General features: G+C 35.5%; 4 protein-coding genes and 1 pseudogene across 5 annotated transcripts in view; 1 reads left to right on the plus strand and 4 right to left on the minus strand.

The window, feature by feature from the left end:
* Positions 1-2,045: 2,045 nt before the first annotated feature.
* Positions 2,046-15,180, plus strand: CBL (cystathionine beta-lyase). 2 transcript variants are annotated; one of them, XM_089137879.1, is made up of 14 exons: positions 2,046-2,206; positions 3,149-3,239; positions 3,330-3,501; positions 3,582-3,694; positions 7,029-7,099; positions 7,218-7,309; positions 7,414-7,501; positions 7,598-7,709; positions 12,818-12,914; positions 13,022-13,103; positions 13,571-13,688; positions 14,230-14,337; positions 14,459-14,561; positions 14,663-15,180. In XM_089137879.1, the coding sequence occupies exons 2-14, from the start codon at positions 3,180-3,182 to the stop codon at positions 14,836-14,838; spliced, it is 1,392 nt and encodes a 463-aa protein (XP_088994005.1). In that variant the 5' UTR covers positions 2,046-2,206; positions 3,149-3,179; the 3' UTR covers positions 14,839-15,180. The 2 variants fall into 2 exon arrangements, with proteins under 2 accessions (XP_088994005.1, XP_088994006.1); XM_089137880.1 differs by lacking the exon at positions 3,149-3,239.
* A 1,033-nt stretch (positions 15,181-16,213) lies between these two features.
* LOC149002122 (PH, RCC1 and FYVE domains-containing protein 1-like) lies at positions 16,214-35,591 on the minus strand. The gene is made up of 9 exons (XM_089137882.1): positions 34,837-35,591; positions 29,948-30,034; positions 28,918-29,007; positions 26,174-26,254; positions 25,804-25,998; positions 23,583-25,718; positions 18,703-18,849; positions 17,202-17,563; positions 16,214-17,005 (listed from the first exon to the last, which is right to left on the minus strand). Exons 1-9 carry the CDS (start codon positions 34,903-34,905, stop codon positions 16,873-16,875), a joined length of 3,300 nt encoding a protein of 1,099 aa, XP_088994008.1. The 5' UTR covers positions 34,906-35,591; the 3' UTR covers positions 16,214-16,872.
* Positions 35,592-47,554: 11,963 nt separating this feature from the next.
* LOC149002123 (cytochrome P450 714A1-like) lies at positions 47,555-50,396 on the minus strand (annotated as a pseudogene).
* A 17,570-nt stretch (positions 50,397-67,966) lies between these two features.
* LOC149002124 (uncharacterized) lies at positions 67,967-68,809 on the minus strand. The gene has a single exon (XM_089138641.1). The coding sequence runs from the start codon at positions 68,807-68,809 to the stop codon at positions 67,967-67,969; it is 843 nt and encodes a 280-aa protein (XP_088994767.1).
* A 993-nt stretch (positions 68,810-69,802) lies between these two features.
* LOC149002125 (cytochrome P450 714A1-like) overlaps positions 69,803-72,089 on the minus strand; it is a 5,138-nt gene continuing 2,851 nt past the window's right edge. The window contains exons 4-5 of the mRNA XM_089138089.1: positions 71,454-71,820; positions 69,803-70,356 (exon numbers count right to left, since the gene is read on the minus strand). Of these exons, the coding sequence (XP_088994215.1) occupies positions 69,931-70,356; positions 71,454-71,820 (793 nt within the window). The 3' untranslated portion in view covers positions 69,803-69,930. The remainder of the gene's footprint in view (positions 70,357-71,453; positions 71,821-72,089) is intronic.

Consider the following 72,089-nt stretch of genomic DNA (forward strand, 5'->3'; position numbering starts at 1 on the left):
TGGGATCTTCCTTGTCAAGGGCGGACCTACTAAGGGGGGGGCCATGCCCCCCCCCCCCCCCGATTTTTAGAAATTTTTCATAATTGCCTGTATTTTCTCATTTTTTTTATGTTAATTTCCTTTATTTTTCCTGTTTTTTCTCTTCTTACATGTGAAATTTCACTATTTGGCCCCCTAATATTGAGAATAAATTTTAAAGGTAAAATAATGGGTATAAATGTCATCTCTATCTAAAAACTAATTCCTCAATCCCTATTTATTCTCCTCTCTTATCTCTCTCACATTTTTTCTTCCTATTTGTTCTCCCCTCTTATCTTTCTCACATTTTTTCTTCCTATTTATTCTCTCATATTTCTATAAACGTGGGTTAAAGGAAATTTTTGAAAAAAAACCTTATTAGATATTTAAAATGTCATTTTTAATTAGAAACTCCTCAATCTCTATTTATTCTCTCATATCTCATCTCTCTTCTCTCCAGTCTTTTTTTCCTATTTGTTATCTTTAGTTTATTTTTGCATATTTATTCTTCTCTTTCTATAAGTGTGTTAAGGAAATTTTGGAAAAAAATCTTCTCCACAATTGGGTACTCTTTCTCTTTTTCAATTTATTTATTGTTTATATTTTTCTCATTTTTCAAATAGTTTTTGATTTTATATTCTCTATTTCTTTATTTTTTTTGCAATTTTGTTATTTGATTTTATATTGTGAATAAAATGTCTATAATTAGTAAATTAACTAACTACCATTGGTTTGCATCACTTTTTAGGGTTGAAATCATGTGTAATTTTTTGTGTGCTGATGCTTTAATTTACCTATTTTTGTCAAATATGTGTGGGCCCCACAAAATATATGTGGACATATTCCTTAATATAGTAATATAATTCATAGGTGATACCCCCAATGGGTCTTATAAGGGCCCACACAACATGTGTGGCGAAAAAACATTGGTGCTTCCCTAATCCGAACTTCTGCTTCGCCGCCCCCCCCATATTGAATCCTGGTTCCGCCATTGTTCCTTGTCATCTTCTGTTATGGGTTTAACAGCGGTGAGTCACTACATGAGATGCTTGAGGGTCAATGGCAGTCCGTCGTCAATGGATTTGAACAACCGAAGTTGCAGTTTCATGTTTCCTTGATTTTCACTTTATTTCATGAATCCATGATTCCTTTTTAACCTTCTTCCCTTTTGTCTGTCCTTTTATTATTATCTCATAGAGATAAATTGAAAAAAATGAACAGTTACATTGGTGAGACAATCTCCACTTATTCCTTATTGAGGTGTCATGGTTAATGTTTCCTAGTTTTTAGGAGAAACTCTTTCTATTCCCTATTCCTTAGGCTAGTTGTTGTTAATTTTTTTTTTTTTTAAAATGAGCGGGTATTCTAACGTTTAGATGCTTGATTGATTATGATTAGTTTTTTCTTCATTCAATTAATATTTCCTAGTTTTTAGGAGAAACTCTTTCTATTCCTTAGGCTTGTTGTTGTTAATGAATTATGTAAAACTGTAATTAATATAATATTATTAGAAGTACAAAATATGAATTTATAATTTTAGACGTAATTAATTATATCAATGTAGTTAGGGAAGGAGGCTATTTTTGGAAGTAAAAATGTAGCTATTATGTTTTTATAATAGTAGTATGATATGCTATGATATGATAGTATGATAGTACGATATGATATGATAGTATGATAGTATGATATGATATGATATGATATGGATTACCAAAAAAAAAAAAATATGATATGATATGATATGATAAGATATGATATGATAGTATGATATGATATGGTAGTATGATTGTAAAATTAAGTGAAAATCTTATTTTTTTAATAAAAATCTAAGTGGGGAATTCCGGGAAATCACAAAAGGTTCGTGAAGGTTGTGAACTTGTGATAGATAAAAGTTAAAAAATACGCTTATATACACGCTCTTATTAAATTCGAACTAAATTAACAAGGGAGATTTTATAAAAATTGAAAGAGAAAAAATAAAAAATAAAAAATAAAAACCGAAATGGAAAAACGTAATAACAGCCCAAGCTGCCAAACACAGGTGATTCTTCTTCGGCTGTTATTGCCAAGGCGATTCCTGTTCTTCATCTTCTCCGTCTCGATTGGGACGGTTCGTTTTTTCTCTTGTTTCTCCGTCTTGGCGTCTCTTGATTCGTGGGATCGCCAGGAGCTGAGCAGTTAACTGAAGGTCAGTAAAATAAATCTCAGGATTAATGGAATACTTGAGGTTTTCATTGTTCATGGTTTCATAGTTAAGAAAATGTTAAAGTCAAGGCCTTTAAATTATAGAGTTACTTTTTGTTCTTCTCAGCCTACTATTTGATATGATCCTTGAGTGTCTACTCTGTCAGAGTTTGTATTCTTGCTGATTGATGAACGTTTTCAATGGGTCAAAATCCATTGGTTCAGGGTATCTGGTTTAAAAAATTTGAATTTTCTTTCGTTTTTGAGTATAATTTCATTAGTTGTGGTACCCACTACTAATATGTTTCTAACAATGGCAAATGGAAGAAAGATGAGATTTTTCTTGGAATTATCTATGTCCTCTTTGCAGCCAATGCTTCCTTTGTTCTAAGGGTTGCCACAAGAATAATAATAACCATTCATCTAAAGCAGATTACATTAGAAAACACCGAAATGTTCCTAATATTAAACTTTTATTCCTACACAATGGAACTGTAGTTTGTGCTACTCTTATAGTTCTGCATTTCATTTATTACAGGATTTGTAGAGAGAAAGTGTGCATGATTTTAGATGTTAAGACATGAACTTTATGTTATGGATTTTAAGGTTTATATAATAGATGTTGTGCAGGTTCTTTTTTATATAAATAATTGTTTATATGCTATTATCTTGTGTATTAAGTCATTAATGTCTGGTATTTGCATATAGAGCAGCTGTGTAAGCATGTAATGAACACATACTTATCGTTGCCGCTTACATTTTAGAGTTAGTGACTCTTCAGTAGTGGCAGTTCCTTTTAGTGGAGACGAATAAGGTCCGTGTTTGCTCTAAACTCTTCCCAAATTGAAGCAGCCGAATGAATAACAACACATATTCGAAGATATTTGTCTCCTTGCAACTCTATTATGCTTTATTTCTCATCTCTCCCCTTTTTTCTTAACACCAGAGTACAGATCTTTTAGTCTTCAATTTTCAAAATGGCTTCTTCATCCTTTAACCCTTCCTTCTGCACCTCCCGAATTGATCTTAATGACAGCGTAAGAGCACCACATCTCTCTTTGGATCTCAATTTTAGCCTTCAAATCTAGTTATATGTATGGTTTTTTAATGTTTCTGGCATTTTCCAGGGTTTGAGGCGTGGATTGTTGCCTCGACTGAGCTTTGGGTTTGGCAGAGTGTTGTATGAGGACAGAAAAGGATCATTGGATGCTAAACGATTTGAATTGAGCTGTTCTAAAGAGAAAGGAATGGATGTTAGTACAGCTGCTTTGGTCGAAGGTGTCGCTGAGTGTTTTGATGGTTTGTGTTTTACCGGTTGCGCTTGGTGTGGCTTTCTTTTCTTGTTTTATTTGTTGGTAAGAGTTTCATGTTGTGTGTAGATGTGGAAGTGAAGGAACCCAGCATTTCGACTTTGTTGATGAATGTTCAGAATGAGTTTGATCCTTATGCTGCAGTCAGTACTCCTCTTTATCAGACAGCTACATTTAAGCAGGTAAAACAGAGTAATGTATGCATATAATGTTGTGGACTGAAGCTTTTGATCATATTGTTTGTTGAATGCTTGTAAAATAATCTACCTACAGCCACCAAGAAAACTTTTTGGAGGACAATAACGATTGATTTTGATCCATTCTCTGATAATTAAGCTCAAACTTGTCCTTAGGTCTTGTTTTTATAGGAATTACAATTCCTGTAGATCAGCTTATACATTTTTGCTACTCCTTTTGGATGTCTGAACTAGGATGGTTGGAACTGTACACAGACGAAAGAAACTTGACCAGCTCCCTAGCCCCTCATTTACTAATTGCTATTGAACTGGTTGCAGACTTTCATGTGAGGAAGACAGGGACCATTTATGTGTCCCATTTCTGCAAAATTTTTTACTGATCCTATATTGGCAGTATGAAAAGTACTTGAAGTGTGATGTGCACCTTGAGCAACATAGAACCCATTACATAGCTAATGCTTATTTATGTGCACTTGCAATTTTTATTCGTAAAGCACCTTGATTAGGTGTATAGATTGGACTGGTACAGAATTGTGAGTGGATAATTCAAACTTCATTCATCCAACAGTAATCTCAATCCAGTATTGCAGAGGAGCAGAAAGCACCCATGTTATCACTATTCAACTCAAGTTTTCATTCACTCAAACCTAGCACCATCATGGGTTGCATTTTCCTTTATAAAAGCAATAGAAAAAAAAAAAAAAAATCCTATTCCTATTTGTAACTGAAATAGTGATCAACTCTATAATGGACTAAACTGGAAGTCTGAAATGAATTTTGACTCAAACTCTGCAGCTAACAACTCTTCAATGAGATGAAGGTTAGAAAAGAAGTACCAACTGTTCAAAAAAAATCAAACTATTATCTCTAATTAACTCTTTGGCTAACTGCATCACACTTTTTTTCTTGTTTGCAACATTGAAAAAGAATCTGGGCTAGCAGTAGCAGATCCCTTTGACATTTGCTCCACAGAACTGCTGGTTCGGCCTCCTTTTTGTTTTGGAAGAGTAGCATGTGATGGATTTTCTAAGAAAAGTGGTGACAGGTGTCTAGTTTATTCTATTTTTAGCTTTACTTCATCATTTCATATGTAGTGCATATTGGGAGCCATGAACAGTGTGGAACTGTAAAAGGAACCACCTCCTACAATTATCCAGCCCAATAACCCTCCAATCAGAGAGTAAATATCTAAGCAGCTATGGAAGACTAAAATAAGCTCTAAAACAAATCTTGATTCATAGCGCATCTTACTATATTTGCTGTCCTCACCAATTCTGGGGCTCTTAATTGATTCGAAATCTGGGGAAGAAGGTCAATTTGTAAATGTTCATTTTTAGTAAAATTTTTCTCTACTAGGAGTTGCATCCAAGACTAAGTTGTTCAATTATTGTAAAAGTTTGAGATATTAAAGCTGCTTATATGGTGTGTTTGACAAATCCATAGCAGAAGTCCAGTTTCTTGGACTATCATGATTTCTGGGTTTGTTCAAGCTGGGTTTCCAAAGGAAGCTCTAGAGGTTTTTCAAGAAATGCTTTTTTTTTTTTTTTTGGGGGGGGGGGGGTCGGTCAAGATTATCAGTTCACTATGAGAATCTTTTGAATTGAAAGCATTTGTAAGTACATTGTGATTAGAAGTAGGGAAGCAGACGCAAGGATGTATTATAAAGACTACATTTCTTGATGATTCTGTCATTCTGTGTGCCTGATGCACTTGTTTGTTTGCATTCAAAGTGGTGAAGGTTGAAGAACTCTTAGTGTGTGTAATTTGAGAGGATGTTGGGCAGGGGAACAGTTTGTTGGAATGCATCAACTGGTGGCTTCCAGGGGAACAAAAGTTGCTTTCTGTTAAACTGCCTCCCAGACACATGTCTCAATTAAAAACACTTCTTACTCCTGGTTACCAAACTTGTTCCTGTTATGCTCATCTAGAATAGGAAAAACTAAGAACATCCAGCTCAGAAATGCTGTTACATAACCTTAATGACTCACAGACAAAGCAAGAGTTTTTATCCTCAAGTCACCTAAAGCTTTAAGAAATAGATGTATTTGCAAGAGCTTTTATCCTCAAGTCACCCAAATCTTTAAGAAAGAAGCATGTTTCCCCACAAACTAAATTAAAATGGTGTGGAGACAAATTCTTGCTTAGTTGGTTGGTGTTTCCAGTAGAATGCAGGTTCCCAGGAGGTCACAGGTTGGAATTTGCTGTTTTACTTTATGCCATAATGCGCTCCTCTTTTCCCTCACCTCACCTCCTCCTCTCTTGTGGATGTAGTTAAGAGTTCCATGGACAGTTGGATAGGGTACACTTTAAAAAGTGATGTTAAAGCTTTTAAAAGATTACAAGTTGAAGCTAGTTTAACAAAGAAATCTTCAACTCACAAAGAAGTTTCATAAGGACTCCTATGGTTTTTATTAGAAAGTCCCTCTCATTTGCAAAAAAATATCTACATGGTATTACAGGAAATTGTGTTTTTTCCCTTTCTCATGACTACTTCAGGACATCTTAATGTTGTTGTTTTTTATTCAATTGGTAATATATAGAGTTCTATTAACTGTAGATGACGTGAGACATGCATAGGATTTAGAGAGTCTATTCTTGGCAATAGCTTAGGCAATTGAAGAATCTACCTTTCTTTTTTTTAATTTATGTGCCTTGCGCCTATCTCACTTTTTATTGTATCCAAATTTATTCTTTGATAGGCCACAAGTAATACCCAATCAGTAGATTCTTTTTAGATATGTATCAGCAATAACAACAACAACAACAAGCCTTTTCCCAACTAAATGGGGTTGGTTACATGGATCTTTGCCTTCCAATCAGCTCTATTTGAGGTTATATTATATACTAGGACTAAGATATGCATATCCTTTCTCGCCACTTCTCTTAAGTCTATCTTAGGTCTATCCTAGTTCTTTTTTTAATCCCTTCGATCTATATTAGATTGCTTCTCCACACAAGTCAAGTTGCTTCTCCATGCAAGGGCATTTAAAGGCCTTTGTTGAACTTGACTGTGCCACCTCACTCAACTTTTTTGTAGCTTATCATAAATCAGAGCTACTCCAAGTCCAGCTCTAATATGATCATTCTTTACATTATTCTTCCTATTTTTCACCTCATCCATCTTAGCATCCTCATTTCTACTACGCTAGTTTATCCATATGATGCTTCTTAACAACGCAACACTCTGCACCATACATCATAACTGGTCGTATGACAGTCATATTTAAGAGTTTTCCTATATACATGGATGTATATGTATACTATTAGAATGTTGCAATTTAATTTCTTTTTTGTCTTTTTATTTTTCATTCTGTTCCAGCCTTCAGCGACAGAATTCGGTCCTTATGATTATACTAGAAGTGGGAATCCTACTCGTGATGAATTAGAAAAGTGAGTAGCTGAATCTCTTTAATGTGTTTTGTTATGTTAGGTAACCTATCAGTAGATAGCTAGATTCTTTTGTTAGCGGTGAAGTTATTCTTATTTTTCTTTTGTCTTAACTTATTAGGTTATTAGCCAAGCTTGATAAGGCAGACCGAGCCTTTTGCTTTACTAGTGGGATGGCTGCTTTGTCTGCTGTTACCCATCTTGTTGGAACCGGTGCTTATCTGCTAATTTTGAACTTATTATTTTATAGTTTGGCATCTTAAATTAACTGCTTTTGCAATTATCTAATCAATTAATACAAAGTTTCCTTTTCGTAGGTGAGGAAATTGTTGCTGGAGAGGACATATATGGTGGTTCTGATCGATTGTTGTCGCATGTAGTTCCAAAGCAGGGGGTGGTTGTGAAGTGAGTGTTATTGTTTGTAATATTTTTTTCTTTTCCTTCTTAACATGTTTTTCTTAAGAGGTCTAAGAAAATGTATTATGTGCTAATAATGTACAGGCGAGTGGATACAACTGATCTAAATGCAGTTGAATCTGCAATTGGTCCATGGACAAAGCTTGTCTGGCTGGAGAGTCCAACAAACCCTCGCTTACAGATATCTGATATTCGTGTAGGTATTCACATGCTTGATGATGTTGATGTTATGGTTTTCTCCATTTAGAGGTTGTTTGTCAATGAATGGATGAAGATGAAAGGCCTTAGTTATGCTTGGTAATTTAGTGAACTTGCAAATAATTGATTTTGGTTGAGTATTGTTTGAAACAATTTTTACAGAATGTGGCTAATCATTAATATTTGTTCATAGTGGTGGTATTAATGGTAGAAAATTAACACAAACTATTATTCCTACATTGAAACTTAGAGAAGGTTTTTTTTTTTTTTTTTTGGGGGGGGGGTTGTGAGGGGTTGGCCTTGATCAGGCCTATAAAATTTCTCTTAACTTTCCCCACACGCCCACTTGGTGTCACTTCTCTGACGGCACATGCATTTGCAACACTACTTTGTTGACCACTGCATTGTAGTAAGTTTTGTCCCCGAAGAAGGATGTAACTATAAAGTTGATGAGCAGTTTATTGCTGATAATTACATTGCATGTGCATAACTAGTTTGTTCACTTGAATGCTCTCTGTTTTTTAATTAGTTCTGTTTGTTGCTTCTCGCTTCTTGTATGAATGCATTTCTTGTGTTTTGTGTTTGATAGACATGCTATTCATCCATATCTATTTTGGCTTATTGGAAGGATCCATTAAGTGCTGAAACAAGTTCACAAACTTACAGTTGAGTAGGGCTCTGTACTGTGTCATTTCGAGTTCATGCTTTACTAAACTATTCCACAAAGTTGGACAACCTGGAGGTCTTTGTAGGATCTGAATCGTGATCAGCTAGAATATAAACTTTACTGTTAATTTTGTTTATTTATTTATTTATCCCTTTTTGGAGAATTTTTTTTTTGGGGGGGGGGGGGGGGTTTGGGGTGCTGCTACTGTATATAGAAGCAAAATCAATTCAAGCCGCTCTGAAGTTATCACAATGATTGATTTACTGGTAAAATCCCAATTCTAGCAATCACGCACAATCATGTGCACGCCCACCTCCCAACCACTATTTGGTTACGCGTACTATGTGGTGCACATGCATGTTGCAAAGCACACAATGCTCCAATATCCACAACAAAATAGCACTAGCAAACAACACAAGATTTGTGGTTCACTAGTGTGCCTACATCAATGTAGTAATACACTTGCTAGTCTTGATGTCTACTCAAACTTTTTAGCTGCTACAAGTGCAGTGCGGTTCATCCCCTGGTTTATGACTGTGAAGATGCTACAACACCCAACTTTAGACTGCTACAACTGTAAGGAGCTAGTACCAATTGGAACACCCTAATATAGATAATGATGGGCTTATATGAATGCTCTATCTAGTATCTACAAGCATAATCAATAAAAGGTGTGAACCCAGTGCCAAAGGCTTCTGACAAGCATAATCAGTATATTTCCAAATAGCCCAATTACAGTATAAGTTTTAACTCATTCATATGCGGAGCACTGGGTAATAGAAACTCAGGTCAAATGCTGTAGTCACATTGAGATAATCGCATCATGTGATGGGCTCACGAGAGCGACCCAAAAGGAAACTTTGCAGGCATACAGATGCATGTGCAGAGCACCGGATAGGATACTCTTGCAAGTTGCACCAAATCTGAATTCACAGTGAAGATAGCCCTCCTCTGAGATGGATCAGAACTGCAACTGATCACCTTGTCTCGGCTTTCCAATTCTACATCTTGAGACTCATAGATGAGTTTAATTCCTGGTGGCAGGGATATGGTGTTTGAAGAAGGGATTGGTTGAACAGGTTGCGGGTTGCTGATGAAGAAAGGGATCCGTTGAACAGATTGCTAGGGTATGGTGGTTTAAGAAGAAGACAAAAACTAAAAGGGATTGGTTGAACATGTTGGAGTTTGTTGATTTCATTTGATGTGGTTGTTTATCAGTGGGTATGGGAATGTAGAAGATGGATGTTAGATCCATTCTTTTCAACCCCTTAGGGTTAGTTTTGTCTTCATAAAAAATATTACTTGCTGACATCACTAGTTAACAGATGACATCACTAGTTAACAGAGGTTCACTAACTCTGGGTTTCTGACCGATACTTTAGTTTGTTTAGGGGTGTCATCAATATTAGGGGGTCACTCAAGAGGGTTGTGCTCTAAGTTTCCCATAATAAAATTACTTGACAATAGAAATCATAATTTGAGTTGCGTGTCTCAAACTATAAGAAATCAAAACAGGTATGATGGGGGAAGAATCCAGTCCCTGAAGATCATTCCTTTTCTTGTCTTTCACGGTTTCACCTCCACTGGGGCTGATTTACTGGCCATAACACAAGAAATCAAAGCAGGTTTGGAGGCAGAAGAACCAAACTAGAAATCCTTCCATTTCTTGTCTCGCCCACATACATATATACTTCCTTCCCCATCACTTCTAAATCCTCTTTCCCTATCCTTCCCATTCCTAGAAGAATAAAGTTCAGCAACAACATTCTGCAGTCACACATCTGTCAGAATGTGGAAATAAGCGGCTGTCTTAGGACGGTAACTTGTTAATTATGTAGTCTCAGTTTGATGAGTTTTTTCCTGTCAACAGCCACAACACAAATAATTCGATGCTCTGGGATGATTGACAGCATCCTTCAAGGATTTTCTTCAGCAGCAACTGCAGTTCTTGGATTCCAGCAGATCAAACAAGAGAAAAATAAAGGATGTAGTTGAGGAAATAGAAGGTTTGGAGATAAAGGTGTTTCAGCCCTCTCAGCAAGGTTCCTGAGCCCTAGTTGTAATAGCTTTCTTAGGAAGGCCCTAGCCCTTCTTATCACTCAACATGGACTAGAGAGTAAGAGACTCCAGCAAAGCTTCCTTAGTCAGTTTACTTAGTTCATAAAATCATGGGAGGCCGAATAACCTATTGCATATTTATATAGTTCTATTGTTTGCTCTCCAAATTACATAATAGAATGAGAACTTAATTAAAAAATTGACCTGTTGTGAGAAAAAGCTGATTCTCTCCAACATTAAAATAGAAGCAATAATCTTGCAACCAGGCTGAAGAAATTAGTATCTTAATAAAATGTTCAGTCCTCAAAGGCTGCAACCTAATTTGTGGGCCCCAACAAGACTTAATTCGGCCAGCTTGTATGAAGCCCCAGTAGTCCAGCTCAACAGCTGAAGTTGAGTAAAGTATTTCCATGATGTGGATTTGAGAGGCCCAGAATATCCCAGCACTATTTGGCTGGTCCAACTAAAGTTGGTTGGCCCTAAGGCCCATGGCATTGGTTCACCAATTGGAGAATTACACCAGCACTGGTTTTATGAGATCCTTTTGAAAATATTTTTTGCCAAACAGCTTGTCATCTATGTCAAGATGGCTTAGATCAGACCCCTTGCCAAATACAGGCTTTCCAAGCTTTACTTGAGTTAATGATTGTACTATGTAAAGGTACGTGACCAAGGTACCATGGGGGTACTTTAGTCCTTCTCTTATTGCTTGGTTGTCAAGCAACTCCATTGCTAGATATACTTTCTAATTTGAATAGTTTTCTTCTTTGGGTTGTAATATTTACTTCCTATTTTGGTGTAACAGTTTAGGAAATCATTCCTAGACTGGGATTTTATCTTTGACCATAGATAATGCTATGCTTTGGGGGAGATGTTCATGTGAAACCTCTCTCCCTTCTCTCATGCTCCTCCTCCTTCATTCTTACCTTCACCCTCTCTGCTGTTCCGACTTTCTAAACTGCAGCCACTGCTACAACTTGTATGGCAGATCCTCTTAGAAGAGTGCCCATAGTCAAAAAATAGGACCTCAAGATCGAGCAGCTTGAGTTGTCAACTCCAAAGCTTACACAGAAAAGATGGCTTAAGAATGAACTCCCTTACCTGGTACAAGCTTCCCAGCTTTGCTTATATGGCAGATCCTTGTAGAAGATTGTCCCAGATTCAAGGTATGGATGTAGTGTTCCACTAGCCATAGAAAAAGGCAGCAGCCAAAGAAAAATGCTAGCAAGCTATTTTGAATTTCACTAATCCGGTCTATATTCGTTTTCTCACAATAAGTTCATTAAGCTCTTTTTGGTATCAATTATCATTGTCAATTATGAGAAATTTTCTTATTTGGAATAGTTTGGCTCTCTGATTTTATTTTTATTAAAAAAAAAAAAAGAGCTAACTAAACTACTCAATTTGTTGTTGGAATGGACCTACTAACTACAAGCTAACCAAGTAGGAGCAAAATGCTAGAACCAAAACAAACTCCTAACTTCTAGGAAGCTCACTAACTAATGCAAAATTTTAACTAGTTAAATTCCCATTTTCACATTCCACACTCATATACCCATGTTCTAGGTCAAATACTGTTTGTTAATTACAACGTAAAACCAAGGGACTAAAGTTCATAACCTACTTAACCCTTCCCTAGGCTATTTCCTTGGAAGAGAAGTCTAATTTGTTGTTGGACTGCATAGGAGGGGCCTGGGGGGAGCAGGGAACCTTATATTTTTCTTGTCTTTTGGATAGTTTTTTCTTTTATTCCGCCGGGGGGGGGGGGGTTACCACGTAAGTCCCCTGAGGTATGGTGTAGTTTCATTTTTCACCTGTTGAACTTTTTAAATTACAACTACCATCCTTTTTGTTGAAATTTTTGGCATTTAAATCAACTTGTTGTGACTTTGTTGATCAAAATGCCCTTAATGCTAATATAAACTTATTTTGTTAATAGTTGTTTTCTTCTTATTAATTTTTAAAAGAAAACTCAGTCCACCATCCTCCCTGTTCTCCAATGTTGGTTTTTATCCTGTGATCCCTCCCTCCACTTGACCTCGCCCTCAATTTATAATCAATGAAAAATAAGTACTTTTACTAAATCTTAGCAGTGAAGGTGTTTTGGTGACTTGATCAACAAAGTTATAATTCCAACAGTTTGGGCTTAAATGCTAATTATTTTGGAAAACAACAGTGGTATGTGTAATTTTAAAAGTTTGATGGTTGGAAATGGATTTACACCATACTTCAAGGGAACATGCAAATTTTCCTTCTCTTTTGGTGTTTGGGGGGGGGGGGGGGGATGACTTATATTAATAAATGTTTTTGAACTAAAAGGATAAGGTCATCATCTTCTGAACTAACACGGGACCTTTCTATGCCTCTTTTTCCTTTTCTAGAAAATTGCTGAGATGGCTCATGGTCATGGTGCTTTCTTGATGGTTGATAACAGTATCATGTCCCCTGTACTTTCACAGCCAGTAGACCTTGGAGCAGGTACCTGCATGTGAATCCTATGTATATTAACATTTCATATTGAACAAATTTTTACTTATACCTGCTTCGTTATATGTATTTAATTCTTACTGTTCATTCACTTGCAGATATTGTGATGCACTCAGCGACTAAATTCATATCTGGACATAGTGATGTCATGGCAGGTGTCCTTGCTGTAAAAGGAGAAAGGTCAGTTAAATTTTTGCAGTTCAAGTTGTTGACAAAATCTCTTTCTTTCTTGATATTGGGAGGAGATCAGCATACTGGAAAGAAATGATTCACATGCTTTGTTAGGGAGCCTATTGGAAGGAATGTCCTTGATCATAAGTGAAACTGTATCGTACTTGCTTGTTTTAAATGGAATCAAATTTTTTTTCCTGGTTTATACGTGGATCAGGTAAACATCTTTTTGGATGCTCTTTGCTATTTGGTGGAAAATTTGTCAAAATAGGCTCTGCATAATTTCCATGTTACATTATCAACTAGGAAAATTTCCTGGAAAATAGGATTTTCTACATATTGTTTGATATTAAAAAAAATTAAATAAATAATGGCATTGCAAAATAAAAAAAAAAAAAATTGGCTTTATGCTTCATGTACCATTTGGTAATAATTTTTAATTGCTTTTAATTATAGTTGTTTTATGCTTACACCAGCCTGGCGAAAGAGATAGCTTTCCTACAAAATGCTGAAGGATCTGGTTTAGCTCCTTTTGACTGTTGGATATGTTTACGTGGTATTAAGACCATGGCTTTGCGTGTTGAGAAGCAACAGGTGGGTAATGGTGGAACATTTCTCCGGTAGATTTTGTTCATGCATTAAATGAAAAACACAGGATTGGTATGTGTATTATTCCAGTTAAATAAAAAGATATTGATAATTAACTGCAATGGAATCATTTCATGTTAGGGTTCCTTACTTGGTAGAGAATTCTTGCTCACTCCATTGATAACTTGTGCTTGGCACATACAATGTGATAGTGATTACTTACATACAGCAAGTGTAAATTGAATAGATCAAAACTAAGTAAAGCGACTCAGTTTTGATCTAGATTAACCCACTCTATCTAGTTTCACACAATAACGATTAAGAGATCTTTGTCTATGTTTTTTCATAACTTACAAGTTTCATTTTTCTTCCCTCACTCTCCTCATGTTGTCATAATTTTCCTTTTTGTATGTGGAAGTAATTGTCAGTTCTGAAACTTTTTTTTGGCTTTGAGAGAACAATCATTTCCTCTACTCTCTGATTGTTGCTTTTTGTCAGATATGTATCGTCTTTCGTCACATTGTTCCATCTGCATTTTCTTTGGCAGGAGAATGCACAAAAGATTGCTGAATTTCTCTCCTCTCATCCCCGCGTGAAGAAAGTTAATTATCCTGGTCTTCCTGGTCATCCTGGGAGATCTTTACACTATTCACAGGTACTTAACATGCTCTATAAAGATTGATGAAACATGCTATATCAAGATTAATAATGCATGATGCTTCAATTGATATTCATTTACGATTAGCTGGTTTACCTTATCATGTTCTCTCCACCAGGCAAAGGGTGCAGGTTCTGTGCTTAGCTTTGTGACTGGGTCAGTGGAACTCTCAAAGCACATTGCAGAAAACACCAAGTACTTTGGCATAACTGTTAGCTTTGGTAATCATTCTTCCGAACCATTTGGTACTGAGTATTTGCTGGCTTGTGAATCTTATCTATGTTGGATGCTTACTTTTGTTCAATTTGACTTGTATTGCTAGGGAGTGTGAAGTCACTCATAAGCTTGCCTTGCTTTATGTCCCATGTGGCTATTCCTGCTGCCGTTCGTGAGTCGAGGGGTTTAACTGCGGATCTTGTTCGAATCTCTGTGGGCATTGAGGATATTGATGATCTGATTGCAGATTTGGACAATGCAATCAAAACAGGACCCTCGTGAGGAGGTTTCCTTTTGTCATTTGAAGTCTCAATGTCCTTTTCACCATGAATTGTTGCTGGACATGAACAATGCAAATAGCTTAATATTATGATCCAAAAAGAAAGGAAAATAATGTTACAAAAAATTGTTCTTTCAACTTTTTTTTTTTCTTCTGTGAAATAGGATTACATTGTACTAGCACGAGAGATGATCAGATGAATTCTATCATGTGGGACCCATCTTTTGTCGATTCAATCTGGATGCCTCAGATGTGTTCTACATGAATGTGATCCCAACTACTTATTTAGTTGACTACTATTTTTTTCCCTCTTTTTTATGTGTGGGGGTGGGGTCATATGCCACCAATGAAAGTGGAACGCACGACCTCTTCATTAAGAGGTGTTGATTTTACCAATCGAGTAATTTTGTGTTGAATTCTGCAGTGATTTCTTGCATGCTATCACTCAGGTGAATAGTCTAAGCATGGCTTTGTGGTCGGTGCATGACATTTTGGAAGAGATCTAGGCTTTGCATGGGTAGTTCTGCAATTGTCTTTCTTCACCACTTGCTTGAGGAGAACGTAGTGGCAAACTATCTTGCTGGCTTAGTTAGGGATGACTTTGAGATTGGATTGCCTTTGAACCTTCTCAATTACCCACTCACTTGTGTGACATTTGTCCACAATGACAAGTTGAGAAGTCTAGATCCTCTAACCCCACTATTCTTGTGCCTCCAAAATTTTTCTCTCACAGCCCATCTTGACATTGGTGAGTTGGGTGGTTTGTGAGAAGGAATTTTGGGGTAAAAGGATTCAAATCTAGAAATTAGGGGTTGGTGACTGAAAATGAAGGAACAAAGATCAAAGAAAGACCGATAAAAAAAGAAGGAAAGATCAGAGTTCGAGACCCTAAACCCCATAAATATGCTTCTTTTTCTCTATCTTTTTTTTTTTTCGTGCTGCAGCTCTTCCAATTTCTTCTTGTTCTTCTTCTTCTTCCTACTAATGCGAGAGATTGCTTCTTAATACTGCCTGCAACAGCAACTGCAACTTTTGAGAAAATAAACTGAAATTTCAGAGATCACATTATGAATCCTGATTAGTTAACCCACGAAACTTTTCTGGGCGGGCATTGCCGGGGCACATGAACAGGCCGCCATGGAACTTGGCCCGCAGGTAACCGCAGTTGCACATGGCAATGGCATCGATTGGAGACCATTAATGGAATGAATCTCCACCTCCGACAAGCAATCTGCTCTGCAATGCAGGAGGTGGAGGTGGAGGTGAAGTGGCTGCTGCGGATTCATTCGAGCGTGTCCTTAAAAGAAGTAAGTATTCAAGAAAATCCCATCCCGGCACCCACCTGCAAGCATTACTCTAATCAAGGTGTTTAGAAGAGCCATATGACCTATCATCATCATCATCAAACTCTCGCGGTGATAACCATCTAGCAGCAATCGACCAGCTAATCCTTGGCCTCTTGGGGATTCTCAAATTGGGCACCTTCGATTAATTGCTGCTCCACCAGGGTTTGGGTTAGTGTTAGGGACCAATTTCTGGGGAAGACCAGAAACTTTTTGTCAGTTTATGGGGAAGAGCGGGTTATTTGGCTCTATAACAAGAATTACAGGTAATTTGGTTATGTACTCTTTGATAAGAAAAGAAAAAATGAAGAGCCCTTCAACATAACGCAAAAACCGCTAACGTTTATGACCAAAATATACTTTGAAGAAGATGCATTTGCTTATGAATTTACAAGGCAGCTGCTTAGAATCAAAGCCAGCAACCTACTAAGAATTTACATTTCTCACCCTCAACTCATTCTACCACTATCCTCCAAACACATTTTAGCCCACCTAAGAAGAAAACGAAAAGAAAAGAAAAGAAAAGAAAAGTGAAACCCTATTAAATCTTTCTGCTACTCATCTGTCAAGCCAACAATGCTTTGTGAACCTCTAAAAAGATGAAAGAAATCAATATCTAATTGATCAAAATGAGCTTACACGTGATTGAAACCCAACTCTGCAGGCCAATTGGATATACAGATCATTTATACTTCAATGAGAAAAGTCCTCACTCCCAACACCAACGCTAGACTTATCCATCATCCGCACATTGTACTGCTCATAAACTCTTGCCCGGTTCTCAGCCCACCACTGTTCTGCTTGTTTCTCGCTAAACCGCTTCCGACTGCATTTAGACATTTTAGGAGGTATCAAGGCACAAGTGCTAATTTGCTTATTAAAACAGAAGAAATAAATCTTGTTTTTTGTCAGGAAATCAAACCAGCAGATGAGCGGGAGGTAAGGAGTTGGGAAGGAAGAGACATGCTAAAAACTTACGAATTAGAAAGGATGGAAATGAACCACAGGGAGCTACATCATACCTGAAGCGGACTCGCTTTAGATCTTTAAAACCACCAGGTAAGGATGTAAGCGTGATATACACACCAGGCTCATCTTGCTCAACCCATTCAGCCTCGTGATTAGTTTCACCTTCTGTTTTGTTCCCATTCCTGGTAGTTGCTTCTGAATGGCCCAGTCTGTTGTGATTGGAATTACGGTTACTGCTGGTACTGGATCCATTGGGAAGTACCATGCTAGTCGCTCCATTAGTATCTGATTCATGGGAAGCTGCTGAACTGCTCAGCCAGTCAACTGATGCAGCAGAAACATCTACTGAAGCAAAGCAAGGTGGTTTGCAGTTGCGCGCTGCTCCCACAGGCAACCTTTCAGCCATATCCTTCAGCTATATGAAAATTAAGAAAACAAGAAGTCAGCAGCAAGCAGTCAAATGAGTAGAAAAAAAATTTAGGAGTCTGTAACCAATAAAATATTAGCATGCGACTTCCACATAAAAGATTCAATTCATGCCTCATGTAGATTGTGATCCTATCAAGTGGATAAAGACAAAGTTCTTCTATAGCCAGAAATTTGGAAACCACATAAGATACAAACCTCAATGCATTTCAGCTGGACATGCAGACACTACAACGACAGCTACAAAACAACGACGACAACAATAATGACAGCAACAAGAACAAAAACAATCATAACCTTATTGCAACTAAATGGGGTTGGCTACACATATCGAAAGGGAACTGTCAAAAAAGTAGAAAACAAAAAGAGTAAGCAAGAGAAAGATTAAAAAGACAATAGGTATGGGGAAGTCAAAGTAATAGTCGTAGAAGCATCCCAAGAACAAAACCCTATAAGGGACTGGCAATACAGGTCTCTGTTTCTAAACAATTACATTCATGGTTGTACCAGGATCAAGACCCACAACAAGCATATACTTTCTCACTACTTTTCTAATAATCTGTTAAGACCCCACTAATCGAATATGAAAACTAATAAGATTCAATTACTGCAATAAAGAAGAACAAATACATGAAAGCTAAAACTGTTCATGATGGTGTCAGTCACTATTCGATTCCCTCTCCTCACAATCGCCCCCCCCCCCCCCCAATTTCCCCCCATTTATAACCCACCAACCAGCAGTTGGTTACGGCAACTCCTTTTCACTCCTCCAAGTGTAATGATCCCAAGGTCCTAAAAGCATCCCATAGATTACCCCCATAGTTCAAAACCAACAAAGAAGTTCTGTTAAATAGAATTATACAAACATAATAAGAAAAACAAGGCTAGTGGAATCAAGCAACTAGTAAAACCAGTTGCGAAAAAATAGAATCTAATACTTACTACACTTACTGAAAGAGCATAACATTTTTTCTCCAAAAAAATTTCCATCTAAGATGAGTGCAATGAAAACCCAAATCGTAGTAAAAACCAAGCCAATATAACAATTAATGTTAAGCTTAAATCCACGTCAACTTACAGTAAAAATTTTATTTGATGAAGTACTATGAAAATAAACATGTATCTTACTTGGGCAGTCAATGATTTAATCACTTCCTTTGCTGCTTTGCATTTTGCAGTCTCTTCCCCTGCAATTTCCATGGCTTCTTTCAGCTGCTTCGTCATTTTTTCCAGCTCAGCATCTTGCAGCTGTGCTTTGTGAGTGAGATTTTCTACCTACATATAAAGTTAATCAGAAATAATTCCTAAAGAGAGTACTAATTGCAGCAGCAAGTCGTCCAATGGGAAGCAAGAAAGCAGACAGTTCAATTTGTTTGAAAATAAACTAGAAGTCCTTTTGGTAACCTACCATGCACAGAATAATCCAATTAAAGCCTGGGTTACAAAAGAAGAAGAACTTTTGTTTTATACAATGATGTTAATTATATAACCTCTGAGGAATCAATATTTCACTACCATAGGAAGCTATATATACACATGACATCATACTAATAAGTAAAAGAAAATAAATATCAACTCTATGATCAAATAGGCATGAACATATTTTCCAAACAGAGACTAAGCATGCTGAGCAACAACTAAGAAAAGTAGTTTCTGGCTCATGAGGTTAAAACAATTCAATTAAGATGGAAATGGCAACATCCAACATATTGACTTCAAAGTCTCACTTCTGTTTTTCCATTTCTGTAGCTTTTATGTTTCAAGATATCAAAGACAGTACTGGAATCTATAGTCCCACATCCTGATCTGATTCCAGACTGAACCGGCTGACCCAGATTGAACAGAATTGGGATCGGTCATGGTTGATCCTGATCGAATCTTAATTCCTTGAATCATCATTGTATCACTTGCAGTCCTCAGAATGTGCATTTTGATCAGTGTATGCACAGCACAAACAATATTGAAACAAGTTATTTAATTAATCAGAACCTGATCCTGTACACATCTGTCATGCTCCTCTCTTGTATATAACAGTGACACAGACGAAAGCACCAAGTCACACGTGAGTTTTCTGAAATTAAGATAATAAATCTATAGTACCAAAGTCAAAAAATAACATGGTTCTGACAGAGGTCAAACTAAAAAATTAAGAACAGTATGGACATGGATCCATGTACTATTTTCTACATAAGACAACCTGAGAAAGATGAAGACAAAAGAATTTTGCATTACACCTTCTCTCTTTAATGGCAATAGCGGGGGAAAAAAACTCAAGTCCTATAAAAGATCTATGTCAACCCTACCTTCTTTTTTTTCTTTTTCTTTTGGGGGGGGGGGGGTCTTTAGGGGCTTCCCTGGGTCTCAGATAATATCTGGGGTTAAGTGTAGAGAGAGAGAGAGAGAATGAGTAACCTATAGAAGCATGCAATAAAATCAGTATGGGTTCTGAGAATAAAGGAACACTGATTCTCATTCAACACTCAAAAACCCAACCGGCATCCTTTACAAATAAGCATAGTTACCCAACATCAGCATTAGCACTCTGCCGTCTGAATTCCTTAAGAGACATTCCAAGAATCAAAAGGTGACTATTCTCTTAGCCTTCTGTCACAATGCACACCAATTCTTCCCTAGTTTGAAAAATCTTTCTGATCCTCTCCCTCCAATACACGGCTCCCTGCAAAATTCGATATTCTGTTCCCTCTTCCTCTGACGGTCCCAACACTCCAATCCTCCATAACAGACCAAAAAAATCCACCAAGCAACCAACCACAGGTAATTCAGTTCTTCCTCCCTTCAAAAAGTCAACTGCATTCACTCCTCATGGACCTCATCCTCCATCAATTCAAGACTCAATTGCTAGAATCTTTTTCCAGTTATGCAGCCTACAGGAAGAATGAAGTCCTCTTGGAACCCACTATTTTACGATGATTTTGTGTATGTAGCCATTGCATCCCGTGTATCATCTTATAGAAATCTGTATGCATCATCTTTGTAGAAATCTAATCTTAAGCTGAAATCATCCTGCACCCTCTCTAGTTCTAGCAGAGCTTCTTACACCTACATCAACAGAACTACTCCAACTCCATTTGTTCACATTTCTTTTCAAAATATTCATACCCTTCAACCTCCAATGTTTCATGACCTTCAACCTAAGTGTCTTGGTCCAAGCAAAGGTACATACCATGTTTAGCAATTAACACCTACTTGATTACTAACACAGCTTCCTATCCTCCTCTCAAAGCATCCAGCCATTCACCAATTGGGTTGCACACTTTTCTCTAATTGTGCTAATCAACCTACCTTGCCCCTAACCTAATAGACTCTTCCACTTCACATGTAATGTCCAGTGATCATCTTTCGCATCATCACATTAAAGAATTTCTCAATACACAGAAATCTGAAGGAGGAACAGAAAATAATGACAGAGAAACCCAAATGGCACACTTTCTAGAAATCATATTGCCCCCTTTTAAGTAGATAAAACCTTTTCCCACTTGAACCAGACTACCACAGGATCCCATAATACTCATTCTCCCCCTTCCCGTCCTCTTGCAACCACCCCCCCCCCCCCCCCAAAAAAAAAAAAAATGAACTGACCCACAACCCAAAGCCCTTCCCAATGCAATTAAGCACATCTCTATCAGCTGTAAGTTCAATTTTCTCAATTACACATGACAACAAATTAACAAAAAAAAACCATCTTCTTCGAAAGTTCTAACAATGAAAACCATCTGGACAAACAGAAGCTCTATCTACACCATAAGCTCTTGTGGAAAAAGGCCAATCCAGCAATTAGATCTCAATAGCCTTCACAAGTACTGAAGAGCTTATTGTGCTGAAATGTTTGAATAAATTGTATGCTGAGATCAGTAATGAATCTACAGCCATTTATTACTTTTAAATATCAGATTCTAGATGTTTTCATCAAGGACAACTCACAGAAAGAGGCATGGTATTGACATACTGAAAACAACCTAAGCATACTTTGACATCTCCACCTCAACTTTAGTCTAAGTCCAGTACTCAGAAAGAAATGTCCTAAGTAGTTCTCCTATTATTCCATAAACCACCACCACCTCCGCCTTCCTCTATTTCATCTTCTCTTTCAACTGCTCCAACTGAACATAGCAGAGAAATCAAAAGAAAAAACAGATCTATAACAGAAAGCAATAGAGAGGCCAAAAAGAACCACCAAATGTTACTAGCATATCCATCATCAGATGCATGCACTGGAGGAGACTAAAGTATAACTGGAATTTGGACACTAACCATGTAGCAAGGGTGCAAAGTTTCCACACTAACTCGAAGGTATCATCTTGAGTCACTAAAGTTATACTTCAATTTTAGTTTCCCTTTTACTGAAGTTCTAAATACGCAGTAAAACATTAAATTGAGAATCAAGCAGCAAAAAGCTTACAGGCACAACATAAACCCAGCCATACAAGAATGTTCTGGATGATGCATATGTGATAACAAATTGAGCAGCAATTCCACCATCATCAATAAGTTGGAAGGTCATTAGTCTCTCCAAGTCATACTAATATTGAAGCTATTTCAAGTCAACTGAAAATAAAATTTATCTTTCAAGAATTTGTATGCTATAACACCAGAATGAAGCTGCATATCAGATGTGCACCTACAAAAATGAGTTTGTCTATATGAATAGAATTGGTTTCCTAAATCCTGAACAATAAACTAGCGAAGATGTGGAAAACCTCAGAAATTAAATGGTAAATTTCAATCCAGTAACCTCTGGTATGCATTACCACAACAAATCCTCTGATATGGCAAAGCAGAACCATTCTTCGTGATCTTCGATTCTTAACTTCTGGAATTGTACAGTGTATTACTAAAATTGATCCTTAGTATGCATGAAACCCGTTAGGCCGTTAGAACAGATGCTGCCCAGTCCAATCCAACCATCAGATCTTCCTCCTCTTTAGACCATATCATCCCCATACCCTCCTGACAAAACCATTCAAATCTGGTTGCAATCTGACAAGCCAAAACCCTGAAATTTCGCCATACATGTCGCCTTACCATTTTCTCTCTGAAGTTTCAGATTTGACAACAAACCACAAGTTCGATATTTGGATCAAATAACCCTATTCCACGGTTAGAACTCAATCCAAGCCCCTTTCCTAAATTCCATCATTAAACCCTAGAAACCTTAAATACAAATTTCAGCTAACCCTAACCCTAGATTTTCAAATTCGAGTTTGGTTCTCACTGGATCTTCAAGAGATTAACTCCTACTTGTTCATCTATGAATCTAGGACTACATAAGGCACATTTTTTTTCCTCTACAAATGAGTTCAAAAACAAAGTATGATGATTTTTTTTTCCTTTTCCATGTCTTATCTTCTCTCAATGGATCTTTACTGTTCAAGCTTTGGCTCCCTGCTACAGCAATACTTTCATCCTGGCCATGATGCGGAACTTCACTGAAGCTATAAGTGGTTTCAATTATGACTAGAGTTATCCTATAGTTTATTCAGTATCGCTCAGCAACCTATATTCCTTTCTACCACCTAGTATTACCAAAAACAATGCCTCTCACTGCAATTGGTACCAGACTGATTGCCTGCAGTGGCAATTAGTGGAAAATAGAGCTGGGAGAATATTAGAGGAGGGTATCAGAGACAGAGAGGGAGAACAAGGAAGAAGGGGAATTATAAGAACACTCCTATTTAAAAGAAAATAGTGTACATAAACTTAGGGTTAAAATGACAAATAAAATATGGTTAAACAGGAGTGGTTACAAACAGCTTGACCTTTAGATAATGTTGTGGTATAGATGTAGAAGCCCTAGAATAAATAAAACAAAAATCATACAACTCTATAACAACCATGCAGCTTAGTCATTGAAGTTTGCGAGATAGAGTTAAATAATGAAGGATAATACCAATTAACTAAGGAAGTGAAAAAAAAAACCCTGAACGATGGTCAAACAAAATGGACGAAGTTACAAAACAGATATTTGACAATAGATGCAAAATCTATACCTGGGCTCTCAATTGGAGAACTTCTTGACTCAAGCTATTATTTGTCCTTTTAGCATCATCCACTACCACTTTCGGTGATGTAAGTCCAGATAGTGTTGGGGTCGGTGTTGTAGAACGAGGTGGGCTTGGGCGTCTTGATATTGGAGATGTTGCTCGGGAAACAATTCTTGATCCAGGAACAGAAGCCGAGAAGAACTTTTTAGATGATCCAAAGACAGGATTGAAAGATTTAGAAATATTAAGTGCTCCCCATTGAGATCCTCCATTTGGAATAGGAGAAACACGACTACTATTAACTTCCAATTTCTTTGTCCTCTTGGAAGACTTGTCTACTCGCTTAAAAGAATCCATTGAAGAAAATCGAGCCAGCGGAGGATGAGTTTTTGACTCCAACCTTTCTTCCTTTTCAGCCAACTCAGTAAGCCCCTGGGTTATGCTTCCTCTTCTATTCATAGAGTGGTGAGATGAAGCATCAGTCTCAATAGCTTTTCTCAGCTTACTAAAGCAGTTATCACAGACACGATATGATTTGTTTGGATTTGGTGCCATAGAAGCTTTAAGGGACTTTTTACTGCTACATGAATGACAGAAAACAAGCCCACAATTATAGCAATTATGGCGCTTCCTTTTGAAATTAAATGGCTGCCGGCAACCAGAACACATTGATTGATCAACACCAGATACCCATTTATGAAGACAGATAGCTGCAGTAAAATTGGTACCACAAGCAATACTTTTAACTTGTTTGTCCTTTAAGGCTTCAACCAATGTTGGGGTATTCCTATCATCAGTATTTCCATGACCCAGTCTACCATTTGCTCCCTTGCCCCACGTGTAAACTTCAGTTCGGGAAGTTAAGACAGCAATGTGATATGCACCACAAGCTATCTCCTCCACAAAGTTCTTCAGAAGTTTACCGTCAACACGAGTAGGGAGTTTCCCATCAGCATGAGGGTTTCCTAGCTGGCCATAGACAGGACTACCCATTGTATAAACATGGCCAGAGGTTGTAAGTGCCACTGTCAGGCTGTGACCACAGGAAACTTGACAAAAATTAGGCTCAACCAGAGCTGCAACACATGTAGGTACAAGTTTTGATTCCTTATCGCCATGTCCAAGTCGACCTTTATCACCATCTCCCCATGTAAACAGCTTTCCAGATGAACAATTGCTGGAACTTAAAGTCCCAACCATAACCTCCACAACTGCAGCAGTGTGCCAAACACCACAAGCTGCTCGCACAGTACGTAATCCCTTGAGAGATTCCACCTCCCTGGGAATTAACACACTTTTCTTGTCTCCATGACCCAGAGCTCCAAAAGTTCCATCACCAAAAGTAAACAACTGCCCAGAAGAGGTCACTACAGCAGTATGCCAAGGTCCACAGGAGATAGACGACACATGTATGCCCTCCAAAGGTCCATTGACTTTTTTTGGGATGCAGTGACTCACCACACTTCCATGTCCAAGGAGCCCAAAGTTGTGAGTACCAGCACCCCATGTGTACAGATCTCCAGAGAGTGACACAGCACATGTGTGGTACTCTCCACATGCTACAAGCTCAATGTTTGTAGTGTTAAGAGCATCAATTAACTTGGGGTGTGAAACATCAGAATCTACAGCATGACCAAGCCGGCCACCCGATTCCTCTCCCCAAGAGAAAATCTCCCCTTGTTTAGTTACTAAAGCAGCATGACGACCACCACAGGCTATGTTCTGAACATCAAGTACTACAGCAGACTCCAAGGGTTTTGGCACAAGTGAGTCCATTTTAAGACCAGTAGAACTTCCAACTCTATGAGTACCTCCACCCAAAACACCGTCTCCAGTGCCCTCACCCCAAATAAACACATCCCCTAAAGCATCTGCATCATCATTGCCGGAACCTTGACTTGATGAGCTAACTGCACTCGATAGACTTACCCTAAAGGCATCCATTCCTATGCCTTTGATGTGTCCATTCATGCTTTCTGACCCTCCGGATGACGTCGAATGCACTGAACCAGTAGCAGAATCTGTTGGGAAGAATCCCTTAGGAGGCACAGCATATAATACCACATCTGAAAATCCTTTTTCCAGAGCATTCTTTGGGGGACTTTCATATGGACTATGAAGACGAAGAGGCTCTCCACAATCCTGAATTAAGAGAAGGAATATCTATCATATTTGAGGTGGTTAAATAGAAAGTATGAGAATAAACAAAATTATAAGAAATTCAAACCTTTTGGAAACTATCAGCACTACCAAATGGAGAGCTTAAAGGTGAACTTCTCCGAGTGTACGTCCGGGGACTGTTTGCTTCAGATGAAATTCCATCACTTCTGGACTCCGTTCTCCAATTACGGTGATGACTACGTGAAATTAAAGATTTTAGGCCAATAAACCAGGCCTCGGCTTCATCTTTATCTTTGCAAATCTGGTAAATAGAAAGATCATCATATTAAGAAAAATCTTCAATCTTCATGAAAGCTGGGAATTACTTTAGATCAAATATTAATGACAGGGACAATTAGGTAAAGCTTCTACAGTCAGCAGCATCAGCAAACCCATGCATAATAGAAAAAGACAAGTCTAAATCAAGAAATGCTAACCAGATCCAGTGATCTATCATTATATATAAGAGAAAATGACTGGTATTCCTTCTCAGGCCGAGGATACCTCTGAAAGATTGCCTGGAGAAAACAACAGTTGTGCATTGTCATTAATTAAGTTGTATCTAAAACTGAAAGTATTTAGCAAGCAAGTACAGATATCCAACAGTATCTCATAACAAGCGCAAAGAAAATTGATATTACAAAAAAGTGGAAATGATAATCAAATTCAGGATCGGAAGGAAATTTTAACGAAAACAGGAAAAGAAGCTATTAGATTAAAACAGAGTAACTGAAATAACAATTCTAATGGAGAAGCACCATGATCAACACAACTCATGAAATAAGAGTCTTGGAAAAGAACATTGAAGATGCAACTTCAAGGTAATGATCAACCTCAAAGCTTCACAATTATATAGTAGTTGCCAGGAACCATTAGAAAGCATTGAGTAAAGGAGCAACGATGTTTCCTTGGATATGTGATTGGTGGCAAGACCACCCTTGAACAGTTACTTTATAACCATAGGAGCTGAAAAAGACAAGACTTTAAAACTCACAAGGCTTTCAAACTCAAAACGAGAGGCAAACACAGACTCACAAGGGAAGCAATTCTCAAGTATAACTCATCATGGAAGTAATTCCCAGCAAATATACTTTCTCAGATGCCAAAAGTCTAAAGTCACCAAAATACTATGTGGACCTCCCACAATCCCACCAACTAAAGTATTACTAACTATATAGTCAGCAAATTTAGATACTATACACTGTAATTTAAATAGTGACTACGGGTTAGCCAGAGGTCCTCCCTAAGCAACACCATATGTCATGCTGTGTTGTTAAAGCCAAGAACCATTGAAGACCTGGCAAGGGTTCTTGCACCTTGGACAACTGCACGTAAAGGAGCTGGTCCAAAAGAATAGGATCATGGAAAGAGCTCTCACTGAAATTTCTGAGGTATCTTGGTTTTCTAAAGTTTCAGGACAAGACAGAGGACAAGTTAAGAAAACAGTATTTACTCGAGATCTCAGTATTTTACATTAAATATATCCTTTCTACGACTAAGCAATGTGTACAATAGAGGCTATCAGTTAGTATGTCAACGCCTACCAACTTAGGGTCCAAAGTCAAACTCCCATTTAGACTTTGACATTTCTAAATTTGATAGTGCCATTGTGTCATAGCCCAAAATAGGCTATACAAAGAGTTTCATGACCTAACTGGTTCAAAAACCCACTGAAACCTGTCTTCAAATTCAAAAATAAAAAAGCACCACTAACTGAGGTCTCTGTCCAACTCAGTTTCCCTAGCTGAAACCAGATCCAAAACTGAGACCTTGAACCATGTTTAGGATTAGGTTAACATCTTTGAACAGTGGACCTTTAATTGGTAAGAGTTTAGAATTGGTAGATGTTATGAAAAAAGCTAAGGAGGTGGGACAACTTTAAACTTTAGAATACTAATGATAAAAACAACAGAAAATGGAGTAGGCATGGAAGTAAATAAGAATGAAAGAATGATGCAGTCGATGAAATAAAGATTACCAAGCTTTTTGTAGGTAAAAGAGGGTCTTAATATAATTATAGCATAGAAACCTGAAATAGGTCTGGAAGAAAGAGTTAAGTTACAATTTTGGGAACACAAGGATGGATACTTAGATTCATGACATGTGACCAATTTAAAAACAAAATCCTCCTTTGTAGGTAATTAATTAAAATAGAACTTAACACCTTTACAACCGTCCACCCTTTAATTCCAATTAATTTTGTTATTTTTAATTTTTTCCACATCAGCTTAACAAAACGAAATCCGAACCCATAAATGTAGGAAAACCAAATCTTCTCTCTCCCTCACTCACCCTTTCCGTCTCCACTTCCATTCTTCAGCGTTCTTCTCTCTTCTCTCTTCTCTTCTATGTCTCTTGTTCAAATTGTAATGAGAACACAAAACTAAAATTCTAAGGAATACCAAAAGGAAAAGGACATCTGCATCTAATAGATAAGAGACAAATTTTTTAAGCTTATCACAATGTGTTTAACGGAAGTATTATCTTTGTTCCATTATATGTTCTCCTGTACAAAGTAATAGTAATAAGACTTGAATCCCATTCTAGTTTTTCTGAACTTTGTATCTGTATGCATATTTTGTTTAGTTTTAACATATCGACAAGGTATGATCAAGTGGCTTGAAAAGAAAGAGAAGAGAGAGAAAGAATGAATGGAAGCGAAGATGAAAAGGTTGAGTGAAGGAGAGAAAATTTGGGTTCCTACATTTGTGGGATCCAATTTCATTTCTTAAGTTAATATGAAAAAAAATTAAAAATAACAAATTTAATAGAAGAGTAAACGGTTGTTAGTGGTGTTAGATTCTATTTTAGTTAATTACCAACAAAAAAGGATATTGTCTTTAGACAGGACACGCGTCATTAATCCAAACATATGGGTTGGAAAATTTTATCTCCATATGGGTGAAGGAACCGAACTCCCTAGTGATTGCTATATCCAATGAGATGATTAAAATAAAATTAAGTAAACAAATACGTATCCTATAAAGTAACAGAATGATCAAATTAACAACAATAATAAATTAGCTTAGTCCTACATGCCCGAATACAAAGAAAAATTAAGGACCTCGAGTGATTCCTTTATATGCTGAAAATTTATTGAAAGCTACAGATATGACCTCTCATTCTCCTATGATTACTAGAAGTACCATGAGAGGCAAGGATCTAAAGATAAGATTCTTACAGTGCGCTGGCCCGGTATAATTCGAGACACATGGTTCAGCTTAAGGTGCTTCTCCTCCTTTCCAGAGTACCAAATTAAAACTGATTCGTCCTGAAAGGATTAGCACAAAAAGAGAATCACTTTCTAAATACTCACTAGGTTACAGAATCAAGAAATAAGCAGTTCCAAAAAGTGCATGCGTTTAGTTATTGAACAATGTTGGAAGAATAAACCTACAAGAACCTCCATATTCTTATCGTATTCTATGTTATTATTTAAGTTGAGCATCTGAATTCATCAATGAGTAGGACAGAATCACATTGTTTAGACCAAGGAATTGTGAAAAACCATGCCCCAGAGAGAGCAAGACATGAAAAAGTCAAACTCACCCAACAAAAAAGACATAAACAAGTCAAGAAAACCATAGCCAAGCAAAATTAGCAAAACCAAACCCGGCAACCAATGACTCTCTTAAATATATCACTGAGACTCCTAGGGACACATTCTTCCAACTCTAGGAGGATGTATTACTCGGAAGTTTCATAAGTGAAACCAACTCTCTAAGACTTATAATCATTCCTTTTTTAAACAAAACACACAGAAGCATATCAGATGGTTGAAAAAAGAGGAATGTGATGTGAACAATCATAAAGAAGTGCTAATTGTGATGTTCTATGCTTATGTCAGTGGGCTACATAAATCTGTGAAATCAACTCCAAAGGACATAGTTCAAACACAATTGAGTAAAAGTAAATATTGAAATTTGTCATTCTCATGCCCATGAATGTATTATGAACTTAATAATCTTTTCAAGATTTTACGATCTTGCACATTTATTCATAACAACAAACTGCTTCACAATTATAATCACACACTGGATTCCTGTATGACATAAATTGGGTAATGATATGATACAATTTCTTCTTTCCATCCTTTTTCATTTTTAAATTAGGGCTTGTGCATTCAATCAGGAAAATAAAAGATCACATTCAGCTGAAAATCAAATTACAGCAAAAGAACAAAGAAAAGTGAGACATTAAGGAAAGCTTACATTTGCGAGCCTGAAGGGACAGAACTTAGGTTTCCCTCTACGTCCATACTTGAGCAAGTATGCTCCTTTCTTAAGAGCAGTAATAGCCTGTTGTAAATCAAATCAAGAAATTGAGTTTGATTAGAATGTAAAATGCTACACCAATGAAAAATAATTAGGTTCCACATTTATATAATTATCAAAAAAGAAAGATACAGCAACACAATGTAAAACAACAATATAGGCTTATCCAAACTAAATGGGTTGAGTACATGGGTCCTTGCTCTCCAATAGTCTTTGTTCATAGTCATACAAGACCATAAAAGCATATACTACTGTTGCCTGTTTCATATGAACTTTTCTTGCCCTTAAAAAGATTCATTATTTTTGCAATATGCCTTCAATATGTCACTTCATGTTTTCTCATATATTGCAGTTCATACTATTTCTTGTATTCCTAAATGAGTTCTACTGTATATTCTATTTCTTAGTACACACATGCTACCAAAAGAATAAGATTTATGCAGCTAAATATGAGCTTAATATTTAGAATACAAAACCCCAACTTCAAAACTGTGTTAAAGCTAATGCCACTCACCTATACTCTTCTCTCCACTCTCTACTACCTCCTCTGATCTCCCATTTGAAAGGGAGGCACAGGAGGAAGTAAGGCGACAGAACTCATAACAATATCTATGGCATGCTGGGCTCATAGACCATGATCTACGAAGTAATATATGGTATCTATATTCTTTAATAGTCTGATGAAAGATGGAGGCAGCATCATTCTCCGTGGGTCATAACAATGGAGACATTGAAAAAAATGCAGCCAAAGTTTAGACCAGTGCGGTAAAGCAGAAAAAAAGCTTTTCCGGTTTTGTCAAACTGATACATTCCCTTAAAACTAAAGAGTAAATTTCAATAGCAAGACATAAGACGAACAATGCTTTATGTAGATGAAAGCAGAGAATGGAAAAATACTACTGTATCTGAAATGAGGATGTTGAGATAACTAACTGGCAACATTGGGAAGGTAGAATCAGAAACGAGCACACTTTGGGGGAACTTAGAATGTAAATGCTTTATGTAGATGAAAGCAGAGAATGGAAAAACACTACTGTATCTGAAATGAGGATGTTGAGATAACTAACTGGCAACATTGGGAAGGTAGAATCAGAAACGAGCACACTTTGGGGGAACTTAGAATGTAAAAAGATGAGGAAACCCAAATTGAACTAGTTTAGCGATGTTGATAAGTCATTTGGGGGTTACTTCTCTTTTGTTTTTCTGGATGAATAAGTCACTTAGGGGAACTAAGAGTCTAAGACGTCTTTTGGTGGAAATAAGCGTGGTTGGGTCATATGTATCTGGCCTTTGATTCCCTCCATGATTGGCCAGTGTAGTGGGCTTGAAATATGGGTACAAAGTAGGAAACCGGGATTTGACTCGTTAATTAATTAAAAATTATTTTAAGACTATTGTTTTCATTGTCTCACTTTCCTGGTAAGTTTAAGTTACCTAATAGGTTAACGATCAGTCTAGGCCTTCTACTTTTAGTAATAGGAGTCTATTTTGAGTATATTATATAAGGTTGTAATAGAGGCAAATATTGAACACAAATTTTGATATTAATGGAAGCTTTTTGTTGCTCCTCTCCATCTCCAAATTTTATTTGTCTCCATTTGATCAAAGCTGGTGGGAATGGTGTTTGGTCCCATGAACACCTTTTGGAGAGAGGAATCAGAGAAAGCTCTCATTCAGGTTCCATAAAGATCTCCTTCAAGTTCTGAAGATCACTTTCTGATTCAAGTTCAAGATTCAATCTTTGCTCGGGATCTCTATCAAACAAGCTGCTGCTCAGGAGAACCCAAGTCAGCATCTGACTCTTATATACCTCAACCATCTCCACCGTAGAGAAACCAAATCTAGAAGTGGATCTTATGCATCCAAAATCAAAAGAACTTTTCCCCAAACCTCAAAATACTCAATCCAAATCATCCCAATCATTTGTTGGCATTACACCCAAGCATGATTCAAGATCTCGCTCTCGACACCCATTTTGCCCCTCGAAAAAGAGAGATCGTGCTCAAGATCTAGTATTTTTTTCCCAGCCAAGTCGAGTGAACTGAAGGGCCCATCTTGGGGGTTTTAAGGGTCAAGTTGGACTCAAAGTCGGTATTTAGCCTATTTTAGACCTTCTAAACACACTGGTGGCCTAAAACTTGTGAGAAGACAACCTTAAGTATGAGTTCTAACTCCACCTCAAGTTTGAAACTAAAATGCTGCAGGAATGAACATGCAAGGTTATAAAATATAAATTATAGAACTATTAGGACATATAAATGAAAAGCAAGTGAGAAGATACATCAAATAACTTGAATAATAATAGAATTCCATCCATATGAATATGATACAACATCATATTCTCGACTTTTGAGATTACAATAATACAACCATCATAAGTTCATTTGGGTTTAATCGTGATTGCTCTTGGATCTTGAGCAAGTTTTTAGGTACCTCCATTTGTGACCGAATTGGTAGACTTGTCTTTAGTGCCGTGATCTACCATCTGTGGTGGGAGCGTAATCTCAGATGTTGGACTTCTAAATCCTGCTCCATTGACTCGATTTGGAATGCTATCTATTTTGATGTTTCTGCTAGACTTAGCTCTATTCCCCATCCCCCGATTGTTGACTCCCCAAGGAACATGCTCATTGTTGTCTCTTGGGGCCTCAACTCCCAACTCCTTCCTTCTCTTTGATCTCGTCTCTTGGATCTCTCTTGTATTTTGGTTCTTCATTTAATTAGATTATTTATTCATCCAAAAAAACCATCATAAGTTCATAATAGAAGTGTTGGGTATGGCTCATGTGTCACAATTTGTTGGGTATGTAGAGGCCTTATATCATTTTAGGCCCCGGGATCTCCCTGCAATTTGGGCATGGGCCCATGAATGGCTGTTATGGCTTAGGTTGAAGAACTTCTTCAAATGACCTTATTTAATCTTCCTTTCTTGATGTAGATGTGCTAAACCTTGCTGCAAATCAAGATCCAATGTCAATTGGCAAAAAAAAGGCAAAAATGGAGGTTTCAAAGGTCTCAGCGAGTTAGGAGGTAAGAGAGAGTTGGCATTTAATCTCGGTCCAAACCAAGAGATGGCATTTAAAGTGGCTGAGTGGACTAAGAGTCCAAACCAAGATCTCGATCGAGATTTACTACAAAGAAGATCTCACATGAGATCTTGACTCATTGTCTCAAAATAGCGAGATCTCGAATGAGATCTTGGCGTGCTCTCAAAATAATGCACCCAAGTTCCCGATTTCATCCTAGGCTCAACTAATTGAACAATAAAATTCAATCCATCACAAGGAAAAATTCTCAAGACCCAAAATTCTCATATTAGAGATCAACCATGCAAATCACACCGAACCACAACCAAACATCACTCCTAGTCCCTTGGAAATTCAGTCCAAGTTTCAGCCCAAGATTCACCCTCTAAACTCTAGATCATTAACTGATTCCTTTTTCAAAACCCAAAAGCCTAATCCTAATTTGCTGAAACTTTGAATTTCGCGATCGCACAATTAACATAACCCAACAATAAACCCTAAACCTAACCTAGCCCTAACACTCAAGTGGAACCAAAACCCTGTGTTGGTTTGTTTGAACTTCACTGTCATACAAGATCCTGGTTTACTGGCTCCTGGTTAATTTCCTATCAATCTAGGACTACATCATTCAGATGTTTTCCCAAAAACCAAGAATTCAATAGTGAGGAGAATAGGTGAGATGATTCAGGTTGAAGGGGTTGGCAAGATGAATGAACGTTAGCAGTGATACAGGAGAAATAAAGAGGACAAGCAGGTGATGACTTATGTTGAAATTGTGAGAAGAAGATGAATGATACAGGTGAACAGAAGTCATGACCCCAAAAATAGTTATTAACAGCCAATCCCAAGCAGTTGGAGCTAAAGCAGATAATTCCAAGCTGAACTTCTATTCAGGCAATCATCATATTATTACAAAATTCTAGTGTTCCTGACCTTAGGACTCTGTATTGTTGATCAATGGTGCTTCCAACTCTCCACTTCTCTTCTTATCAAAGTGTGCCTATTTATCCCCTCTCCTAATAGAGAAAAGTAATAGGCATAAGGCTTAGTTGAGTAATTATGCGTGTGATGCACCATCCTTCTTTCAGTCAATATAATACAGCCATGCCTAGTTTATTGGAAAACAAGTACACAAACTAAAATCATGTAAACAAAACGTATTTTAAAGCTCTTCAAGTTCCAAGAAATTATAAGTGGTTAATTTTACTGCATCACCATTTTTTACGACATTAATAATCTAGTTTTACTTCAAGAACTCAATTAGTAGTAATCCAGGGGATTCATAACTCACGCTATAAGGTCTTTTTGCATGATCAGAAATTGATAGCCAACTAACTACTCAGCGAAGTTTTGATGCAATCTTTCTGACCATTATCCCTACATGCAAATGGCAATTGACAATATCAAGAGAAAAATAGAACCTAGTTGCTGCTCAGTCAACTGACCGTCATGGCCCATTATTTAATGGTGGAAGTGAAATACAAATCGAGAAAAAGGTTTTTTTTTTTACCTTATAATTAACCAACCGAACAAATTCCAAATACAGCTACTCTAACAAGTTAGATAATCCAAATTTAGACCTACCTATCGCTGTACCACATTAGATAGACACAAGCTTCCCCACTAGCATTGCTAAATAAATCACGTTAACAGATTAACAGCGGAAGCAAGAACCAGAATGCAGCATTTTCAAAGAACAAACAAATGCCTCCAACTCTACTTGCACATCGTGATTGTAAGCTAAAATTTACAAATGAAAAAAAGTCAACAAGTCGGAAAGCTCACTAAGTAAAGGATTACCTGTTCAACATCTCTTTCCCCAGAGCCCGTCCTATTAAGATCCGTTGTCATCGTTTCAGTCCGAGACATCAAGAAACAACATTTCCGAGCAGAATTCGACACTCCAGAAGCTTGAACAACTCATCCATTCTCAAAATAATCCTCCCATTCATTCTCTCTTCCAAGAACTCAAGCATCCACCCACATATCACATACAAAACCGAAATCGCGAACTTAAACATAAAATTACCGCCGGAGACCAAAGAACCAGCCATCGTGATCCATTCAATTTTAGCTACAACTACTACATCTATACTTCCCAAATAGATACAACCCCAGAAATACTTCCTCAAACCCCAAATCCTTCGTCAATGCTTAATCTACTCAGCTCGATGCTGCACTGAACGCCTCTGATATCTTCTATGTTTCAGTAAGAATACGACCAACACTAAAAACAATACCTAAAATGCAACTTCACGTTATCCAAGAGAATCGTTCAGAGAAAAGCCCAAACTCCACTGTTTTCGATGATTCTCAACTCGTTGAGCTCGCAATATCTTGTCAGACAGAAAATCGAAGACTAATCCAGAGAAAGAATTTCACAGGAAATCTACAAAAAAGCATATCAGATGATGAGCAGCAACGTTCCCACACAATCGATGGAGAGAGAGAGAACGACCTGGTCGATCCAATGGAAGAAAAAAGCGAAAAGCGAAACAGTCGAAATAATAAAAGCATAAAACTCTGTTCCCTCACCTGACTGAACCCAAGAACTCTTCCCCCCAAAGACCCTCATCCACAAAATGAAAAATAAGTGGAGCACTTCTTACAAAAACCCAAACTTTTCAGTTTAATTGCGAAATTGCCACTGCCACCGAACCAATGAGAAGGCTTGAATGTGGCTTCCGACTACCGATGAATATATATTAAAATAATCCTTGATGTTTTTTTTTTTTGGTAGGAAAAATAATCCTTAATGTTAATTGTTATGTCTTAACCAAAAAAAATTATTATTATATATATATATATACATATATTTAAGTATTTAACTCTATTTGACAAAAATGCCCTTTACAATGTCATTTTCTTTTTTTCTTTTTATAGATATGTTTCCAACACAATGGTGACACCTTCTTATATAGAAGCACTAGGTATAAGAAAGTATAGGTTTGAACCTCTGCTACTCTCTACCGTCGGCCCTTTCTCGAGGAATATGAGCCCTAATCATTATTACTAGTTTATTTTTACATATTTTTGTAACAAAAAAGATAAAACCATCTCTTTGTTTCATCTTGTGTAAAAGTTGATTTAATTTACCTTATTTTTCAATCAATCAAAGATTTTACTTGGCTCATGGGACAAAGCTTAACAAAATAATATCATCAAAAACAAAATTGACTGGCTCAGTGCCATCTATTGATACATCATGAGGGAAAATTACTAAAAAGAATAAAGTAGGTTTGATTGAGAAGTTGATTGAAGGTTAAATCAACAATCTCAAATCTACCAACAGAATGGCATTCTTGTAGTTTACCTCAAAAGAGTGTCCTTTTGCTAGAAGCCATATGTATTTAACTATTTATGAGGATTAAGGTAAAAGCCAAAAAAAAGTAAAGTTTACTTTTTCACTGGATCCGTTTAAATATGAGATTGTGGTAGCTGAACAGACATGTGAATCTCTTAACTGAACGTTCTAAATATCTACCATCAGATTTTGTAAACTAAATCTGAATCGTTGAACAATATTTTTTATTTTTTTCTTTTATTTATGGGTTAGTTTTGTTAACCTTCTATCACCAGTTTTAAATATTTTTGACATTAAATTATAATTAAAAAAAAGAGCCTTCGACCCTTCCGCTTAAACTTATTGTTGTGGAGAATTCAATTTTCTTCTCTCCTAAAAAGGCGACGATCTTTTTTACTAACATCGGATAAGGGTTGGTTTTCAAAAGATATGAAATCAACAGAGAATCTTCAATTCAAGCTTTCAAAACCTGCCATTAAATTTGTTCAAATCGAATCAAGATTCAAGAATACACCTGAAACACCGTCATCACCAAAGAATCCTAAAAAAACCTTCTTTCCAAGGGGGTGGTAATTGCTCGAGTTTATGCAAAAAAAAAAAAAAAATTTAACGGTAAGATCTCAACGAATGTTCTGTAAAATCAATCTACACATCTGTTCAGCCACAATTTAGCGTTTAAATATTACTAAAAATTCTCAGGCGAAGCTCTCGCTCTCGCTCTCGCTCGAATCTCGACTTCTCGTTTTAATAAGAGTGAAAGTCGGAGTATCGGACACAAACGACATGAACCTGAGCAGAGCATTTGCACGTGCACTCACGTCTAAATCCGTCCAATGTCCACGGAAGAGAAACTATTTGTCGTATCGCCGTTAAATCTAACGGTGTAATTCGACGTACGGTGGACCTACGCGCCAAGGGAATGAAAGCGTGACGTAGGACAGGTGCCACGTATTATCTCTTTGCAATTCTTATGGTGGGGCCCATGTACGTGGTACGTTTATGAACTTGAAATCATGGACTGGACGACTCTTGGGACGACCAAATTTTTAAAATTTAGGTCAACATAGCACCGGCAGTGTTGGAGATTGACCAATGATGTAATGCCACGTTCTTGAATAGGAAGTCAAATTGAGAATTCAAATAGATGTGGGGCCAGGTTAAACGGCAGCAGAGACCTATTAGGGTTGAAATTTGATCAACAAATGTTTTATTGTAATCTTTGAATTTTTATTTTTTTTTGTCAAAAGGAGAAAAATTTTGAAATCTTTCTTTTTCTTGATTTCTTCATCCGAACAATTCTTGGTGTTTTGATTTTGTAATATATGTTGAATATTTTCTATCAAAAAAAAGTATTGAATATTGTATTCTTTATCAAAAGAAAATTTTGTATTAGTTCAATAGATGCCTATATGATATAAATCACCATGAAGCATCTTTCAGGAGGAAGAATTCATTGGAGTGATTTTAAAAGAATGTGAAGACTTCATGATGGAATAAAGGAACGTCGGATATCTGGTTTGTAGCATAGTTAACATCTCTAAGGATATGATGCATTTTGACTCAGTCATTAGCTCGAATCAAAACTTGGATATTAAAAGTAATTCTTCCGGTCCAACTCAGGAAGTCTTGGCATTTCAAAAGAATTCTTTTTGATGTACAAGTTTTGTCTCAAACTAATACTCAATTCAGCTTATTTGGGGCTTGAGTATCTTATTATTTTTTTTTATAAGATTTATATATGTCTTGTAACTTTGAAAATGTCTTCTACTATAAAATCTTTAAAAAAATAATTATAATTTTAAACTTTATTACATTTTTTTAATCTTTTCTGGTTTGTATATTAAATTGATGAATTATTATAATTGAACTTATATGAGAAAAGAAAAATATTTGGTAGTATGATTTTTTGGTCAATCATTTGGGGTATGCTGATTAGTGGGTCATGTAGTGCATAACCACCGTGGAATACAATATCAAAATTAATGGAGCTCTCTCTCTAAAAAAATGTGTCATATAGAGGATTTAGCAAGGTAGCCCTTTGAGCCATTACATTTTCATCATGTGCCATGAGACTCTCTACCAAAGGCTCACTTCAAACAAAAAATCCCCAATCTCCTAGGTATTAGCCCGTGGTGGCCCTAAGCTTAATCATTTATTCTTTGTAGATGATTGTATGTTGTTTTCCCCTATCTTAATTCCAAATGCCTCCCATATTAACATTCATTTATAAGATTTGAATTGGTATTAGGGCTACACATTAATCCAAATAAATTTGTTATTTTGTTTAGCTCCAAGACTCCCCAAGCTCTAAGGAGTGATATTGTTTTCACTTTGGATATCAAAGAGGTTCAATCCCTTAGTACATACTTAGGACTTCCATCATCTATTTGTAGTCCAAAGCACATATCTCTTTTGTTTTAGATCGGTTAACCTCTAAATTATTAGGTTGGAAAGGGAAACTGCTATCTCTAGCCGGCTAGCAAGGAAATTCTGATCTAAATTGTGGCTTTTGCTTTCCCAATCTATGTCATGTCTTGTTTTCTTATTCTCAATGAATTGTATCAGCATATGAACCAAGAAATTTGTCAGTTCTAGTGGAAGGATGATGATTGGAAAAACATATTTTGGATCAAACAAAAAAATATTGTGTAAGGGAAAGAGGGAGGGTAGCTTGCTAAATGATGTCCATTGTTTTAATAAGGCATTGCGAAGAAAGCAAAGATGGAGACTGTTAACAAATTCAGATTCCTTGGCTTGGGGCTCAAGTGATACATGCTAAGTATATAAATGATACCCCCTTTTTAGAATGTAAAGATCATTCATACTGTTCTTGGGGGTGAAGTAATATACTCACCAATAGAGATATCTTTAAATAGAGTTTGGTTAGCTAGACAAGTAAAGAATGAGGCTAATATAAATATATAAAGTGACCCTTGGTTACTATCCTTATCGTTGAAAGATATTAGCAGCCCTCCCGTTAGTCATAGCCCCCCCACATGGAAGCATGATCTGATCAAGTGGCAAGACTCACAATGGGACATCCCTTTGCTCTAATCACTCTTCACCCCCCTTGAAGTTGAAGCCATCCTTGCCATTCCACTTCTTTCTATAGACTCACATGATAATTGGATTTGGTATGAGAATGAGAATGGTATGTTTACAGTCAAATTTGTTCGTTATCAATGCTTAGCAATGGCAAATGCACAATGTAATATTGCTTCATCCTCCTCATATTTTATTTATTATAATTAAATTTGGTATATCTCCATCCTCCCTAAAATCAAACACTTTCTTAGAGAACGTCAAAAGAAGCCATTGCAATAGATAGTTCTTTATTTGTTAGGAAAACTACTCTAGCTCCATAGTGTTTGATTTGTGATTGTGGTAATGAAAGTGTCAGTCAAGTCTTATTATTATTATTATTATTTTTGTCTTCGTGCAAAGGGAAATGTTCCTAACATCTCTTTGCATATTGACAAGGCTGAATTTCGAGGTATGCCACTTACATAGTTGGATGGAATTTATCTAAACAAAATATAAAAGTTGTGGTAACATGGATAAGGTAAACCATATTTGGAGTATATTGATTTGGTGTATTTGGAACACCAAGAATTCGAAAATCTTTCATGGTATTGATGGTTTTGTCCTATATATTATGGTTTATTTATCCTCTTTATGTGTAGATATTCATAATCTTTTGAATGATTCATATGTATTAGAAAGAATCAGCCAAATGCCATTGCAAACCTTAAGGAGGATGGGTCCTACTTCCAAGTGTTCATAGATAGCTAATGGGAAAGCAATACAAACAAGGGAGGAAGGAGCTGTATCTTATGGGACACAAATGAGACGTTCACTGATGTACAATGCAAAGATAGCTTTGGTTGCTCGGCCTTAGTTTTAAAGCTCCAAGCTATGAGGGATGGCTTGCCTCTTGGTAGGTCTATTAGGGGTTTCCAATCTCCAAGTTAATTTGGATTGCTTTATTTGCTTGCCAGCCATTCTTGCACTTCACGGTTTTAGCTCTTCTTTAGATTGAATGAGAATTGGTTTAATTTATGATATTTTGAAGATTTTGGCAAACTTTAGTTTTGTTCATTTTAATTTTTTTCCTAGGACTTGTGATGCCTTTACAGATTTCCTTGCTAAGGGAGTACGTTGTCTCTCTTTCTCTATGTCATGGTAGAATGTATCACCTCTATTTATGGTTGATATTTCATTGTTGTTGTCTAAGTCTCCTAGCTTTAACTATTTTATTTACTGAAATTTTCAGTTTTTAGCTACAAGATTTGAAAATTTACTAGAAGAAATTAAAAAAGAGAAAAAAAAAAAAAAACTTCCTCCCCCCTGCCCTCGTTCCTCCACAAGAGAATGTACAAGTATTAATAGAAGGTGCACCATCAAATCTAAATCAAAGTATATTTAGAAGTTTCATTAGTTAAAGAGGTAAGTCTCCCCAAGCGTTTGGAAGAACGTGAACAACAGAACGATTAAAAGAAGGGGGGAAATGCAAAGAGAAAAAAATATATTATTCACAATAATATATAATGATAAATCTTCAAGGGCGTGGCTTAGTGGGTAAAAAACCAACACCTCCAAGAAGGAGATCAAAGTTTGAATCTTCTCGGGGATAGGGGCAAAGCCCTATTTTATTTTTAATTACATTTAAAAGCTAACCCTTGAGGATGTAGTCAAGATATGCAAAAGCTAGCCTGAGTGAACCTCCTCAATTCCAAAAAAACTAGAAACCATACAAATTGAAAAGTGCATGTAAATTATCAGAACCAACACATATAACTTAATAGATAAACTCATTAAAATGGCAATTTGGTTATGCAATTTGAACTGAATAAGAGTTGGATAATTAAATTGGATTCTTTTTTTTTGCATAATTTATATTTTTAGTTTAATCATAAGTAATATATCAAAATAGATTATGGGCTTTAAAGAGTAATCTTTGGTTACTAGACAACATAGTAAATTATATAATGGGAAATAGATTTGATATGCATAATCTAAAAAATGTCCTCTAAAGTGGAGAGACGATCTTCTTAAAATAGTTTTGTAAGTTCAGTGAAAAAATGTTATTGTCTCATATGGAAAAATAGAGCATACAAAAGAAGGCAAGATTACAGGTGAACAAATTTATGAAAGTTATGCAAAAGTATTTATTTATTTTTCTCTCTTTTTGAACATGCACTCCTTTTATTTTATTACATAAATAAAAATAACATGTTCATCTTGCAAAGTTGTAAACAAATTTTTACCGAAGAGTTGGCTTGTTGGTAATGACCAATGCCTCTTAGTGAATAGAATATGATTCGATTCTCTTTGGTAGTATATGGAATAGCCCTTTAGGAAAAAAAAACTTTCTACCTTATTATAGATTTTATTTTGTAAAGTTTATTTTAAATAGAAGTAAGTCCACCAAAGCAAGGTTACAATAGTGTCGGGTTTGGTCCAGCTTTTTATTTATTTACCTTTTTTTTTTTGTCAAGCTTATAAAAATCTAGCTCTAAATATCATAGCTTAGATTTCACGTTGGAACCTTTGTTGTCATAAAACTCTGATCTTGAATCTTGATTGGCCAAGCCTATTCAACATGCATCTTATTTGGGTGATCTACTAATTAATCCTAACCTTGTTTCACTATTAATGGTCAGTCCTAGCCGTTATCTTGACCATAAAACAATAAAACAATTCATAGCTCCATATGGTTCCCTTATATTCGCCAAAGCATCCTATAGGTTTAGGTAAGATTTGAATGATATGGGTTAACACCCAATTTTAATCTAACCATTTGTTGCCCTCAGGACTCAGGAGTAGAATAATCGAGTATAACCTTATTCAAGCTTATAGCAGAACAAGAAGGGTTCAAGCCATCATAACCAAACTTGCACTCTATTACACTCAAGCCTACTCAATAGAGGTACAAGTTTGGCTCTGACGGCCCAAACATATACTTAAGCTTGAATGGGGTATGGGTTCAAATGTCCTAAGGTGGATTTGAATTGGATTAGGGTGGCCTTGATTAAAGTCAAGGTTGAAAGTTTAACTAGTTAACTTGATACAATCCTATCACCTTGTAGGATTTTATTTATTTTTTAAATATAACAATAACACAATAATATGGAATTATGCATTGTTTTATTATTATGCGATAAGGGTTAAGGCTAGGGTTAAGGCTAGGGTCAAGGTTAAGTGTCTAACTTGACTTAGCCATGTAGGATCAAAGTCAGGGCCAAACTTAGGTATTTATGGTCAGGGTCTTAAATGTTTGACCCAAACAAACCCTATTGCAACCTTGATACTCAACATCTTTTTCTATAATTAGAATTTATTATATGCACCCCCCTTTACCATGAAACTTGTGACACCCCTTATTGTGCAAACCCTACAAATAGGTTTACTTTGTTAGGCACTATTAATGACAATTTTCATTTAATGATTAGAGTTCATTTTTTTCCTAATATGACTCAAATACCCTTATGTGTTAAAGTTACTCAAATTCTCCTTAAGTTAAACCCTATTTTTGTTCATGGTATATAGTTCCTCAATCATCCTATGGTTATTACTACTCAAAAAATAAGCTCTCTATAATTAAATTTGGTGACACGAGGATGAAAAAAAAAATAAGACTTCAGGTATGCAATAACAAGTGGATAATCTCTTATCAATTAATATGATGAAGTAGTTTATGATGTTGTAATCCATGCTTGCACATTTTTTAACCATATTTTGAATTTTTTTTTTGTTTGTTAAAATGGGTGTTCATGCCTTTTTTTTTTGGATATGAGGTTCATCCGGGCCAGCTTGCGCGCACCACGATTTACATCCTCAAGTGAGTTTTTTTATATTAATGCCGCCAAGTGTGTGCAAACCCAAGACCTCCCCTAGGGAAGTTGGATCTTTAACCGCTTTAACATACCACCTTTGGCAGTGTCCATGCCTTTTGCACAACTATTTTTACAAATTCATATTGACCCCACAACCATATGGATCAAGTCATATCAAGTTTAACGAAGAATCGTTCAACTTTCACTAAAAACAGTGAAAAACATTAAAGACCTTGTTTGAGTTCTTTAATTGTTGAATTATTTTAATCAAAACCTCATTCTTCACTAAACAATGGTCCTTTGTCAACTCAACTATTTTCCTTGTTTTTTTTTACCATCATATTATCATATTACTACTATTATAAAAGCAAGAACTTAGTGAAGATGACTACATTTCACTTGCCTATAAATCCCCTATCTATTTAGAATTGTTACATTTAAAATCCATCCAAAAAGTATAAATTCTCATCCAGTCACTTATTAATTCTCATTTATTCATATAAATAAAAACATATGATGAGATACTGTAATCCAATACTCACCCTTAATCAATAAATACCCCAATCTAATGTTACATTTTTCCATCATATTCTATCTAATGTTACATTTTTCCATCATATTCTATCTAATGTTACATTTTCCCATCCCATTCAATATGACATCACATTTTTTTTTGTCCTATTCACTCATGTAAATAAAACACATGATGAAATATTATATTCTTGCGCTTACCCTCAATCAATAAATATCCCAATATAATATTACATGATGAAATACTTTAATTTATCATTTACCCTCAATTAATAAATATTTCAGTCTAACATTGTACTTTTCCATCCATTAAATCTAACATTACAATAAATTAAAACATACGATTATGATGAGAGCCTAGAGCAACATTCCATGACGATACATGAAATAAAGAAGATGAACATACATGTAGTAGAGGAAATATGATGAACACAGTAAAAACAAGATGGTTAAACTAAGTATGATATAATGTGGAAATCATGTAGAGATGAATCTGTAATTTTTGTCCTTAGAAATTATGCCATCTTTGTGAAAAATTCGAACATTTTCCTATTGGACACTAATATTGATATGGAGTTTTTTTTTTTTTTTTGTAGGTTGATTTGACACTCCACACATGCAAGTGCAAGTGTGCCTTTACTAGTAATACAAAAAAATTGTTTTTCCATTCAATTTTTCTTAACGATTCATTCTTAAAGGAACACAATAATGAACTAGTTTAATATAAAAAAAAAAAATCAAAATTATCCTTCAATAATGTTACAAAAGAATAAAATCTTTGAAATTCCCTTTCCACGTTAATCATAACCATTTATATTTATTTGCTACCCACAAATAATAAAAAAAAATTATTTCTAGTTATGATTTGTCATTTGTACAAGGGATCAAGAATTTTAATACAAATATGTTTCTAATTATTCAATTCAAGATATGAATAAGTGTAAAGCATAAAAGTATCATCTAGGGCTAATACAAATCCATATTTTACTTTTTTTGGTGTTTCACTAGTAAATGTTTACTATTATCCATTAAATTGATTTTTTTTTTGGTCTAACCATTAAATTGATTCATCTGTTATAATTCTTTTTTTAAGATCCCATTTTTATCAAGATTTCCCTTGATTATAAGAAGAATACACAAGATTTTTCTTTAATGGAAGATGTCCACTCACCAACTCGTTCATTTTCAAATATTCAATTGCTAACTTCTTATTTGTATATTTTTTATATTTAATAGCAAGTCAATAATTTTTTCTTTACTCTGAATGAGAAATCTTCCCTTACTTACGAGATCCTCTCCACCTAACTTGCATCTTCCAATTATTCATTCTCATTCATATGAGTAAGACACCCACACTGCCTTGCTTTGATAAGAGCAAACCTTGAAGCCTAAATCTTCTAACCCCATTGCCTCTGTGCCCCCAAAATTTCCTTCTCACAACCCACTTGACATAGGTGGCCTAGGGTGGTCTATGTTAGGTGGGTTGTGAGAGGAAATTTTGGAGGCACGGGAGTAGTGGAGGTAGATGATTTGAATTTCAAATTCTGTAAGTGTGGGTCCCTCTTCTTTTTTTTTTTTTTTTTTTGGGAGGGGGGGGGGGGGGGAGAAGGTTCATTTGTGTATTTAAAACTAACTTCGTTTTCAAGTTTATTCATCATTTTTGTTTGGTCAATCTCTGGAAGAAAGGATATCGCAGGAGGAAGCTATATTAGTCGATCTCTGAAAGAGAGTCCAACATGGGCCGTTGTTATGGTTTGTTTTCTTTTGGTTCTTATTTTGATTTTTATGGAACAAAAAAAAAAATCATTTGATTGAAAAAGTAACAAGATTAAAGCTTTTAGTCCTCCATTTTATTCTATGAAATGGAGTTTTTTATAATACTTTCAAAACCTTTTTGCAGTGGTTGATTCGTACATAGAAGGAAGATCTGTATGAAGGACTAGAGAAGATCAAATCAAGTAGTTTAGACATATCTTAGTATTGTAAATTGAAGTTATAATAAATGATAATTAGCATTTATTCTTTGCGTATCTTTCCAAAGGCTATGTTGCCAAATTTTGTTTATTTGTTGATGACAGTTGTGCAAATGCTGATTTCAAAGAATTTGCATGTCTAAGAAAGTCGAAAATTCTAGGCATCCATGAAGAGTCTCAAATTTTGAGGGTCACACAAAAAATAAAATAAAATAAAATAAAAATAGAAGACCTCTTATAAATGAGTAGAAATGGTAAGAAAATATAATTTGGAACTTTTTTTCTTTTTTCTTTTTAATTTTAATTCTCATAGTGGGTTAGTGCTATTTTAAAGGGAAAAATTTCTTTTGTTTCTTTAGATACAATTCATTAGCTTCACATCTTCATCTTTGTCTTCCCGTTTTTCATGTCCTCTAGTGCATTGCCACCATGGAATTGGGAGATTGAAGGTGATGAACTCTCTCTGTCTCTCTCTCTCTCACTCTCTCGCTCATATATTTTATCTCTATATCTTCTTTCTCACTTCGCCTTGAACATATTGAAGAAAATTTGCATGTGAAAAGCTAGAAGAAGTAGGAAAATGAAACAAAGACACTTCAATATTAGTTATTACATGGTAAGTATATTTGGGGGAAGAAAATGCATTTTTTTCCATTCAAAGTTGATTGTTTTTTATGGGTAGCTTCAACTATTGTAGTCTTTAAGAATGAAAAAATAAAAAAATGATAAATTTATTGTTTATTGCAGATCCAGACAGGTTTAGGTTAGCAAATGGCACATCTTTTGGTAGAAGGCACTTAAATTGGTGAGGTGTAGCGAATTCTTGTTTGGATGGTAATAATCCTAAATCTTTTCTACAAAAAAAAAAAAAAAAAAGAAAAAAAGAAAACAACAATTTGAATCTCATGCTCTAATTCTCCACAATATGATCAATTCACTCCCAATTTTCATGCAAATCAAGCACGTGCACTCTGAAATTCAAATTTTCACTATGCTAATAAGAATAAAACATAAGAAAATCATAATAAAATACTATAATATGCTAATAAAATTGAAATACTATAACTAGTGCTTACCCTCAATCAATAAAGATTCCAATTTAGTGTTATACTTTCCCATCCAATTAAATCTAACGTTACATTTTCTCATTTATTCAATCTGGTGTTATATTTTTCCCATCCCATTCACTCATGTAAATGAAATGGATGATGAGAATATTCTAATCTTGCGCTATTACTTTCAATCAATAAAGATTTCAATCTAACGTTACATGATGAAATACTATAATCTAGCCCTTACCCTCAATCGATAAAATATGATATTACACATTTCCATCCCATATAATTTGACATTACACTAAATTAAAGACATATGATTATGATGATAGCCTAGAGCAACATCCAATGATGACACGGGAAATGAAGAAGATGAATACAATAGAGGGAAGATGGTTAAATTGGGCATGATATAATATGGAAATCAAGTAAAGATAAATCTGTAATTTTTGCCGTTAGGGCCTCCGTCATCTTCTTGAAAAAATTGAACTTTTTCCTATTGGATAATAATATTGATATAGGGTTTGTTCTTGGTTGTAGGTTGATTTAACACTTCATCTCATCAACTAAATGAGTATAATTAATATGTTTATAATTGTAATGTAATCATGATAACTAGTTCCATTCAATAATTATTTCTCTTATTTCTCTTTTTTCATTAGTGATTTAATTTATATTTTAATTTAATGCTTTATTTTGTTCCAAACAGTAATGAAAACCCATGTAGGGCAACATATAAAAAGTCCTTTAAGATCTTACAAAAAAAAGAAAGAAGTGAAAGTCTATAAGCCCAACATTGTCTACCTATGACTTCTTACTCTATATTTTCTTTACCATGAGATCAACTCCATACTTAAGCTCCACAATCATCACAAATTTAGGGTAGTGTTGGTATTTTGGAGAAATAGAGAAAGAGAATTTGGAAACCATAAGTGAAAGTAGAACCTTTAATTCTGTTAGTGCAAAGTTCTTGCTCAGACACAGCCTTGGCCCAACTCCAAATGGCACATAAGTTTGAGGATACTTGCAAGCTTCAGAGACTCCATTTTTAAACCTGTTAGAGTTGAACTCGTTTGCATCTGGTCCCCAACTATCTGGATCTTTGTGTAGTGTGGGTATTAGAGTCCACAACCTTATGCCTTTTGGAACAATGAGATCTCCTAGCTTTGTGTCTTTCAATGTCTCTCTTGAAATGAATGCACCGAGGAGGATAGAGTCGTAAGGTTTCTTGAATCACCATCTCCATCTACAAACGTAAAGCTTAATCATCAATTGGACATTTTGTTACTATCAAACCCAAGAACAAAGTTAAAAGCTAAAATGATGGACAAAGAAAGAAAGTAACCCATAAACACTGGCACCAACAAGCCTTAATTTTTTGCCCTATTATTTTTCTTCTTTTTCTTTGGAGGTTTGAAATCAATACTAAAGTTCCTATCAACTTGAAAGCGATTTTACTAGCATGGTTTCCTGCAACCATCGTGATTAGAAGCATAGACAAGGATAGGGGTTTTGCAACAAGTTGTTTATATCTAAGTTTCACAACAGATTGTCCATAACTAGAGGAGGAAGGGGAGCAAGATAAGAAGGGGCTAGCAAGCTTTTGAGGAAAGAAGAAACACCTAGTCAGGAAGGAGCACTAGGTAGTTGGAGAAGGGGTGGGGTCAAAAGAGAACTACCTCTTATGATTATATACGGGGAAGATCAAGAGATTTCTGTGGGATGGAGCGTCACTTCCATGCGGGCGAGGTAATGGGACCACATGTAGAAGCATCGACATGATAGGCATTTCTACTGAGTTTGGATCATCTACCCTGATGGATAGAGGTTTATGCTTCCCCAACACTTCTTCACCACACATTAGTACATGGTCCACCTCTTATTTTTCTTCCTTTTCCAGAATTTAAATATGGATCCCCTTCCTGATGTGTGGTGAAAAAATATGAAGAAAACATAAACCTCTATCAGTCAAGGAAGAGGATTCCATTCCATCTCATTTCTACCTTTCTTAAGAAGAGTTGGCACTTCTTTCCCCATAAGGCCATAACCCCACCCACCTTTGACATAGGTTTTACACTCCCCTTATGATAAATATTCCTCCATTATCAATTTTATCATTTCAGAATTCAAAATGTCAAGGAGGCGATTGATGTTGATGACTATTAAAAGAATTGAAATGGTGGTAATTAGATCTTAGGAGAAGAAGAGAACTCTTTTTATGTCACATGAAATTAAGGTGTAAATATCAAACTAAACAATTTTAGAAATAGAAACCACCCCGTAAAATTGAAATAAAAATCATACCAAATCAAAGCCCATGTAATTTGTACGTACCATTTTCAACTTGCGTAAGGCCTCAGCATCTGGCAATCCAGCTCCACAAACCTGGAAAACTTCTTGACGAACGCGGTCTTGCCACTCAGGAAATAAACCTAATAACATCAAGCACCATGTAGAAACTACTGCTGTTGTTTCATGACCAGCAAAGTAGATGTTGGTACATCTATCTACTATGAATCGATTTGATGCTTGTCTGCTAAACTTATCACTCATAGCTCCCTGTAGGATCATTTGTAACAAATCCTTCTCTAAGCTTTTGTTAGCTGAGGTCTTCTCTTCCCTCTCCTTTACTGTCTTCAATATCAATGCTTCAATCTCTTTTTCTAGCTTCTGTATGTCTTTATCAGTACTCTTGCTTGGAAGACTTCAAAAACAAATAAGCACTATTCAAAAGCAACATCAAAGCTAGCTTTGTTTTAAAATTACTTCCTAAATAATTTCTACCATGGATTCCGTCTTTCCAAATGTTTAGGCCATACCAAAATGGTTTTTATACAAGGACCTGCGTTGGAAGATTTTGGGCCTTTTTTATGTCAATTCTCATTCTCTATTTGCTTACTTAAAAGAGAGAAATACAAGAATTCATCTATTGTCAAAAGTGAAAATTGTTTGGTAACTTTTGTCTAAAATAATTTATGAAATGAAAAATATGTTTAAATATCAAAATAAAAATTGAGAATAGATCATTAGGGCTTGGTTTGGGAGTGAGAAAGTAGAGAAATAATAAAGTTTTCATAAAAAAAAAATCCATATTTACTATCATAGCCTTGACTTTCATTTAGATTTTAACGTGCAAAAATGAATAGAATAAGCTATTGACCTAAAATACACAATCCTTAATAGAGAAAAAGTCTATTTTGAATTTTGGAAGTTTTTCTATTCTTTTAAAATAAAAATATAATTTAAAATAGATACCAACACATCAAAAAGAAGAAAAAATGTAAGCACCTGAGAATGAGATTACCAAAAAGACCCTTCATTTCATTCTTCCTCTTGAGACCCTTATTACACCAACAAAAATGGGAAGGATAGAACTTATATAATTTATAAAATGGTTACAGAGTGGTAAATAAGTACCTCAAAGCTGCTCCTTTATGCAAGAAGCCTCTCTCAGATAATATTTTCTCAAGAACTCGATCTTAAAGAAGATGTTTTTGCCTTGAGAATAAGAACTCCCAAAACAAGTTTTGGCAATAACAGTAGCAGAAAAATCTCTTAAATCTTCATCAATTTTTATCTCTAAAATTCCTCCTTTAGATTCAATTTGTTTCTCACATTTCTCTCTCAGTGTTAGCCCAAACTCCAACATTAGCCCCACCATCCGCTACTCCCCCAAGAAGAAAAAAATTAAAAACACATTACCCAATGAGTGTCCATGCCTTTTTCACAACTATTTCTACAAATTCATATTGACCCCACAACCATATGGATCAACTTATATCAAGTTTAACGAAGAATCATGTGTGAGTTCTTCAATGGTTGAATTGTTTAAATCAAAACCTCATTCTTCACTAGACAATGATCCTTTATCAACTCAACTATTTTCCTTTGTTTTTTTTTAACTATCTTATTATCATATTACTACTATTATAAAAGCACAAACTTAGTGAAGATGGCTACATTTCACTTGCCTATAAATCCCCTATCTATTTAGAATTGTTACATCTAAAATCCATCCAAAAAGTGTAAATTCTCATCCCATTCACTCATTAATTCTCATTTATTCATATATATAAATAAAAATACATGATGAGATATTGTTGTCCAATACTCACTCAATTAATAAATACCCCAATCTAACGTTACACTTTTCCATCCCATTCAATCTAACGTTACATTTTCTCATCCCATTCAATCTGACATCACATTTTTTTCGTTCTATTCACTCATTAAATCCTATTCACTCATGTAAATAAAACACGTGATGAAATATTATATTCTTGCGCTTACCCTCAATCAATAAATATCCCAATATAATATTACATGATGAACTACTTTAATTTATCATTTACCTTCAATTAATAAACATTCAAATCTAACATTACACTTTTCCATCCATTTAATCAAACATTATAGTAAATTAAAAACATGCGATTATGATGAGAGCCAAGAGCAACATCCCATGACGATATTGGAAATGAAGAAGATGAATAGAGTAGAGGGAAGATGATGAACATAGTAAAAAGAAGATGATTAAACTAAGTATGGTATAATGTGGAAATCAAGTAAAGATGAATCTGTAATTTTTGTCCTTAGGACTTATGCCCTCTTTGTGAAAAATTTGAACATTTTCCTATTGGACACTAATATTGATATGGAGTTTGTTTTTTGTTGTAGGTTGATTTGACACTCCATACAGTGCAAGTGCAAGTGCAAGTGCAAGTGCATCTTTACTAGTGATACAAAAAAGTTGTTTTTCCTTTCAATCTTTCTTATTGATTCATTTTTGAAGGAACACAATATGAATCAGTTTAACATAAAAAAACACAAAAACTATCCTTTAATAATGTTACAAAAAAATAAAATCCTTGGAATTCCCTTTCCACGTTAGCCATAACCGTTTATCTTTACTTGCTACCCACAAATAAAAAAAAAATTTATTTCTAGTTATGATTTGTCATTTGTACAAGGGATCAAGAATTTTGACACAATTATCTTCTAGTTATTCAATTCAAGATATTAATGAGTGTAAAGTATAAACGTATCATTCAGGGCTAATGTAAATTCACATTTTACTTCCTTTTGGTGTTTCACTAGTAAATGTTTACTATTATTCATTGAATTGATTTTTTTGTTTGTTTGGTCTAACCATTAAATCGATTCATCCATTAGAATTATTTTGTTTGGATCCAATTTTTATCAAGATTTCCCTTGATTATAAGAAGAATACACAAGATTATTCTTTAATGGGAGATGCCTACCCACCAACTCGTTCCTTTTCAAATATTCAATTACTATCTTCTTATTTGTATCTTTTTTGATCTTTAATAGTAAGTCAATATTTTTTCTTTACTCTGCATGAGAAATCTTTCCTTACTTACTAGAGATCCTCTCCACCTAATTTGCATCTTCTAATTATTCATTCTCATTCATATGAGTAAGACACCCACCACTGCCTTGCTCGATAAGAGCAAACCTTGAAGCCCAAATCCTCTAGCCTCATTGCTTCCATGCCCCCAAAATTTCCTTCTCACAGCCCACCTGACATAGGTGGGCTAGAGTGGTCTATGTTAGGTGGGCTGTGAGAGGAAATATTGGAGGCACGCGAGTAGTGGAGGTAAATGATCTAATTCCAAACCTTGTAAGTGTGTGTCCCTCTTCCTTTATTTTTTTTATTTCGGGGGGGGGGCGGGGGAGAAGGTTCTTTTGTGTATTTAAAACTAATTTTGTTCTCAAGCTTATTCATCATTTTTGTTTGATCAATCTCTGGAAGAAAGGATATGGCAGGAGGAAGCTATATTAGTTGATCTTTGAAAGAGAGTCCAACATGGGCCGTTTGTCACGGCCTTAGTTATTGACTAAGCCAACTGTGCCTGCACTCAGTACTTATTTGTACTAAGTCAGCCTAAAACCCAGCTAGAGAGAGTAGAAGAAAGCTTAGAGCTCAAAGAGAACTTGTATTACTCACTTGGTTGATGCTTTATATAAATAAGTCCCTCCCTTATTTATAGGTGAGGTAGGATACAATGAATGGTTATGATTCTATACAAGTGTCTATAATCTAATGGTTAGGAATATTCTAGTAGCTCTAGACATTTCTAGTGGCCTAGTTGGTGAGATTCTTTTAGAATCTCCCTCCTTTCTAGAGTGTGGGTTAAGTATATGGCATAGTTGGTGGGATCCTGAATCTCCCCCTCTAGAATGAGAGTGACCAGAACAAGTGGGCTGGGTGGATGTGGTCCATTAGTAAGACTCTATTGTATCTTTTACTTTAGTTAAGTTGGGCTAGACCATGTATGGCCCATTATATTAATATCATTGGGCCTATGATAAATTGGGTCTTGTCACGTTGCTATGGTTTGTTTTCTTTTGGTTCTTATTTTGATTTTTATCGAACAAAAAAATTCTTTTGATTGGAAAAGTAAAAAGATTAAAGCTTTTAGTCCTTCATTTTATTCTATGAAATGGGTTTTTTATAATACTTTCAAAACCTTTTTGCAGTGGTTGATTCGTACATAGAAGGAAGATCTGTATGAAGTACTAGAGAAGATCAAATCAAGTAGTTTAGACATATCTTAGTATTGTAAATTGAAGTTATAATAAATGCTAATTAGCATTTACTCTTTGCGTATCTTTCCAAAGGCTATGCTACCAAATTTTATTTATTTGTTGTTGACAGGTTTCAAAGATTTGCATGTTTAAGAAAATCAAAAACTCTAGGCATCCATGTAGAGTCTTAGATTTTGAGGATCACATAGAAAAAAAAAAAAAAATTCTCATAAATGAGTAGAAATGGTAAGAAAATATAATTTGGAACTTTTTTTTCTTCTTTTTTTTTTTTTAATTCTCATAGTGGGTTAGTGCTATTTTGCAGGGAAAATTTTCTTTTGTTTCTTTAGATACAATTCATTAGCTTCACATCTTCATCTTTGTCTTTCTATTTTTCATGTCCTTTAGTGCATTGCCACCACGGAATTGGGAGATTGAAGGTGATGAACTTTCTCTGTCTCTCTCTCTCTCTCTCTCGCTCATATATTCTATCTTTGTATATTCTTTCTCACTTCGCTTTGAACATATTGAAAAAATTTGCATGTGAAAAGTTGGAAGAAGTGGGAAAATGAAACAAAGACACTTCAATACTAGTTCTTACATGTAAGTATATTTGGGGGAAGAAAATGTATTTTTTTTCCATTCAAAGTTGATTGTTTTTATGGGTAGCTTCAACTATTGTGGTCTCTAAGAATGAAAGAATGAAAAAATGATAACTTTGTTGTTTATCGTAGATCCAAATAGGTTCAGGTTAGTAAGGGGCACATCTTTTGGTAGAATGCACTTAAATTAGTGAGGTGTCTAGCCTATTCTTGTTTGGATGATAAGAGTCTTAAATCTTTTCTCAAAAAAAAAAAAATAATCTTGAATCTCATGCTCTAATTCTCCACAATATGATCATCCACTCCCAATTTTCATGCAAATCAAGCACGTGCACTCTAGAATTCAATTTTTCACTATGCTACTAAGAATAAAACATAAGAAAATCTAATAAAATATTAGAACGTGCTAATAAAATTGAAATACTGTAATCTAGTGCTTACCCTCAATCAATAAAGATTCCAATTTAACATTATACTTTCCCATCCAATTAAATCTACGTTACATTTTCCCATCTCATTCAATCTGATGTTATATTTTTCCCATCCCATTCACTCATATAAATGAAATGCATGATGAGATATTCTAATCTTGTGCTTACCTTCAATTAATAAAGATCTCAACCTAACGTTACATGATGAAATACTATAATCTAGCCCTTATCTTCAATCGATAAAATATGACATTATACATTTCCATCCCAGTTAATCTAACATTACACTAAATTAAAGACATATGGCTATGATGATAGTCTAGAGAAACATCCAATGATGACACGGGAAATGAAGAAGATAAATACAGTAGAGGGAAGATGGTTAAACTGAGCATGATATAATATGGAAATCAAGTAAAGATGAATCTGTAATTTTTTCCGTTAGGGCCTCCGTCATCTTCTTGAAAAAATTAAACTTTTTCCTATTGGATACTAATATTGATATGGGGTTTGTTCTTGGTTGTAGGTTGATTTAACATTTCATCTCATCAACTAAAGGGGTACAATCAATATGTTTATAATTGTAATGTAATCATGATAATTAGTTCCATTCAATAATTATTTCTCTTTTTTCATTAGTTATTTAATTTATATTTTAAAAAATTATATAAATAGTTTATAATTAATTTTGAATTTGATCTCCATTAATTTGGATTCCGAGTTTCAACTTTTTACTATTTAAAATAGCAACTCTCTTCTACCTTCCAAGAATTTATTAGTAAAATTTAATATTTTTTTATAAATATAAAAATTACTGATTTATTTAATGTTTGAAAAAGAAAATAGTAAATTCATTACTCTCTCTCTTTTCCCCCATTTTCCATCACTATTTCTTATTTCTTCACCTATTATTAAGTAACCATTCACCTTTCTATTTCCTTTCTCAAAATAATTGGTGCTTGAAATGTTCTCAACCTTTTTGGTCTCTAAAATTTTCTTCTTCTTCGAATTTCTTCTATTTGAAATGTAATAAATCTTTGCCACTTTATTTCCTTCTCCTTGTAAAATTCATAAATAATTAATAATTTTGTTATAACAACTAATATTAATTGGTTCCATTTTCTAAGCCTTGAAATAGGACTATTATTCAACCTAAAAAAAAAAGACCATTATCTCAATAACTTCGTATAATTTAATACTTTGCTCATTGTAAGTTTAATTTGTTTCTAGACACCGCAAAATGGTAGTTGATAGTCTAGTCCAGAAGGCTTGATTGAGCGCAAATACAACTGTTTAGCCATTCCCCACTCCCTAGCTTAAGGATATTTGCTCTATAGCCTTGGTCTCTCCTCTTTAATAAATGTATTTTCTATCAAAAAGAAAAGTCGTTCACCCTAAAATTTCATCCCCGTTAATTTTTTTTGGTAGGAATTTTCTGACTTTGTGATATATGATTGAATAATGCCATAATGTCACTTTATTTTTAATTTTATATTAATATTTTAATAATCTTAATTATGTCAAATAATTGACATTCTATAAAATTACTGTTGATCTCCTTTGTTTTATAAGTTGGATTTTTTTTTTATCGTTCAGCAAGGATAAAATCATTTTAAGTGAATATTCGTGATTGACTCAAACTAAATATATGTTCAACCGTGTTTTTCATATATGGATTTATTAATTTATGTTGTCCAAAATTCTAATATGCTACATTATGTTTAAAAATATACACTAAATAAATTAATAAGTTTGTTTTCCAAATATAACCAAATATTTGAAAAGAATTATATTTAATCTTATATTAGAACATCACAAAACATGTGCATTTGCATGTGTGTTTTACTAGTTAACTAATAAAAAATAATACTTAATGTATTATGCAATGAATTAGAATGAAATAATTTGTTATACTCAAAGGTGTTCCAATTCCATCACTCTAATACCTGAAAAATGCATGTGCAAACTACTAAAGCATGCTACTCTTTTGTTGTTTTAAGAAATCCTATAGGTACAGTTGACATGCGGATTGATTAATGTTATGTAAGATGCATGACAAATGAATCAAAATTGAACGAGGTATGAGAAATATCATTCCTTTCTTCATAGTGCACTCCTCTTTTTAGCTCGTGGGTTGATTAATGTCATTCATCTACCAAAAAATGAATGGCATTCCCCTTTTTTATTACTTTGAGAGAAATGTATTCCCTTCTTCCAAAAAAGAAAAAAAGGAATGTTGTTTATCTGTGTTTTTGTCATTTCTTGTGATAGAAAAGGGATACGGCAAAAGGGGGGAATGCACTAGCAAAGCATTGTAACATTCTCTCCAGAGATATGAGGAATGCCATTCCTTCCTTTTTTGGTCCAAAAGATACTTATGAGTGATGTAATTTGAAATAAGCACAAACCTTTTTCAAATATATTCTTAGCCTTATTTATTTGGGAAGATAGTAGTGTAACACAATATTGCGTTAGGACTAGATCATGATTTACCAACACATCAAAAATTTGAAAGCCAAATTATTTGTTATCTAATCGGCCATATGATTGATTTTCTTGTTCAATTGGTTATATGGCTGAGAAATAATAGTCCCATTTTTTCATTGTAATTTTCTATTCATAAGTTCATCAACTAGTGAGGTTCTTATTGATTGAATATAAAGCATTAATAATAACCACTCTCCCATCTTATCCTTGATCACCCTAGACTTGTGGATGTGAACATACACGGAATAATATAATCTTGCAAATTGATAAAACTAGTTTATCTCATGCAGTTATTGCATGTTTAGAGAAAAATAGGTAGACACAGTTGAGCGTTCGCTGTGGCCTTTGGGAGGCGATAGCCAAGGGCATTCCTAATGTTAAGGGGTGGTCAAATTTTCTATGTGTGGTGCTGATAATCTTGGCAAACTTGGTACGCATTGGGCGTCTATAGGGACATTTTGGATCATTGTGAAAAGTTTGTGGGCTTTAGGGTTATTCATTAAGTCCATCAATGTGCAGATTTTTTGGCATAGCTTTGCTATAGGTCACGATAAGATCAACTTGAATGCTGAGAGTGTCCCCCCTTTTTTTATAATGAAAAAAAGTGGTAATTCTATTAATTAGATAAAATAGTGTTTGAGTGCTTAGATATATACAAAAGAGACATAAGGTCACAAGCATGCAGCTGGTTATAGATAATTATAATCTTCTTCCTAAACTGTAGTAGATAATTAGACAATGGAAACAAAAGGGAGACCAATTCTAGCGACCATGGCTTAATTGGACTCAGTAACAAGGACTGACAATTCACAAAATCAGACAAGAGTATCTCTGAATGGATATGCAATAATCGGGATTGTTGAAATCCATGGTATGGGGCAATAGTCAAAATATGAGTTCTATTCTTAGAAGTAGCATCTTCTCTATACATAGCCACCACTTTAGCTGTGTTTATAAGACAAAAAAATCCATTAACTAGGTTTAGCTCCTACTTTGGTGGTACCCGCCATAATCAAAGTTGGGTTGCTTAATTTGTTCCAATCACATAATCATGATTTTATCTGTGTAAGGATAGATATAACTAACCATATAGATCATCCTAATAAATCAGAGGTTAAGTAAGACTAGCTAGAAATCATGTGAAATTGATTTATCTAGAGAAGTCTTTATTTGTTTAGGTTTACATGCATTTCTAAATTGGCAAATCAAATAACATGAATTTATAATAACTAGAAACATTGAACCAAGAGTTTTTTTTTCCTTCTAACTATGGGTATTACAAATCTAAATCCACATTTGCAATGCGAATTGACACTCGAAATGACTAAATCTAACCCCTAATGGCCCTTTCAACCATATTCTATCATCCCATTTGCATTCAAAAATAAGTGAATAATATATTCCTCATTTTTATGATAAAATAAACAAGTAAAAACATCTTAAGACCAATGCTTTATCAAGCTCCCAAAAGGGATTCCATTATTGAGCATTCTCCAAAAAGAGATTTTAAACCTTGGATCCTTTAAATTTCTAGAAGAAGGACCACCATTTCCTTGGGGCGGGGGTGGGGGTGGGGGGGGGATCTCCACCCGGCGGGCCACAGGGGGGGGTTGTTTTGGGGGGGGGGGGGGGGCGTGTCTCTCGAGAAACCGAAACACACACTTTCCCCCAAAACCAAAAACAAGCAACTGAGGGGGGGAAGGGGGAGGGGGACACCCCCCCCCCCCCCCCCCACAACACCGGCACCTAATTCTTTTTTTGGGTCGAATCACTCACTAGAGAAGAACCAGAAGGATTATGAATGGTCTTAGCCATTAATTCTGTAGAGAATTTACCATTTTTAGCTAGCAGAAAATTCCAACTGTCCAATTAAAAAAGAATTGAAACATCAAATATTGCTTGAGTAAAATGGGAGGGTAGTTCCCAAAGAAGAGCATAGTAGCCCCAGCTATTCTCAACAATAAAATTTGTCACTTTTACAGATTAGTTCGTATCAGAAAAGGCATCTAATAAGCATGGAGCAACAATCTCCTTTTTCATAGACCAATCCAGAAAAAAGTATTGTCGCCATACTTGATATTTCTCCGAACTAGAGGTTTTAAAAGATTGAAAACCGAGATAATATTGTTCCAAATTCTAGACCCTTTTTTATTTTTTTTTTTTGGCCTCCCCTTGCTTTTGCAATCCTTTGTGGATGAGGAAGCCAGGGAAAGGCGTTTCTTTTAGTTATAGTCCTTCTCTTTATGTCTTGTACTCTATTTACTTATTAATATATGTTATATATCTAGCCTATTATTTACAATTTTCTTAGATTCTTCATGTATATCTTTGATTTTTAATTAGGTTATTAGGCCCTATTCATTTGGGAAGATGGTAGTATAACACAACATTGCATTAGGACTAGGTCATGATCTACCAATACGTCAAAAGTCAGTACTAAGAGCCAAATTATTCACTACCAAGTTGGCCTTATGATTGATTTTCTTATCAAATTGATATATGACTGATAAACGATAGTCCAACTTATATTAGATGAAGCAAAAATTTTTTTTCATTGTAATTTTCTATTCAAGAGCTTATTAATTAGAAATACAACAATGGAATGTAGCTCTAGTTAGATCCTTATTTACTGAACAAAAAACATCAACAATACCCACTCTCCCTATCTTATCCTTGACCACTCCATGACTCATGGATATGGACCTACACAAAATATGGTTAGTCCTGCAAATTGAGAAACTCTTTCATCTTGGGCAGTGGTTGCATGTTTGGAGAGAAATAGCAAGACACCGGTTCTCCTTGGGTATTATTACAAGTTGGCAACATCGGATTGTAGTTTTCATTCATGAAATCCATGTTGTTTAAGAAGGTGGGTCCAAGTCCATACAGTTTAAGGCATTGTGGTTTCTTTCTTTGAGATCAATTAGCTCAGCTGATGGGTCATCTAAGTCATTCTAGTCTTCCTTAAGATCAATCAAACTAGCTGTAAGATTTAAGTTATTTTGGTTCTTTCCTTGAGAACAATCATCATTTTTCACTAGTTGAAGCTTGGAATCCAATGAAGAAATGGGGCTTTTGAGTTGATCATTTATTAGTGACTAGGATAATCACTATAGGGTACTTTATGTAAATCATTGTATTTCTCTTTATAAGTACCTTGTATTCTTTCATTTCAAAATATAATGTTAGAATTCTAATATGGTATCAGAGCAGGTTAGATCATCTGTAATTTTCTTCTTGTTTCTTGTGCAACTTTACCGTGTTTTCTGTGCAAGTTTTATTTCTTGGTTCTTTCTCTTGTCTTTTCTACCTTGTTTCTTGTGTCCTACCATATTTCTTGTGCAACTTTTTATTCTTAGCTCTTCCTCTTGTCATTTCTACCTTTTTCTCATTCCTCCACCCCTTAATAGATGTATTATTGGTTGCAAATGGTTTTTTCGGATTAAGAGGAAGTCTGATGGCACTATTGAGAGGTATAAGGCTCGTCTTGTGGCCAAAGGTTATACACAGGAGTATGGGCTAGATTATGAGAAGACTTTTAGTCCTGTCATAAAGCCAACAATTATTCGGATTATTTTGTCTCTAACTGTTTCGTCTTATTGGTCGATTCGGCAACTTGATGTCAATAATGCATTTTTAGATGAGAAACTCATTAAAGAGGTGTATATGCATCAACCACCTGGTAACTTGGACTCGCGGCATCCCTTTTATGCCTGCAAGCTTCAGAGATCTCTTTTATGGTCTCAAACAAGCACCAAGAGCTTGGTTTTAGCGACTTAGTTCTTTTTCGATTGGTATTGGTTTTTTGAGCTCTAAGACAGATTCTTCCTTATTTTTTAGGCTAGAGTCTTCCACTCCGTTGTATATTTTGATCTATGTAGATGACATTTTGGTTACGAGTCCTTCTCCTCAGGCAATTGATGAGTTGCTTTTGACCTTATCATCGGAGTTTGCTCTCAAGGATCTTGGTCTTACTTGCTTCTTTTTTGGCATTGAGTTGATTCCCTTAGCTAATGGTGTTCTCTTGTCTCAGTAGCGGTATGTTAGCAATTTACTTGAGCGGTCTGGATTATCTGATGCAAACCCCATTTCCACTCCAATTGCTACCACTGCCTCCTTGACCAAGGAGATCGACCTTGGTACACCTTTATCATATGCATCTCTTTATCGTAGTTTGGTGGGTGCCTTACAGTATGTCACATTGACACACCTTGATCTTTCCTTTGCAGTAACAAGCTATGTCAGTTTATGGCTTGTCCTACTAGTTTACATTGGATTGCCCTAAAGCGCCTCTTGCGGTATCTCAAGGCATACTTTTATATGATTTGCATATCACGCCTTCATCTACTTGTCTATCCAATCTTATACAGATGTAGATTGGGCTGGTTGCCCTAATGATAAAAAATCTCAAGGAGGTTTTTGATGAGCACATTTATGTGTGAAATCTTAGGGCATAAAATATGCATTTTACACACTTAGAGTGGAGCTACCTTGGGTTTTATGTTGTTTTTGCAGATTTTAGGACTTATTCATTATTTAAGCAAATATTTGTAGTTTTGGGTATGAATCATACAATTTTACACGTCAAGAAGTCCATTCAAATTCTCAAATGCGAAAATGGGCCTGATCTAGAGCATGATGGGCTAGGGATGTGACTATGGGCCAACTCCGAAATATTTAAGAGATAAAGAAGGCAAATTTGATCTACGGCTGAGATTATAAATTATCAATCAAATCTACAGAGATATTATTGAGAGAGTCCAAATGGAGAAAAGAGTACTTGCATACCTCAATATTTTATTTCCTATTTGTGATTTGATTAAAGAAAGAAAAAGAGGAAAAATAATTATATTCAGATAAGGAAGAAGGAAAAATCCCATTTTTTGAATGTCTCTGTGCAATTTCGATCAAGCCCTTTATCGAACGGTCATCCGGTGTCGGATCGAGCTAATCTTTGGAGGAGAGCTTCACGGCTTCTTGATCCTCAAATCCAACGGTGGAATTGTGCATTTTATCTCTCTAAGCCAGTCCGATTTGTACGCCAAAGCCCTAATTGGTTAAGTCAGATAGGAACTCCGAGTTTGATTCAAATTCGGTCAAGATTCATATCCCATGTAAACTCTATAAAAGGAGAGCATACTCCATCAAGGGAGAACGTGTTTTAGAGCTTAGTAGAAGCATTCTTTCTTTTCTCTTTAGTTTATTTAGGCTTTCTCTAGTTTTATTTACTTGCTTTCGTGAGATTTTAATTTCTAGAATGAATGTTTAGGTTTAATTTTTCTATGTAATGCAATTTCAAGTTCAAGTTCAAGATCAAGTTTCAAGTTTCAAGATTCGTTTTTCTCTGGGTCTAGTAATTGTAGATTTAGATCATTCTAGATCTAGATCTGGTTGTTAGGGTTAGTTGGGATTCGAATCGTTTGTTCAATTTTTTTTTTTATTGTTTGAAGTTCAAATATGCAAGTAAGTAACATTCTTCAATAATCTACTCTCCCCCCTCCATTGCCGATTCTATCTACCCCTCAATCTTCTTAATTTAGGTTACTTTCAACATTTCTTTATTGTTCTCCCTTCCCCTGGGTCCTTGATCAGAGATGCCTACAGTCGTGTCTCTCTTTGGTTGAGGTTTCCCTTTCCTTTTATTACTTTTGAATTTACTTTCGCAATTTACTTTCAACATTTATTTATTGTTCTCCCTTCCCCGGGTCCTTGATCAGAGATATCTACAGTTGTGCCTCTATTTGGTTGAGGTTTCCCTTTCCTTTTATTACTCTGTTATTTACTTTTTGCATTTATTTATTGTTCTCCCTTCCCCTGGGTCCTTGATCAGAGATGCCTACAGTCGTGCCTCTCTTTGGTTAAAGTTTCCCTTTCCTTTTATTGCTTTGATTATTTCTGTTCTGCAATTTTTTCCCTCTAATATCCGTTCCCCCGATTGGTGGACTGTAAGCTACGGCAAAGGGTCCACGGTCAAAGTCATTATAATTATACTCCCCTTCCCTAGATTCGGAGCTGACTCGGATCACTTCCCTTTTATTTTTATTTATTTATTATTCGCATTTTTTTCTGCCTTTATTAATTATGCGTTGATTATGTTTGCTTTATTTTTCGTTTCAATTTGATCGGATTAGATATATGGATTAGAACCGTTCATTTAGTTTAATTAAGTAATTAACAAATTTGAATCATTGCACTCTTGCATTATCATTAAGAAGTTAATTCTAAAGTGACATATCTCCTTGAGATCGACCCGTTAGCTACACGATACCATGCGCTTGCAGTTATTTTTAATTTCACAAACAGTTTTCTAATCTTTGTTGGAGACAATTTGGTCTCTTGGCAGTCTCGAAAGCAATCCATTGTCTCTCGTTCTAGTACCGAAAGTGAGTATCGTGCTCTTGCAACTGCTACCGCTGAGGTTTCTTGGATTCAGTCTCCTCTTTGTGAGTTGGGTATTTCTCAATCTAGCCCACCCACTATATGGTGTGATAACATTGGTGCAACGTTTCTCTCTGCCAACCCAGTGTTCTATGCATGCACGAAACACATTGAGGTTAATTTTCACTTTGTACGTGACAAAGTGGCTAAGGAGGATCTATGTGTTCGTTATCTCTCTACTGTTAATCAGCCAGCTGATATATTGACCAAGGGTCTATCTCTATCCCGTTTTTGTTGGTCCAAACTCAAGCTCCTGGAAGGACCATTGACTTTGCGGGAGGGTATTAGGGACTAGGATAATCACTATAGGGTACTTTAGGTAAATCATTGTATTTCTCTTTATAAGTACCTGTATTCTCTCATTTCAAAATATTGTTTGCTAACTTTGGATTCATTCTCTTGTTCGTCCGGAATATCTTCGAATCTATTTAAGGTAAGGACAGTTGTTTCCATATTAACATAGATTACGTGAATCCTAGTTTCTAACTTGGAAAACACATAGATTTGCTACTGATATTGTAGTTTCTAATTATGATATGACTGCTATAAGTATAGTAGGATCTTACTTTTATATTTCCTTTATGTACTTGATCATGTATGGACTCTTACTCATATATGTTGCATATTCAATTGATCTTGTCTTTATGTATTCTTTCATATGATGAGATATCAATTGTGTACGTTATGATTGAATTGGGATTGTGATTGATTAGGTATGACTTGGGATTGGGGAATGTCCTTTTGACATTTCTGTCCTTGGACATTAATGGGAATAGTATGGGATATTTTCGATGGTGCCCTTTGATGCTTTCCCGGATTATTGGTTGTCATACCTAGGGCTTGTCTAGCAATGTTTGGCTAGGATGTCCCTGTTATATCAGACCCGATTCGGAAGGGTATTGAGATCGAGTAATCCATGGTAGCAATGGGGATTTATGGGAGCTCAAGACTGGTGAGTTATATCCATGAGAGGACATGAATCACATTGTGGATACTTGTGAGATGCCATTCATTGGTAGGGTCGCATTTAGTAGACTTGGGCTCATGGGCGCTCAAGACCGGTAGCTAACCCGTGAGAGGACATGAGAGCTTCCCGTCTATTATTTGTGGATGACCAATAGGGTTAATGAATCCGTAGTCCGAGTTGGTTGTAGCCATAGGATACGTTGACTCTAGTGTGAAGGATACCGGAAAGGATCGCCCGGGACAAGGAATGGACATATCTGGATCTAAGTTGATATAACCAAGTAGATGACTTGCATTTGGCTAGGCTTTACCTTGCCATGCACCAATACTTTGACCAATGGTGATATGAGAGAGCGGTGACCTAAACCCCAACCATGGAATGTCCCGAGGGATGCATGACCCAACTACCACCGGCAAAGCCCAAGATATCAAGATGGTTGAGGGAGAGTGAATGACCTTCCCAAAGCAGTGTGGTGCTATGACTTAAAGCATGTCTACCTATAGAGACCAACACACATAGAGTTAGACTCATACATGCATTGTCTGTCTCATATCATTTTGCATCATGCTATGTTTCTGCTATAATGTTATTTATGTTGTTATGGAATAACTTGCCTTGCTGAGTTATCTTGAACTCACTCATTTTGTGCAAATATCTTTTGTTAGATTATTCTATTGGTGTTGATGACTATGATGGCCAGTGTGAGGAAGCGCAAACATACTTCACTCAAGGTGTTAGCAGTTACGAAGATTACGATGATGATCCCTCGTGTGATCATGCGGCATACCAGGATTAGCCCTACCTTGGAGTGGAAGTGGCCATGCTTAATTTCTGAAGTTTATGTTTATGAAGACATTCTTTATAAAGTAAAAGGAACTCTAATTTAGTTTGATTACTTCTTTCTTTCCTTTCTTTTGGGAATCAATTGTAATCTTTTCTTTTAGTTTCAAGCTACATTTCTGCTGTAACCGTGGGGTGATATTCCGCCTCACTCTACCTTTTGATTATATATATTGGTATCATTTCCGCACTCTGATGTTATTTCATATTATTGTTTTGATCTTCTAAATAATATTGATAACCTTGATTTAGTCTTGTTCTTGATTATATTATTGCGAATGTGGGAGGTTGATTTCCTTGATATTGATCTTCGGGGCTGTGGATCACACACTCGGGTATGCTAGATAGGGTACCGGCTGGGTGGATGTGACACTGATGCGGACGCATGTCCATCCTTATTTTTTGCTTATACGATGTTCAGCCCTTGTGATTACCATTTGATTATTTGAGACGTGATCGAGTCCAACCAAAATTGCATAGCTCTCCTTTGGGAAATCGAAGGATTAAACTAATTTCTCTTAAACCTTTCTTGTTGATGTTGAGACCTCCGCTATTTGATTTCACTTCTACCTTAACTTTGATTTTACCTTTGTTTATTTTTTCGGATAATTGTAGTAACTTTGTTAAATGTTACCTTATATATTCCTTTGCTCTTTGGATTATGCTATATTGTATTGTGATTATGGATTGGCCACGAACCTAAGTCCTATAGTGTACATTACCCCCATGGGCATTCGGGTAAGTCCGATACCGGCTGGGTGGGGTGTGACACATTTGATCTTGGAAATGTCATGATATTGTGATTCGAGAATCATGCAAGAGATACTCGCGCGACAACAAATCTATACTTGTCGTTCGACATGACATTTGGTTATGAGTCATGTATGAGGTTTGGGGGGGTTGGGGTCTAAGAGAGAGACAAAATGGAAGGTAGGTTATAATATGTAAAGAAATGATTTGCCCATTCTCTTCCCTTATGTTTTATTACAAGGAGTACTATTTGCTTATTGGTTATTTTCACAACTGAGTGGAGGAACACAAAAGGGGGGGGGGGGTTAGAGAACAATATAGTGTCAATGCAAGGGTTGGTCTACCTCACTTGATGTATGAAGATATGAATAGTGAATCACACCATTGACTTTGCGATATCTTCCAAAACACACAAGGCATACCATGGAGGGCAAAAACTTCCTCTAATCATCTAAATTGCAGCTGGAGAATTCGAGCGAATATGGATATGGTCTTGGAAATATATATTGGATCTATCCTTGTGAGTACGGTTATTTAGTATGGTTGATTGATGATGAGAATAAATGCATTGAATCAATGTATTGTTATACGGTTTGAGATAGGTAGACTATCCACTATGGAAGTTAACTAGGGTACGGGTCCTAGAAACTATAATTATTATACAATTTTATATTGAGTTTTGTAAATGACACCCACTATTATTGGGGTGAAACTTGTGACTACCCACTATATATTGTAAATTACATGGCACCCACTTGAAAAATTACTAGTTACCCACATTTAAGTTTTGCTGTTAAATGATGGGTAAAATTACCTAAATGCCCTTACTCAATTCACCCATCTTCTATCTACATATCTCTCTAATTGAAACCAAAAGCAAATGTATGAGTCTTTCTTTTTTCTTTTTTCATAAATTTCAATTTATGTTTTAAAAATCATGCGAAATAAAATGGTTTTATCCAACGATTTTCAATTAATTTTTCTGCTTCTCGAAGCAAGAAACACCAAAAACTGCTTTTTGGTGGGTTATCAAATGGGTCTATAATGTTAACAAAGGCAATCGTATAAGACAAATAAAGCAAATAATAAATATGAAAACTTATCTGTTCCAAAGTACGAACAATCTCATTGTCAAAAGCACATTAATACACTTCCATCAAGGGATACACAAGCAATTCTTTTTCTTTTTCTTTTTTGGAACAGGAGGAGTTTTCTATATACCAAGATGGGAATGAATATTAATACCGCCGAATGGGTGCGAACCCAAGACTTCCCCGTGGAGATTGGGCTTTACACAAACAAAAATTAATGGAATTGAAATGTGCCGGTGGTGGCCGACACTTTTTTTATGGGATTTAAACACTCCAAATAGTGCACATGGATTTTGAATGCATTTTCACCTCCAAATTAATCAATCCCTCCATTGCAAACAATGCACTCCATAATTGATAGACTAAGGAATCCAAAAGCTACATTCACCAATTCATTTTTATAGCACATCTAAAACAACTACTTGAGATAATGTTTGTGCAAGAACAAATAACTTCTCCCACATTTTTATAGGAGATTAAAAGACACCACTAAGGGTTATCAAAAACAAACACATCTCTTCCGTTAAGGCTTGTTTGTTAGTCATCAAACTAGCCTCCCAAAAGACACATATTGGCTATTTAGGTGTCTATTAGGAAAAGACCCAACCACTCACAAAATGAAATTTGAATTTTCAAATAAAACTACTAAAATTACATCACTATTTACTCTTACTCTACTCTCAAAAGTTTTACTTTTGACCCCCCCCCAAAAAACATGAAAATTTTGCTTCTCATTCTCCCCTTACATTTTAAAATGGCTAAGTTAAACTTTGATTTTCTCTCTTTAATTGATAAGTTGATTTTTTTAATTATTTTCATATTTTTGTCTTCTTTTTCACCCTCTTGGTAGGAATCCATATTGGATCTTTTTTTATAAAAATTTGTTTGTTTCTCTTTTGTAGAATTTTTTGTTATTTTATTTATTTCTTCCATTTTCTTTTCTATTGTTTTTTGTCCATTCAGAATCCTTTGAATGTGATTGGATCTATTTATTTTTAGTTCTTCCTTCATCTTCTATTAAAATAAAATATACATCATTAGATGTATTTTTAAATTTTTTTTGGGTAAAGAAAAGATCATTCATTATAACAGGAAGCATTCAAAGTTGCTGAACAAACCTCAGACAACCAAGAAGAGGAATTCCACTCTTCCCTGCCTGTACAGTTAAGAGCTTTCCTGGCTAGGGAATCAACAAGGTTGTTCATATCCCTAGAAATAAAACCAAAAGTTACATTGAGATATTGTCTCAAGATTTCTATATCTTGAGTAATAGAAAACAACTCAATTGGGGAGGGGGTTCTATAACAAAGTATATCAGCCACTTCCTTACAATTAGTTTCAAAACATACTTCTTGCCAATGCTCCTGAAGACAATGTAATAACCCCTCACGGACAGCTAGTATCTCCCCTTGAGCTACTGATGAGAAGTCCATAGGAATAGAAACAGCTACTTTAATCCTTCCATTTGCATCTCTTACTACAAATCCAATTCCTCCTTTATTATTTTTAAGAGATGCATCTGTATTGACCTTCAACATAGTTCCAGTAGGAGGCCGCCATTCCCTATTATCTTTGTACTCTATCTGTCTACACCTTTGCTCATCAGTCTTTACATTAGACAACCAGAATTCTATAAAGATCTTCTCTGCATGAAGCCAAGTTGCCACTGGATCCCATATACCAACATTAAACAAAAACTCATTCCGGCCTTTCCATAAAGTCCAACATATAACAACACACTTACCAGCAATCTCCATCCTCCAATCCTTAGAAGCATAAGGTACAGAGGACCAAGCATCAATAAACTGGTCCAATCCATTACCTACAGCAGGGACAAGACATGATAAATCAGCAGCAAACCAAGTAGCCTTCGCAAATGGGCATTCCATTAGAATATGCTCCACAGTTTCCACTCCCATTCCACATCTCCAACAAGTAGTCTCAATGGTTATTCCCCTCCTTTTTAAAGCCTCTGCTGTTGGCAAACCACCAGCACAACACCTCCAGAGAAATTCCTTTACTTTTAACTTATTGTCCCTTTTATCAGAATTTACCAAGGAAAAAAATGGGAAAAAAGAATCCTATAAAAATTGGAAAAGAAAACAAAATGAAAAAAATAAAAAAACACGCCTAATTGCATATTGATTCTTATGGAAAAGCAGAAAAGAAAGAAAGAAATAGATGAAAAGAGAAATAAAATTACTTTGATTAATTAAAGGGACAAAAATAAATGATAATTTGATTATTTTAAAATATTAGGGGAGAAGAAGTGGTTAGAGTTCACTTTTTTGAGGAAAACAAAAGTAGAACTTTTGAGTGGGAAGTAAGAGTAAATAGAGAGTAAGTATAGGGGAGAGATAGAAAGTTTTTCTTTAAATTATACTTAGTACATGCTTTAGAAGCTTATATTTATTTGACAAAATAAAATCAAATTTTTAATGGTTCAAGTTCAAGTTCAAATATTTGGTTATTCTGGCTGAGTCACAAATAGGGGTATCAATGGTTTAGTCCAAGTCAATTTTGGTGATGTAATTTTCAGTTTTAGGTTAAAAGCATTAAAATTCAAACACAAACCATTAGCAAAGGTTTAGTTTTAGAATGGTTTGGGATCCATTTGTGTTGAGTTTTGACTAACAATTGAATTTGATTTTGAGATCAGTATCAAGCTATTATCAAATCATTTAGTACATTTTAAAATACAAATATATTGAATATTAAATCATGCCTCTTGGGCTTAAGGCCAAGACAAAATCCATATGAGTTAAAATTGACTGGAAAACCCCACATCCTACCAAAAAAAATAATAATAATAAAAAAAATAAATAAAATAAAATCAGACCCCACATATGTGAGGGGTCTTTGGAGCTATTTCTACTAGGCCCATTTGAAACATGTTTTGTATTATTTGATGATTGATTTTGTTTCAAATAGTAATGAATACCCATGTAGGGCAACATATAAAAAGTCTATTAAGCTCTTACAAAAAAAAAAAAGGTGAAAGTTTATTAAGCCCAACACTGTCTAACTATGACTTCTTACTCTATATTTTCTTTACCATAAGATCAACTCCATACTTAGGCTCCACAATCATCACAAATTTTGGGCAGTGCTGGTATTTTGGAGAAATAGAGAAAGAGAATTTGGAAACCATAAGTGAAAGTAGAACCTTCAATTCTGTTAGTGCAAAGTTCTTGCCTAGACACAACCTTGGCCCAACTCCAAATGGCACATAAGTTTGAGGATACTTGCAAGCTTCAGAGACTCCATTTTTAAACCTGTTAGGGTTGAACTCGTTTGCATCTGGTCCCCAACTATCTGGATCTCTGTGTAGTGTGGGTATCAAAGTCCACAGCCTTATGCCTTTTGGAACAATGAGATCTCCTAGCTTTGTGTCTTTCAATGTCTCTCTTGAAATGAATGCACCAGGAGGGTAGAGTCGTAAGGTTTCTTGAATCACCATCTCCATCTGCAAACATAAAGCTAAATTATTAATTGGACATTTTGTTACCACCAAACCCAAGAACAAAGTTAAAAGCTAAAAGGATGGACAAAGAAAGAAAGTAACCCATAAACACTGGCACCAACAAGCCTTAATTTTTTGCCCTATTCTTTTTCTTCTTTTTCTTTGGAGGCTCGAAATCAATAATGAAGTTTTTATAAACTTGAAAGCGATCTTACTAGCACGGTTGCTTCTCCTGCAACCATCATGATTAGAAGCATAGACAAGGATAGGGGTTTTGCAACAAGTTGTTTATAACCAAGTTTCACAATAGGTTGTCCATAACCAGAGGAGGAAGGGAGCACGATAAGAAGGGGCTAGCCAAGCTTTTGAGGAAAGAAGAAACCCCCAGTCCATGAAGGTGCACTAGGCGGCTGGAGAAGGGGTGGGGTCAAAAGAGAACTACCTCTTATGATTATATGTGGGGAAGATCAAGAGATTTCTGTGGGGTGGAGCGTCACTTCCATGCAGCCAAGGTAATGGGACCACATGTAGAAGCATTGACATGATGGGCATTTCTACTGAGTCTGGATCATCTACCCTGATAGGTAGAGGTTTCTGCTCCCCTCACACTTCTCCACCATACATTAGTACATGGTCCACCTCTAATTTTTTTTTCCTTTCCGAATTTAAATATGGATTCCCCCTCCTGATGTGTCGTGAAAAAATTTGAAGAAAACATAGAACTCTATCAGTCAAGGAAGAGGATTCCATGATTCCATCTCATTTCTGCCTTTCATAAGAAGAGGTGGCGCTTCTTTCCCCATAAGGCCATAACCCCACCCACCTTTGATATAAGTTTTACACTCCCCTCATAAGAAACATTCCTCCATTATCAATTTTGTAATTTCAGAATTCAAAATGTCAAGGAAATGATTGATGTTGGAGACTACTAAAAGATTGGAAATGGTGGTAATTAGATCTTAGGAGAAAAGGAGAAGTCTTTTTATGTCACACGAAATTAAGGTGTAAATATCAAACTAAACAATATCAGAAATAGAAACCACCCCGTGAAATTGAAATAAAAATCATACCAAATCAAAGCCCATGTAATTTGTACATACCATTTTCAACTTGCGTAAGGCATCAGCATCTGGCAATCCACCTCCACAAACCTGAAAAACTTCTTGACGAACGCGGTCTTGCCACTCAGGAAATAAAGCTAATAACATCAAGCACCATGTAGAAGCTACTGCTGTTGTTTCATGACCAGCAAAGTAGATGTTGGTGCAACTATCAACTATGAACCGGTTTGATGCTTGTTTGCTAAACTTATCACTCATAGCTCCCTGTAGGATCATTTGTAACAAATCCTTCTCTAAGCTTTTGTTAGCTATCTTCTCTTCCCTCTCCTTTACTGTCTTCAATATCAATGCTTCAATCTCTTTTTCTAGCTTCTGTATGTCTTTATCAGTACTCTTGCTTGGAAGACTTCAAAAACAAATAAGCACTAGTGAAAAGCAACATTGAAGCTAGCTTTGTTTTAAAATTACTTCCTAAAAAATTTCTGCCATGGATTCCGTCTTTCTAGATGTTTAGGCCATACCAGAATGGTTCTTATACGAGGACCTGAGCTGGAAGATTTCGGGCATTTTTTATGTCATTTCTCATTCTCTATTTGCCTACTTAAAATAGAGAAATACAAGAATTCATCTTTTTGTCAAAAGTGAAAATTGTTTGGTAACTTTTGTCTAAAATAA

This window comes from Hakea prostrata, chromosome 10 (assembly GCF_041222555.1).
Source record: "Hakea prostrata isolate BN-2017 chromosome 10, UWA_Hpros_2, whole genome shotgun sequence".
NCBI lineage: Eukaryota > Viridiplantae > Streptophyta > Magnoliopsida > Proteales > Proteaceae > Hakea > Hakea prostrata.

What these genes read in the sequence shown, in the direction of transcription:
- LOC149002122 (XM_089137882.1), bottom strand. Translation starts at nt 34,905, where the DNA reads ATGTCTCGGACTGAAACGATGACAACGGATCTTAATAGGACGGGCTCT. An exon ending in ATGATAGATCACTGGATCTG is followed by an intron (nt 25,999 to 26,173) that starts GTTAGCATTTCT and finishes TCTATTTACCAG; the next exon opens with ATTTGCAAAGATAAAGATGA. An exon ending in TTCTCCAATTGAGAGCCCAG is followed by an intron (nt 18,850 to 23,582) that starts GTATAGATTTTG and finishes CTTTATATGTAG; the next exon opens with GTAGAAAATCTCACTCACAA.
- LOC149002124 (XM_089138641.1), bottom strand. Translation starts at nt 68,809, where the DNA reads ATGGGAGTGGAAACTGTGGAGCATATTCTAATGGAATGCCCATTTGCG.
- CBL (XM_089137879.1), top strand. Translation starts at nt 3,180, where the DNA reads ATGGCTTCTTCATCCTTTAACCCTTCCTTCTGCACCTCCCGAATTGAT. An exon ending in ACTCGTGATGAATTAGAAAA is followed by an intron (nt 7,100 to 7,217) that starts GTGAGTAGCTGA and finishes TTAACTTATTAG; the next exon opens with GTTATTAGCCAAGCTTGATA. An exon ending in GCCAGTAGACCTTGGAGCAG is followed by an intron (nt 12,915 to 13,021) that starts GTACCTGCATGT and finishes ATTCACTTGCAG; the next exon opens with ATATTGTGATGCACTCAGCG.